Genomic DNA, 72,089 nt, shown 5'->3' on the forward strand with positions numbered 1-72,089 from the left:
GGTTTTTTTCCACATCTCTCATCCCTGATCGATGGGTTTACTTTCAGATGACTAAATTCTGTTGGCGAAAGTCTCCTGAGGTTTTCCTGGATTTGGGAGGATCTGTCGCTTTTGATAGAGTAGTGGGAAGGTGAGAGTGCTTTCCTTGTAATGGCTTTGGGGAATTGTGCTATTGAAGACAGTTAAGGAATTCCTAGGCAGGTAATTTATGAAATGCTTGCACTAATTAATATATTTATTTTGTCATTGATTTTCATCCAGCGGCTGCCAAAGACACCCCTGGGTTTTTTACTTATTACGCCAAGGTAGATGTGTGCCATGGGGAGAATGGAAGGGTTCCGTAAGAGGATTTACAAAGCACCAATTTCAGGATGTGGGCTTTGAGGGAGTCAGTGGGGAAAGGGTCTCAGGAGGCCGAGATTTGTTCTTGAGGAGAAGGTGACTATGATCTCAGTAAATCTTAAAAATTTAGGGAGGGGAGACTAAACAAGGAGAAAGCCACCATTGGTAAAGAAGTAGTATCCACTCATTTTGGCTGAGGGAGTGACCATATTTTTGTCTGTGCTTCAATGAAACGATGAAGTGGGCCTGCTTCATCCCCCTTTACCATGGTCTCAGAGTACCCGTATTCCAGGCTGGTACTCTCTGAGATGGTTTATGTCTAAAAGAAAACAACAGAGCCTGGCTGTGAAGTCAGGCCAGCTTCTGAATGTGGGTCAGGTGCTCAGTGCTGAGCTCTCACACAGCAGAGGTGATTCCTGGGTCTGAGGAATCTACAGTTAAGTGGGGGTAGGGGGGTGGGAACCAGAAAAAGGATAGAAAAATGGCATTCACTCCATCACCAATACGGACTGAGTGCCTCTAGGAAACAGCATGGAATATATTAATAAACGCATATCTGGAGATCTGATCCTCTGTCCTCACTCTAGCAAAGAGGCCATAAACAAAATAAAGAAATAAAGAATCTTTTGGGTTTGAAGATAATTATGGAAAAAAGAAAAAGTGGACAGAGTTAGAGGGATTTGGCTTGGAAGAGGGAGAGGTGGACTGTATTATTAATTGGGTGGCCGAGAGAGTGTGCAGTGATAGACGTACCTGGAGTCACTGGGTGAGGGAAATACGTGACCATCAGGCATAATTTGGGGATATTTTCTCCAATTTTCTCTGACAGTCCATGAACCAGGGGAAAAAAAGTTCTGGATTGTTTTATTTATTTTATACTATAAGTTGCATTTAGATATGTTGAATCAATGTGGTTTTATAGAATGTTCCCTATATTCTCCATGGAAATAGAAAATAGTTTTGAATATGTTTTTTCATTAATCAACACTTCACAAGTTTTTGACACTGGAATTTCTGCCTTTTGTATTGTAAAAAAAGGGGGAAATTGTTGTATATATATTTATTTACTGTAACTTCAGTGGACCTTTTTTTTTTTTTTTCCCAGCTGCTGATGTTGTACTATAGAATGAATGTGCCCATTTTCACCATCCCCACAATTGTCTGGGTATCTGTCAGCTTCAGTGCCCTGGGATGTTCACTTATTGAAGATGCTCATTCTGCACCTTCTGCCAGCTCTGTTAGAGAGTGAGGTGCTTTTTCCTTTTTAGTTCATCTACTGTTTGTGTGGTGGCTCCATTTGACCAATAAAAATTCCTTTTCTTCTATCCAGGTTTCTCTGGGGTGAGAAAGGAACTAATTTAAGAGGTTTGTTTGTTTTTCAGGCAGGTGGATCATGGAAGGGAAGTCTGGGGAACTAGATTCTCAATCCAAAAAGCGTTGCAAAGAGAAGAGGTGACCGGGGGAATCGGCTTCCCCAAGAGGCGAGACTGCCACACATTCATCCGCCATGCCATCAGCCTGACTCTTCTCCTCCCTGTTCTCATTTCAGTTACTCAGAAGCTTTCTTGGGTTTCATAACTGCTGGTTATCAACTGCTGGTTGATACTTCAAGATACTGCCTAGTTTTGAGGTTTCAGCTCAAAAAGATCCAGAACTGGTGAAACGGTGACATGCATGATGTCTCTCTTCTGTCTTCCTAACTTCAGTACCCTTCCCTGAAGAGTTAGAGAATCTCAGAGCAGAAAGGGACTTCATGGTCTTCTAGACTACCCTTCCTGCCCAGGCCCTGGGCCCCAACTTGTCATGGAATTCTGTGTCAAAGTCATTTCCACCTAAGGTAGCTCATTTCATCTTGCCACAACCCTGGTTCTCTGTGTGTGCCTGTGTGCACACGTGTAGATGGCTTCAGCACACCTGGGTACAATTCTAGCACTTGGGGAGATGAAGGAAAACGTGCTGAGTGGGCAGGAGCCTTTTAGAGGACTGAAGACTCTTTCGACATGTTTATTTCTTTACCTTCAGTTCTGTCTCCTCTGGGGTTAGCATCATCTTGCTTTTCTCTCCTTTGAGCTATAAGATTATCTTATTCCATCTGTACTCCAAGGTGGTGGCTTCTGGTCAGGGACTTCTTGCTGCATTTCAACATGGCAAAGGTGAGAAGGAGAGTGAGAAAGTGAGGAGAGAAAGAGTGTGGGCTGGAACCTACCCTTTTATAATGGCACCAGTTCCATTCATTATGGTGGAACCCCTTGGTCAAGGACTTCTTAAAAGCATTACGTCTTAATATTGTGATGCTGGCAATTAAATTTCAACGTGAATTTTGAATGGGCCAAGCATTCAAACCAAAACAAATTTATACTTCAATGCTCCACAAATTTCAGTAAAATGTAAGTCCCTCTAAAGAAAATATGATACACTATGTAGGCCTTATAATGACTTAAATTTTTTTTTTATTATTTAAGCCTATGTACCTATAGATGGAATATAAAGTCTTCAGGCTTATATATCCAAAAACATGAAACTGAAAATTTAAAATAAGAGAAAGTTTAAAACTGATAAAATTACAAATATTAGTGTAACACAACAAATTAAATGTTTTGTTGAAATGGAGTTGATGTCAATGTGGTGATAACACCACATTGCAGCATACACATATACCTGGGGTGTAACCCAGCTTTCCTACCGCTTTTTCTGTATATGAAATGAGAATGCAAAATTTATTATCATCTTATAGGATCAGTTTGATAATTCCACAGAATTTCTGTATGCTAAACAGTAGAGAATAGTGTAAAAAAAATAAAAAGGAAGATATTAGTTGGACGTGGTGGTGCACACCTGGAATTCCAGTGACTTGGAAGGCTGAGGCAGGAGGATTGCAAGTTCAATGTCAGCCTGGGAAAATCTCCAGTACCTCCCCCTCCAAAAAAAGAAGAAATTATATTATGACAGTGATAATTGTTATTTCTGGTGTGAAGTATATAATTGATGCTTGGTAGCTGCTTGTACACTTAAATGGGATAAAATAAAACTTTGCACTAAGTATCTCCCAAGTGTAGTCCCTAATGTGACTTTTGAAATTTGCTCTGTGAATTCCTGGTCATGAATCTTTCTGAATTACACAGAATTTCTAGTTGCTTATTAGAAGCTGGGTCATCTCAGTGCAAGCAAGAAAGCTGGGGAAGACATAAAATAAAATATGAAGGTTATTCTGTGATGCATTTTACTCTAGTGCTATCAAAGAGCTGACACTTTAAGTTTAGAATCTAGAAAGTATTATTGACCTGTCTTCATTACCTTGGTTACCCCTGAGATGGATTAAGTTTTGTTTTCTTTGTCTTTGGATGTAACAAAGGTTCCTTGAAGGTTAATGAACTGCTCACAGAGTTTTGGGGTAGTAAAACTCTACAACACTTCTTCCTGTCTATATCACTGCAAAGTGTAGATTTATAACTTCACTCTGAATCCTAAAAACATTTTACTTTCTTCTGCCATTCACCGAAACTTATTTTAAACCATACCGAAGAACATGATGGAATTGGCAAAGTTGTTAATTGATACTTTTAAAAGATCTTACCAAAATAGAAGTCGTTTTCTTGGTTTGTCTTTTTAGATTATTATACTTTTGAGCAATAAAACAATGTTAAGTCTTTTGCTCAGGTTTTCCCTATAGGGCAATGGGATATTTTGACGGAATACCATCTTTGATCTGAATGCACCAGCAGAGTTTGCCATATTAGACCAGACTTCATGATGCAAGATTATTCAAAGTTGTAATATCAGCTCAGCTCAAGTTGCAGTTTCCTTTGTTATTCAGAATATTTACATGGAGACACCCTGAAGAATATACACACACATGCACACACACAGACACACATCATGTAAGGCTTTCTGGAGTGTAGTTAAAATGAAACTAAAGACCTTGGTTATTTTGAGTTGAATTCTATGGTACTAAGTTCCAGTAATTGTTTTTAAACCTCTCTTTCAAGTCAAGAAAACTGAGGAAGACTTGTTTTGCCCTGGTCCTATTTTTAGCAGTCATATTTCTAGACATTTTATTCAAGAATATCTTGATTTTTAATATCAAGAGTGGGAATGTGGACTGGAGGGAGACTTCAGACAGTACAAGAACAGGTAGTATTTAAAGAGTCAGTTTCCATGTTCTTAACTTGACTTCCATGTGTCCTTTTCCCTAGAAAATAAATGATGTCTTGTCTGAGAATGCATCTGGGGCAACTTTCAAACTGTTCTCCTCCGCCATCTCCCTTCTACAATCCTCCTTCTCTTAGTTTCTTGAAGCCTGGATGCAGTGGTACATGCCTATAATCCCAGCAACTTGGGGAGGCTGAGGCAAGAGGATTGGGAATTCAAAGCCAGCCTCAGCAACTTAGTGAGGCCCTAAGCAACTTAAGAAGACCCTGCACCAAAATAAAATATTAAAAAGGCTGTGGCTAAGTGCCTCTGAGTTCAATTTCTGGTACTGCAAGAAAAAAAAAAAGAGGTAGTTCTCTTATTCTTCTGGGATCTTAACAGGTATGCTTTTTATGGTTAAAAAAAAAAGTATCTGTTCTTTCGACCAAATGGTTCATTGAAAATATTGACCAAATAAATTTCCACATATCAATGAAAAATATTGACTGCATTTTAATTTCCATCATTATAATTTTAAATTTTGTGAAGAGGCTACTATGTGCACCACCCATGCATGCTTATCGTTCTCAGTCTCGAGAAAGAGCTGAGTGAATAATTTTGTTCATCTCTGACTCAGTCTGAATCTCAGCTGCACATTTTGCATTATTTTGAGGAAGAGGAAAGAAACTGATCCACATTTATTGTCAATGCTCCATAACAAATTATTACAAATATAGAATCTTAAAACAGTGTTGGTGGGTTCAGAGTCTGGATATGGCTCAGCTGAATTCTCTACTTAAGGTTCTACCAGGCTGAAGTGGAGGTGGGACAGGGCTGCTGCTCTTATCTGAGCTACAGTGTTCTTGGAAAAATGTATTTCTTTGAAGTTGTATGGCTGATGTCCCAGTTTCTCACTGCCTCTCAGCTCCCAGAGGTCACCAGAAGCTCCTGGTCATGTGGTCCCCACAGGTAGTTCACATATGGCCATAATTGTTTTCTTTCCAGACTCCCAGGAGCAAGTCTTCTGTTGCTTGTTTTCTCTCTAAGGGCTTCTCTGATTAGATCAGACCCACTAGGAAGATCTTATCATGATGAACTCAACTGATTTATAACCCAGTCACAGCAGTTTATCTGCCCATATATTCACGGCTCACTCATCTTCTCCAGGGAAGGAATTTATACAAGGTACGGACCCCAGATGGTGGGAAGCTTGAGGACCACGTTAGAATTCTATCTACCACAGTCCATCCCCTAGATCTCAAAGATTTATGTCTCTCCCAAATGCAAAATACATCTACTTTTCCAAGGTTCCCAAGAGTCTCTTCCTACAGCAGCAGCATCTCAAAATCCAAAATCTCATCTAAATTTTATCAGCTCAAGTTCAAAATCTAAATCAGTGCCACGTGGGAATGAGGCGACTAGATGGAATGCATTCAACATAGCTGCTGCAGTATGATTTCTCTTCATTTGTGGATATATGAAGCTTAAATAGAGATTATTTGCTCTAAATAAACAGTGGTAGGACAGGTGTAGATTAATAATTGCAGACACTGGGTTTTTAAAAAATGGGGAAATAGGAGATAATATCTATCTGCTGAAGGAAATTCGGAAATGCAACAGAGAAAATGGAAATTTCTTGATTAAATTTTGAGACTGCAATCCACCCCCAGGCTCTTGATTCCATCCTCTGATTTTTCCTTTATTTTCATGAAAGGCAGCTCATATTTGCAGTGGAGAAGTGATACCAGCCTGCTTCTTATCAGAAACTTTTGGGGAGCCCACTCAGCCTCATTTTCGTTCCAACTCCATTTCTTTTGTCCAAACTGGCAGTGTTCCGGCTACAACAAATTTTCTTAAGCAGTTTGAGTCTTTAGTAAATTTCACTGGATGTTACTTCATGGGATAAGGGCTATACCCACATATCTTTTCAACATAATCATTTCACTATCATTGGTTTCTGTTGAGATGGATGAAAGACACCTTAAAGCTTCCAAGAGGCCCTTGGGTTTGATTGATGAAGTCTTCATTCTCTTAAAAGCATGCTTTGTATAACTGAATATACCAACTTCTTAATCTTTCTGAGGTTTATCCATTCTTCAGTTAATGGACACTTAGGTTGTTTCTACTTTTAGGCTACTATAAATAATGCTTCTAGAAAAAATGTTTAGAAGTCTTTGTTAGGGTGTGCATTTTCATTTCTCTTGGATAAATACTTAGGAGTGTACTTGTTGGATATAGGAAAAAGACATTACAAGAAACTAGTTTCCCAAAGGGGTTGTATTATTTTACACTCCTACCAGCGATGCATATAATTTCTGATTGCTCAGTATTTTAAATTTTAGCCATTTTAGTGGGCATGTAGTAATATCTCTTCATAATTTTAATTTGCATCTTCCCCAATGACAAAGTATTGGACATTTTTCTATGCTTATTGACTATTAATAGAAATTTCTCTGTAAAGGTTTCATTTGAGTTGCTTTGTTCATATTTGTAATGAATTGTTTTTTTTAATTAATGAATCGAGGGAATGCTTTGTATATTCTGGATACTACTTTGTTTTTAGATATAGGAATTGTCAATGGTTACTTACAAGCATTTACTCAACTGATGGTAAGATCTTTTAGAACCTAGCTTTCACACTGTTTCTTTCCTCTCTTCCCTTTTTTGTTCTCTTCTTTCCTCTTCTATTTCTTTTTTCCTTTTCTACAGATCATCCAGAATTTCTAATATACCATAGGTATTAATTTTGAAACTAGACCAAATACTCAAAATCTAAGACTAAATATTTAAATTAAGCTTAGGAATTAAAGCTAATATATATTAACTTTAAATTGAGTCTCCTAAAATATAGAATTTATTGGAGTAGTCCTTCTAATATTAAAAATCCTTGAAGAATAAGAAAGTAAAACTTTTTGAGTCAGGAGCACTATTCATTCAAATTCACTGTAACAGAAAAAAAGAAGATAAATATTAATATTGATAAGAGAAGAGTTCATTATATTGAAGCAAAATTATTCACATTTAACTGGGATCTTATTTATAGATCAGTACAACTTAGATAAATACTATGTCCTTACCTAATGTATTGCATTTTCTCAGTACATATTTTTAGATTCGTGAGTCTAATTTATAGCCAAAGCAAAAAACAAACAAACAAACAAAAACCACAAAAAAACTAATTTCTGCTTGTTGTTCCATTTGACTTTGTAATGGAGTATTTTCTCTTGGTCTGTAACTAAACTTTGGCAATCTTCTTCGTTTTTGACCATCTTTCCCTTTAAGATCCTAGCCTTATCTTTGCAGACTTTGGAAGTCTGTGCTGGTCTCAGATCCATTCCTCATCCCTCCTTTGCTCTGCTCTCTGTCACAGAGGGTTGACTTTTGCAGGAGTGTTTCTTTCCTAGACTCCCACATCCACTGATCTTGACTGATGAGGGAGTGGAGGGATGGGGCTTAGGGGTGGGGAGGACATGTCAGGTAGTTGCTGCACCTCCTTGTGCCCCTGGCTCCTATCAGACACACCTGAGGTGGTTCCAACTTCTTTAGGTGGAGCTGACCCTGGATTGCAGGTGGCATTGCTGTTGCTCTTATACCAGTCTAAGGGGCTTTAGCTTGTCTCCGAGTCATCTGCTTCCTCCGAGGCTTCTCAGTTCCTCCATCAGCCATGGAACCACTTCCCAGCTTGAATTCCCTTCATTATGAACACTGGAAGAGCTTTTAATTTTCCTGGTTAAATGCTAGCAGATGTAATCCCTTACAAACTGCCTTATTCTCTGATTGTCTATAACTGATAACCTACAATCATGATTCTCAGTGGTGGGCCAGGGGCCAATAAAAAATGCAAGGTTTTCTTTTAGTTCTTACATGAAATGAAATGCAATTCCATAGGTTCATTATTATATCCAATAAGAGCTATTTACTAGTAATTTAATAAGTGGGATGATTAACATTAATAGCATGCATAGTAAAAATACTTTTAATAGCATTGGCAATCATATTTCTAAGTATTGTAGTTGTTAATAACATATTGAATTATTAATATACTTATTTACAACATGAGTTAATGTCTCCTTGGCTAGCTTGTGGACTTCAAATCTTGCATGCATTAAAATCATTTTTAAAGATTAGAAAAATACAGGTTCCTAGAAACTTACCCAGATTCATAGTATCTAAGTCTTTGGAGAAAGGGGTCCAGGTATGGATGCTTTTAACCACCTTCCTGTGTGACTCTTTGGCAGCTGGCTTCTCAGTGTGATATCAGGACATTTGAAAAAACAATGTGCCAAGCAGAAGGCTAAGCACAAATTCCAGTTCCCATTTGACTGATGACTTGATTCTTGCCTTTTACCTCTGAGAAACTTACAGAGACCTAAATGAAACACTGAATAGATATTTAAAGATTCCACATCTGCTTTGGGCATTGGTGGTACAACGAGAAGGGCCTGATTATTTCTTTGAAGTCATCATCTTCTGAAGTTTGCTACAAAAACACTTAGTCATTTGAGGTGAGACTGTTTCTGTCTGATGGATAGAAAAGGGGGAAAATTTTACTCATATCAATCAATAAAGAAGTTCTGGAAAGGTCTTATATTTCCAGAAAATAAGCCAATTTAGTAATGTCACATGTCTTCTTTGTACTTGTTTTGAATTATCTATAGCCTAGACTTAGTCTGGGTGAGAAATAAGTATCACAAAACAATATTTTCTGAAAATGAATCCATCTTCAAGTTCCTGCAAGTGCTTGTTGGGAGTCCTCAGGTGTTTTGGTCTCTGTTCAGGGTGGGAGAGATTACTGGTCGACCTTCAGTAGACTTTCACTCATCTTCCTTGGTAATAGGAATTTCAGATGGGTATGTGGCTGCCAGAATAACCTATTAGAACCCCAATCTTCCTTTCTGCTGAAGAGACCATGCATTAAGCTCTGGCAGAAACTTAGAAGTGGTCCATGGCATGTCTGGGTTAAGGAGGAGAAAGTGCCTCTCACCTTCTCTCCTTTCTCCTTGGCTGGGGCTGGAATAGAAAGGTGGTAGCAGGAGTTTAGCAGGGTGATGGGGTGACTAGAGGGAAGAGGTCAGGGATTTGGAGGACTTCTTGGAGTAGAGCTACTGTATCAGTCAGAATTTTGCAAGAAAGAGAAATAATATCTATGTCATAATTTTTTGCTGTGCTATAACAATATGCCAAAGACCAGCTGGCTTATAAGGAACAGAAATTTGATTCCTATGGTTCTGGAGACTGGAAGTCCCAGATCAATGTTTCAGGAGACTCTGTATCTAATGAAAATCCCTATCCTGATTCACAAAAGGCCCCTTCTTGCAATGTCTTCAATGGAGGGAGGGAAGAGCTTCAGTCTTTTCAACCTACTTTTGAGGGTACTAATTTCTTTCATAAGGGCCCCACCTTCAGTATCTAACCACCTCCGCAAAGCTCCACCTCCTAATACCATCAGCTTGGATTATATTTCAATCTGTGGATTTGTAAGAGGGATGCAAACAGATAAACCATTCTATCACATATAAGCCAGTGTTACTGGGTCTCTCTTACATGCAGCCATCCTTATGTGCTAATGTGCAGCTGGTTATCTCAGTTACCATTAACCATCCACTCCAATGATTTCTAGGCAACGGAGGAACTGATAGTGTCTTGAGGCAGCTTGATTGGCACCTGATGTCCAAGGGGCCTATAAATTGCTCTGAAAGCAATTCCAACAGGAACCAAAGTTGCCCAGATCTGCTGCCTCAGGATGCTTCTTCTCTAATAATACATATGAAAATTATTCTGGATTACTACTCACGTTTGAGACTATTGGATATATCAGTGATCTTCTGTCCCTCATCAGTTAGCTATGTCATAGACCCAAACTGAACATAGTGTAAGTATTTGGCAAGTCAGTTGGTTAGCAGATAATTATTCAGCAACTATTATATTTATGCTAGTGTCAGATTCTGGTGATAAAAAAATTATAATAGGACCTTATTTAAAATACTTGAGAAACTATTTAAGTGATAATATATGAGTGTCAAGTTGGACAGCACATGACATACATACATGTACAATGACTAGTGGGCTGGGGTCCTGTTTTGAGAGACGATGGTTTAGAAGAAGAGCTAGTAAGAGAGGTCTCAATGAGCTGGATCTGGAGCTTCACTGGTGGGCACCATTTTCCTATCAGGTTTTACCCGTGCACAGACTGGAAGAGGAAGTCCTCGTGGGAGATTGAGTCAGGTCATACCTTCTGAGTCTGTAAGCAGGAAAGATGGCTCACCTACATCCCCACTGTTAGAAAATGGAAGTAAATTTATCCCTTCCTGAAGTTTTATCGCCCTAGTTGTTGAGCTCTGAGTCCAGGTAGGAGACACTACAGTTCCCTAAGCCTGCAGAGTGGCCCCTGGTGGTAGAGCTACAAACTACACCCAGAACCACTGTGAAACAGACACCAAGCTAGAGGTCAGGATATCTTTTACAGCCTCACAAAAGTTTACTGGAGTTAGGATGTAATGGATTTTTCAATATCAGACCAAATATTTTCAACTTCAGTTTTTTTTTTCAGTCCTAGGAATTGAACCCCAGGCACTTTACCACTAAGCTACATCCTCAGCCCAAAATTTGAGAAGGGATGACACTAAGTTGTGAAGGCTGGCCTTGAATTTCCCATCCTCCTGCCTTGGCTTCCTGAGTAGTTGTGATTGCAGGTGTGCTTCACCTCACCTGGGCATCTTCAATAATTCTTATTCACTTTGGTCTCAGTATTGGAGCCAAGAGAGAGGAAGGAACCTTGAGCTTAGAGAGTGCTTCCAGTAGTGGGAGTACCTTTGAGGAGAGGGGAGAGGAAAAGTCAATTTTCTGTAGTTGGGCTACTGAAAAAAAAGTGGGGGGACTACTTTTTCCCCTTGAATAACACACACCAACCTTTTTTCAAAGGATGAATTTAGTTTTCAACAATTTATTTTATTAAATATAAAACAGAATCAATATGTTGGGATTTCTGCCGTGATGTGAATATAAGTTCATGGAAATCCTTGCTTTTTGCAAAATCATCTGTGAACCCATAACAAGGGTAATGGAAAAAATAAAGTTGAGGCAGGTGGATGACTCAAGACTTGACCAAATTTTTAGCTAAAATACTGATGAAAACATTAGCAATCCTGGTTAAAAATGAGGGTCAAACCCTTGAAAATAAAACAAAGCAAAAACTATAGGTGGGTAAATGGAAGTCCCAGAAAGAACAGGAGCTAAAACTGAGAGGTTAAAAAGTGGAATGAATGGATACTGAAGGCACCAATGTTTCTCAAGGTCTAAAGTGCAGGTACAAGGAATCAAGGGGCATTCAAATGCAGATTCTGATTCTGTAAGCCAGGTAGAGCCAGGGATTCTATATTTCGGCTAGTTTCCCTGAGCTAGTGCACTGCAGTGGCCAGAGAATGCAGAGTTGTAAGGAGTTCTCCGTGACTACCTGTTCAATGGGGCTGGTAGGCTTTGCATGAAGACATTGTTTAGTTATAGGGACAAAGCCTAACAAGCCGGGGAAGACTATGTGTCAATCAACATGCCACTTCTGTCTTTCAGATATTCCCAAATTATCAGTCTTTGGTGAATTAATTTGAATTACAGAAGCATGCATCGTAGCACTCTATTTGAGTCTAATATTTCCTTAAAGATAGATCTCCATTCTGTTGTTCTTTAGAATCAGGAAGTGTTAGAGCTAAAAGGAGATCTATGACCATCCTATTCAATATTTTCATTTTATAGGTGATAAAAATGGAGCCCTCATCTCACCTGCCTAAGGTAAAGTCATAGCTTAGACTTAACCATCTCAACAATTCTTTTCCACTCTGTCACTCTATCTGGCAATCAGTCATTGGACAGGTTTATCTTAGAGATAATTTTTGTATCTCTCCAGTTTTATAATTATTCTCCCCCATTTCACCCAAATGACTGATTCCATTTTGGGGTAGGAGGAACAGCGATGATGTATTCTACCTTCCATAGTCTTGAATGAAACATGTGTGCCATGGATGTGTGCATCTTCAGAGAGCTCCCCTGTCACATGCTGAAATGTGCCAGAGCCCTCTCCTTGCCTCTCAGGTTTGCAGTAATGAAAGGATTCTCATGGGAAGAACCAAAGAGAAATCAGAGTGGAATAGTGATTGGAAGAGGAGAAGCCTCTTCGTGGTGCTTGGTTCATTGACCATGTCATTCAGGCTTCTGGATATCTCCACACCTCAACGAACCTGGTCTACCATGAACTTGACAGTGTGTGTTCAGCAACCAAGCAGAATAAGAAAAACAGTCTGTGGTGCCTGCGGGCTGCTGGGAAAATGGTTCCTGAGCCCTGGCTCTGATTGATTTTGCTAGCTAACTGGATCAGCTGAACCATTCTCTTAATCCCTTTGAGCCTTAGATTTCTTTTGCAGCCTCCTTTCGCCAGGCAGATGATCACATTGTTCCCTTTCAGGCTAAGATTTTGATTCTTTCATTTTGCTTTTTGTTACTGATCATGTTTCACAGTTTTCCCTTCACACTACATTCTGAACAGTTTTGTATTGGTAAATGCTTAATAACCAATTCTCTGGTTCTTGGTTCACTGTATGCATATATATGTACCTCAGTTCATTGCAAATATCACTAATAGAAAAGATGTGTGACCCACAAGTGACATATAATAAAACATACGGAACACTTTGCTGTCAATTCCATTTAGGCAATGGAGTCTCACGAAATGCTTTCATTGCCATTTATTGAACTCATATTTGCAGCCAACTTGCAGTTGCAATTAAGAATGAGAGTAGTCCTGATACAACTGCTGATTGATATTTCCGTTTCCATTTGCTAGACAAAATTGAAACAATGAAGAAATAGTTGGAACGTCATCTAGCAGTGACATGAGTGATTCTTTGGCTGAATGAAATGACAGTTCCCAATTCTAAGAAGATACAACCTTAAATGTGGGCTATTGCGGTGTCATGGTCACAGATGTGGCATGTGTGGAAGAATAATCTCTATCATTGTTTTCCCCATCAGTTCCTCAAAATAGTCAATCAAGCTCAGATTTGTAGCAGTTGGTGCTTTCCATGATGGAAATCCTCCCTCCCGTGAAGGCACAATTTGGTCTGTGAATATGATGTCACTGAAGCAGAGCTTCAGGGAGATGTGCAGCTGCCCACCATTGCCTTGTGTTCCTACTGGATGGACACAGCAAGTATAAAGACCTCAAGAGCACAGGTAGCAGTGAAATGTAACAAAATAAATAGGAAGTAATGAGTAATAATAACTCTTGGGTTTAAATATTTATTTATTGTAACTTTGTATGACTTAGTTTCTTAAAGAAAGCTTTTTTGGTTGCTCATTTTTATTTATAATGTGATATATAAAAATAAAATTAAAAATAGTCACCAGCATAAAAAATATTACAGTTGCATATATTATTTGATTTTAAATAATAGCTGTGTATAGCAGCTGGCACCTTAAATTCCTGACAAGTTAAAAATCACCTCTTATGAGCCAATACGAGCCAGCTCCAGCACACCCTGGCTTAAGGGGAGAGTTGCGTTTTACTAATCTTTGAATCGACTTGCATAAAGTAGGCATTTAGTAAATGCATGTTCAATTCATTTAAATCTATAAATCAAGACATCTGGGTCAGAAGATTTTTTGGAATCCTTTCCAACTTCAATACTTTTTTTCTTTTTTTAAAAAAATTACATTTAGAAATAAGTGACACAAAAGCATAAAGAAGAAAAATAACAATTATTCCAATCACTCAGTTTAAACCATGGATCATATCTTAGTGTGTTTTTCTCAATTGTCTTGTTAGTTAATGATGCATGCTTATGGAAAAGAAATATAAACCAAATGATCACCCAAAGCTACTATCCTGAAATAGCAATTGTTATTGTGAAGTTGTTACTGTTTCAGCTTATGTTCTGTATTTTTATTCAGAAAGAAATGGGAAGATGGATAGCAAGGCACTTATATGTTTACAATGCACATATGAAAATAGAATGATGCTCCAGATGTTATTTTAAAATTCAGTTTGCTTGTGGATTGAACTTAAAAAAATACTGAAAGTAGTATTAACTTTCAAATATATCCTGGACCCAAAGAAAAACTCCTTATTATTACCTAAAGATCGTTTTAAGGTTAAGAAAGACACAGAGTCCGGGAGCTATGGCACATGCCTGTAATCCCATCAGCTGGGGAAGCTGAGGCAGGAGGATTAGGAGTTCAAAGCCAGTCTCAGCAACTTAGCAAGGCCCTAAGCAACTCGTCTCTAAATAAAATATAAGAAAGGGCTGGGAATGTGGCTCAGTAGTTAAGTGCCCCTGGGTTCAGTCCCTGGTACAAAAAACAAACAAACAAAAAAGACAGTTTTTTAATTCCATTCCTTATGCAGAGTTTTCTGTTTTTCTCTGTTTTCATTTGTTTGCTTTTGTTGTTTTTGCTTTGGGTTCAGGTTCTGAAAGATGAAGGTGTGTGTACCCAGTTTTTTTTGTTTTTTTTTTTTGAGAGACAGAGAGAAAAAAAATTAATATTTATTATTTTTAGTTTTTGGTGGACACAACATCTTTATTTTTATTTTTATGTGGTGCTGAGGATCGAACCCAGCGCCCTGTGCATGCCAGGTGAGCATGCTACTTCTTGAGCCACATCACCAGCCCTCTCTCAGTCTTTGATATGTCCCCTCACTGCACACCTATTTTTTTTAGTTATACAATTATTTTTACATTGTACAAGCTTGTTAACACACACATTATGATTCTATGACCATAATTCTGACAGTTACTGAATATCAGCTTCATATTTAGATGAATTAAATGCTGGGTACCTGTCCTTTTAACATTGCTTCTATCTTTGTGAGTTGTTTACTTAAAATCATCCCTTAGTTGTTGGCTTTTAATGCCAAACATTTTTATGTTTAAAAAAGGCTCATAGACATGACATTTCTTTAGTTATTCCTTGTTTAAGAAGCTATGTCTTCCTGACATCTTTTTTACATTTTTTTATTTGTTCTTTTTAAATATACATGACAGTAGAATGTATTTTGATATATTATACATACATGGAGTATAACTTCCCATTCTTGATGTTGTACATGATGTGAAATTACACTGATCATGTATTCATATATGAACATAGGAAAGTTATGTTGAATACATTCCACTGTCTTTTCTATTCTCAGCCCCTCCCCTTCATGATATCTTAACTTGATATGTTCTCGGACGATGCTTTCTTTTCTTAGAACTTTGTAGATATTATTCGATGTCATCTCCATTGAATGGAATTACAGAAATTTGTAAAACCAGGTGTGAATGTATCCATTATTGTGTGACTTGCTTTCTCTGCTTGGTGCCTGAAGAATTATTTCTTTATTTTTAAACTCAAAGCTTTACAAAGACAAGTCTTGGTGATAAATCTTTGGTATCAAAAATTTTGAGGCACAATGTGTTTTTGTGATGTGTGATTTCAATTCTTCATTTCAGACACATTCCCTTCTAACTCTGAATACAGAATTTATTCACTTGTTAGATTTTCTAATGTAGGTCCAACACTATTCTTATCGACTCATGTGTTCCCAATGCATGAGTTTCCTTCTCATTAGTGCCTTTTTAATCTTCATTGAAATATTTATTTAATGTCATTAATTTAATTTGATTTTCAGTGATGTCTATTCTGTTATTTTTTAATCACTTTTAAAAGAATGTAATGACATCATGTTTTTATATTTCCAATCTTTCTCTCATAGGTTCTTCAGGATGTTGTTTTATTCAATCAGTGCTATTTGAGAGGAAGTTTATGGTCTTCTGTTTTAGGCTCTTCATTATTCCTTGTGTATGTGTATGTGTGTGTGTGTGTGTGTGTGTATGTGTGAGAGAGAGAGATGATTAGGCCATATCAACATGTATATTATGCCTTTTCTTTTTTTAATATTTCTTTTTTTAGTTTCAGGTGGACACAATACCTTTATCTTACATTTATGTAGTGCTGAGAATCGAACCCAGTGCCTCACGCATGCTAGGCAAGCGCGCTACCACTTGAGCCACATCCCCAGCCCAATCATGGCTTTTCTTTTCATCTTACTTTAAATTAGATTGGTCTATCCAGACATCCTATATGCTCACAGATAGAATGGATGAGTGATTACTTGACTCCCTCCCTGCTTGATCTGGCTTTGAGTCATTTCCTCACGCCAGAATGCTTCTCTGACCCCCAACTTCCACTAGAGTTAGGCCCTCTTTCCTTTCAGCACTGGGGAAGGAGGGGACACACAGGGGATATCAAAGTCAGGCAGAGAGACTCAGCTCTGATTTTTCTGTCTCCATTTCATCCTTTCCCCTCAGCAGAGGTTTTTACCATTTTGAGTTCCCGTATTCTTCACTTGGGCTGACACAACAAAATATCACAGACCATGTGACTTAAACAACAGAAACTTATTTTCTCATGGCTCTGGAAGCTGGAAGCCCAAGATCCAGTTGGTGGCAGAGTTAGTTTCTCCTGAGGCCTCTCTCCTTGCCTTGTTCACGGTCACCTTCTCTTCATGTCCTCACGTGGCCTTTCCTCCGTTCACATCCTCTCCTCTTAGAGAAACATCAGTCAGACTGGATTAGGGCACATCCTCATGGTCCTCATCTTAACTGAATAACCTAGTTTAAGGCCCTGTCTTCAAATACAGTTACCTACTGGGGCTTGGGCTTTCAGCATCTGAATTTAAGAAGCACAATTCAGCCCCAAACAGTTAACATAGTAAAAGATACAAGCACAAATTTGAGTGTTATAGTAAAATATCCAAACAACACAATAAGATTGCTGGCTGATTTTGTTTGTTGTCTAGCCCCCATTCTTGAAGGGGGAGTGATTCCTGACACTCTTACTTCTGATGGAAGTGGACAATGTAGAGGGAAGGAAGAGGGTAGGTGGAGGATACATTCCCAGATCTACAGCAGCCTTCTGTCCCAGCTTTTCAGATGGTTGTAAATGAAGAGAAGGCAATTGCAGTTGCTAAATCATGGAGCCCAAAATCATTCCCATCATTATTTAAGTGGAAGATCACTGTTACCAACAGCCAGCCTTTGGGCTGAGACAGATCAGATCTTCCTTCTAGAGTGTTCCATCTGTGGACTCTGAAATACCTCTCTTGGACCTTCGAAGAATGAAAAAATACAGAAGTCTATTGACCAAACCCTTTACACTGCAGAGGAGGACCTGACCCCAGGACCTTAGGATTATTGAGCCCAGGTCTTTGTAGAATGAAAGAAACCTCAGGACAAGCAAGCAACACTCCTGATTTTGTTAGGTTTTCTTCATCTGCCTCTGAATATGAGTTCAAGACAGTCTGCTTTCTTCTTGTAATAGAGACTTGACTTCTCCTTATCAAACCAAAACATTTCATTTCCCTCTTATAAATGCCTGGGACTGTCTGCTGAGTGGAATTGATGTTTTATCTGCCAATTGAGACTTACTTCTTTGTAGTCTTGGACCTGTATGAAAGAATTTCCTAAGTATCATAATATGAAGCCAATTGGCCAGTTAAAATGCCACTTGAGAATAAAATAGAATTCTTGAAAAAAAATCTATGAGCACATTTATTCTATCTTATTTAAATATAAACCCCAAATCTCTATTAGACTGACTGCTAAGTGGACAAGAAATTGAAGATACATCTTTTGAGGGATTTCTATTAAATTGATTCTATTAGATCTGCTGTAATAACAAAATGGGATTGTGGGTTTGTAACTATGACATCAAAATAAACCTTATTTGTTAGAAATTGGTATTCTGAATACATGCTAATATGGAATTATATTTAGCATCTGTATCTTTTATATGACTTTGGAATACACAAATAATTCACACATTGAGGCAAGTTATCTTAATTGATATTTACATATTCAGAGTGGTAACATGAAGTCCTAGTTGTCTTTTCTAATTGACATTGGTGGAGGTAATGGTGGAGAATGGAGAACAGTGTGGTTTTAGAAGTCATACCCAAAGAGCCAAAAAATATTCATGTAGGAATTTATCAGATTAAAAAGGGCTAATGTATCCTAGTCAGATATGGTCAGAGAACTGGAGACTTTCCAAACTTTCTGTTATAGATGAAGAGCTTTAGCTCCATTGCATAGAGATACTAAGCTGGAGTAAAGCATCCAGCAAGCAATGTTTTCCACAAGGATCTGAGAACATTGAGCAGTGCTGAGTGGGAGTATGTAGGCTTCTCTAAAGAAGGGGAGCAATGAGTGCCGAGGGAAAGGGATGACAGGGTCGTGATGGATGAAGCAGGCTTGGGATTACGACAAACCTTGAACAATAAATAGATTTGAACCATAATCATTTATTCCTGACATTTAATCTGGTTTATACTAAAACTTGAGTACATGTGTCAATAAATAGGAAGAGTCTAAGATTTCGCCCATTTGCAAGGTCTCAAACCAGCCTGCTATGAGTACGTGGCTGCTGGGAGAAAGCCAAGACCCTGAGGCCAGCAAGAGCAGGGATGGCATTAACTGTGACCCAGTGTGAATGGTTTTTGTGCCATTTCTGTAAATTCTGTCCTCACAGATCAACATGAAGAGGGCCAGGTGGGACTTGGAGATGACATGGCTTATATTCTGGGAGAGGACCCCTGAGTTTAGGGAATCAAAACTTTTGAAATGGGAAGTAAGCATGCTTGTCCTTTGTCCTGAAGGAAGATATGTTCTCTATTCCAAGGCTGTTTACTATAAAGAGATATTTGAAAAAATAGTTTGTAACAAGGAGCGCGTAACTGATGCAGAAACATGAGACACCCATAGAAAGTAATCTCCCAGCAACATATTGATAAAAAGATCTTAGAAGATCCATGGCCAATACATCAAATGCTGAATATAGCACTCCCTGACAGGCTGCAAGAATATAGGAATTTTACTGACTCACCTTGGTTATGTCTGAGGGCACTATGGACATAGGTGATAACATGGAACTCTGTTGTGAAGAATAAAATGAACAAGTCAAGAAGTGAAGAATAAAAATCATTTTATATTTTAAGTGATAAGAAGGATTATTTAGTTAGAGAAAGTTGAAGGGGTATAAATGGAATTTCTTGCATTTTCTTCTCAGAGGATGTATTTATTTTCACTTTTCTCTAAAGAAAATTGTTTATCTTTCTTATAGTCAGAAACAAATATATAAAATTCTATTTTAAACAATGTACTTAGATAAAAAGTTGCATATATATCTTTCAAAATGAAAATTTTGAAAGTGTGGAAGAAATACTTGCATTGATCAGCTCTGACCTTGGAAAGGTCACCCAACTTTTTAGGTGCATTGGGTTTTATTTCTACTAAGAACTTCAACTTAGTGACTTTAGAAATAACTTCTCTTTTGAATTTAAATTCTGGATTTCAGAAAAAGGAACTTAGGTAATCCATTAGACATAACTTTTAGACTATAAGAAGTTTGACACTGAACTTTTAATGCTGGGAATTCTTTTAATTTTTCTGAAGCAATTTTAAGTCAAGGTAGCCTGCATTCCTGCAGTGGTTTAAATAGAGTTCAGATGAAATGCAGAGAAATTAGATATTGATTCATGGTTCCTTGTGTCTTTATATAGTATAAAACCTTTTCTCCAAGTTAATGACCAGCTTTTAAGGGATTAGATGTGGATTTTAGGTTTGACCTATATCTTTCCACTCTTTTTACGAATTTGCTAAAAAAGAAGCAAGCAAGAAAGAAGACATCAATCCTAACAACATGAGAGAGATGTGCTTTATTGCGAGTTAGAAGACAATTGTCATGCAAGGTGAACGAAGGTGGAAATCATCTGTGGTTGGTTCCACATTTTTCCAGGCACTCATGGGGTACCACATTTTTGGTTTACTCTTGTCTAGCCATAAAATGGTCTATTTTGATTGGATATTTAAGAGGAGACAAGAAACAAACGTCAAGATTGTGGGGTGAAAAAACGGAGGAAAGTGAAGGTAATCCCCCAGTCCTACTAAGCAATTTGGTATGGGGATCTGTACTGGTTGTACCTTAATGGCTCTGTATTTTAAATGACAAGGCTCTGTATTTTAGGCCTTAATGACTCTTATTATGGATAAATGGCTTATTCAACCTGACAGTCCTAATTCAACTGGCCATAATTTCCATTCATTTCCAAAGTTTGCTTCCCACCCCCCCCCCCAGAGCTTTCACATGAGGAAAATGCCTGCTAATTGACCAGAAGAGTTTTGACCTCTAGTCTCCCTGCTTCATTCTGCTGGTTCACTGTTCATCGCCACCAGGCCTGTGAGTGATCAATCATTTTTGCATCAATTGTACTGGCTTGTAAACTTTTACCATATTCTCATTTAATTAAACCTGGGTTTTTTCCTGTGATTTTCTCTATGAACAAGAATTATGGAGAAAAGTGATAATTTGTTCATGGTGTCAGTGTGAGAATAATATTAATTATAATACCTAACATGTTTGCATGATCACTACATTCATGGTACTGACAAAACATCGATTTGAAGTGCAGAATCCCTTATGGGTGTATGGTATTTTCCCTATATTATAGACAAGAAACTGAGCACTCAAGGGTTAAGTAATATTGTGAAACAAGAAATGACACGTCCATACTGGTAAAGTGTCTGCCGGCAAAAGTTTCATGGCTGTGTCATTATAGGAAACCTTCTATACATGGTAAAGATGGAATAGGGTTGTACATGATCTGCTGAGAGGCAATTTCTATAAAGGTACTTGTAGGTTTCATTTCATCGTTGGAATCTTACAGAACATCTGGACATATCATCTAATTTACAAAAATGGTACAAATACCTCTATTTTATATCATTGTCTTGAACTGAAAAGGAAAAAAAAAATGTTGTCCGTTTAGCTTATTAGTTAAACTTTGGTGGCAAGGAGAACTTGGCAAGAATTCTGCATGATGTGATGGTTAAAGTTTGGATTTTGAAACCAGAGTCTAGGTTTGAATACTAATTTTACCATATTATATTACTTATGGTAAGTCTTTTAAACTTTAGTTTCTCCATTTTATCATCTGTAAAGATCTGTAAAGGTAAAGTAGGGAAGATATGTCCCCCTGTCCCCAATGTGTTGGCTATTCTAAGTTCATTGCATTTCTATATGATTTTTTATACATACAGCAATACTAATGTCTATTTTGTTCTGCTGTCCTTCCTTTCCCCACTTCCCCTCCCCTCCGAATTTTAGGATCATTTATCAATTTCTGCTCAACAAAATGTTACCTGAGATTTTGTTTTTTAAAGAGAGGGAGAGTTTTTTTTAATATTTACTTTTTAGTTCTCAGCGGACACAACATCTTTGTTTGTATGTGGTGCTGAGGGTCGAACCCGGGCTGCAAGCATGCCAGGCGAGGGCGCTACTGCTTGAGCCACATCCCCAGCCCCTTACTTGAGATTTTGACAGCGATTATATTGCCTCTACAGATCAATTTGTGAACTCATTGTCATTTGTATAATTTTAAGTCACTCAATTAATGATTACAGAGTATTTTTGTGTTTATTTATTTTTGTTTTAATTATTTGGGCAATTTTGTAATTTTTGGTGTACCAGTCTTGAGTTTATTTTTGTTAAATTAATCCCTAAGCATTTCATCACTTTTGATGCAACTGTTGAAGGAATTATTTTCTTCATTTTATTTTTTTTATTATTCATGGTCTCAAAAATATAATTGATTTTGTGTATTGATCTAGTAGACTGAAACCTTGCTGAAGTTTTTCACTAGTTTTAATTGTGTGTGTGTGTGTGTGTGCGTGTGTGTATGTGGTGTGTGTGTGTGTGTGTGTGTGTGTGTATTTCTTGGAAGTTTTTATATACAAGCTGTCATTTTCACATACAGGTAGTGTTATTGCTTGTTTTTGTTTCTTCTCTCTCTTAATTGTTCTGACCAGAACTCCAATGTGAAGATGAAGAGAAATAAAAGAAACATTCTTGTCTCATTCCTGTTCTTAATTAAGGGAGAGTGTCCAGTCATTCACCAGGAGCAGGTGATGTTAGCTGTGGGATTTTGTAAAGGTTCTTTTTCAGGTTAAAGGAGTTCCCTTCTAGTTCTAGTTTGTTTAGAGTTTTTATCATGAATGGGTGTTTGTATTTGTCACAACCTTTTTTTTGCACCCATTTTGATGGTCATGTAGTTTTTCATTCTTTATCCTATAGTATGGTCTATTGCATTGGTTTTCATTTGTTGAGCAAACCTTGCATTTCCAGGATGAATACATTCAGTCATGTTATAATTTCAACATGCTACTGCATTCAGTTTGTTCGTAGGTATTAAAGTTACTTTTGTCTATTGTCGTATAGGAATATTGTTCTGTGATGTCTTTGGTTTTGTTCTCAGGGTAATACTGGCCTCATGGAATGATTTAGGAATTGTTCCCTCCTCTTCTGTTTTTGGGGAAGAGTTTATGAAGGCTTCAAACGTTCAGCACAACTCACCAGTGAGGTCAGTTGGGCCTGGGCTTTTCTTTGTGGAATATCATGATCATTAATTCAACTGCTTCACTTATACTTTTAGTCAGATTTTTTATTTCTTTTTATAAGCTTTGGTAGTTTGTATCTTTGTAGGAATTAGTCCATTTTACCTAGGTGGTCTAAATTATTATAAAATTGGTCGTATTGTTCTCTTATAATTCTTTTTCTTTCTTTTAAACCAGGACTACTGTCCTATCTTTAATTCCCAATTTCATCTATTTGGATCTCTCTGTTTTTCTTATTAGTAAAGCTAAAGTTTCATCAGTATTATTGCTATTACCCAACATTTGATGTATCAGCTTTCTTTATTATTGTGCATTCTCTATTTTGTTTATTTATACTCTAATTTGCATTATTTCCTTCTTTACATTTGTTTTGAGCTTAGTTTCCTCTTGTTTTTCTAGTTCCATACAGTGTAAATTAGGTATTTGAGTTCTTTTTTCTTTTTTTGTGTGGACATTTACATTTATAAAGATCCCTCTGAGCTATGCTTTTATTGCATCTTACAAATTTGGGTATTATTCATTTTCATTCAACCCAAAATATTCTCTATTTATGAGTATGTTGTTTAATTTTCACTTTTTTGTGAATTTCCAGATTTTCTTCTATTATTGATTTCTAATTTCATTCTGTTGTGGTTAGAAAACATATGTCATATGGTTTCTATGCTTTCATTTTTTTAAATAAGAGGTTTTTTTGGAGGTTTTTGACCATGTATTTATGGCCTATTTTAGATGATGTTTACGGGACATTTGAAGAACCTATATGCCACTAATTTGGAGAGAGGTCTGTTGAGTCTAGTTGGTTCATAGTCTTGTGCTAGTCTGCTGTCTTTTTTCTGATCTTCTATCTAATTGTTCAATTTACTACTGAACGTCAAGTCCTGAAGTCTCCAACTATTGTTATTGAATTGTTTATTTCTCCCTCAATTCTATCAATTTTTGCTTCATGTATTTTTGGCTTTGTTATTAGGTATTTGCATATTTATAATTGTTAAATCTTGGTGAAGTGATCTCTGGTTTTGGGAGGATTAATCCATTTTGTCATTATAAAATGTCCTTGTTTGTCTCTACAAACAAGTTTTTTAAGTCTTCTTTTCTGATATCAATATAGTCCTTCAACTATCCTTTGCATGTTACATATTTTTAATTCATTTAGCTTCAACCTACTTTTGCATTTGAATATGAGATGTGTGTCTCATATATAGCATATTGTTAGATAATGACTTTAAAAAATTAATTCTCGGGGCTGGGGATGTGGCTCAAGTGGTAGTGCGCTTGCCTGGAATGCATGCGGCCCGGGTTCTATCCTCAGCACCACATACAAAGAAAGATGTTGTGTCCACCAAGAACTAAAAAATAAATATTAAGAAAAATTCTCTCTCTCTCTCTGTCTTAAAAAAATTAATTCTCCCAATTTCTGTCTTTTGCCTGGAGTGTTTAATCCATTTGCATTTATTGTAGTTACTGATAAGGTAAGATTTACATCTTTTATTTTGATATTTTTAAATATAATTCTTCTATTTTTTCATTACTTCCTTATTTGGTTTTCGATAGATATTTCCTAGAGTGCCATTTTAATTTTCTTCTTGTTTCTTTTCTGCTATGGTTTAAATGTATTCCCTGAAATTCATGTGTTAAAAATTTAGTCCCCAGTGTTAGTCAACTTTTAATCACTGCGACCCAAAATACCTGGTAAGAACAACTTAGAAGAAAAAAGATTTATTGGGGCTGATGGTTATCAGAGGATTCAGTCCATGGTTGTATGACACTAAGATAGAAACATGGACTAAGGGCATAGAGGAGGAAAGCTTCTCAGCTCATAGCAGCCAGGAAGCAGAGAGAGATGGGTAAAGGAGGCAACTATAAGCTAAATCCTTCCAGAGTCCTCCCCAGTGACATACTTCCTCCAACGAGGTCTCACCTTTTAGTAGTCCATTTAGCTGTCAAAAGGACTAATCCATCAAATGTATTACTCCACTGATGAGACTGGAGCCTTCATGATCCAATCTTTGCCTAAAAGCTTCACCACTGAATCTTGCTGAATTGAGGACCCTGCTTTCAACGTGTGAGCTTTGGGGGATATTCAGACCTAAATTATAACACCAATGCAATTGTGTTGAGAAGTGGGACCTTTAATAGGAGTTAATGTTATGGTGGGGATGGCTTTGCTATTGGAAGAGCTGATTTGATATAAAAGCAAGTTTGGGGCGCTGGGGTTGTGGCTTAGCGGTAGAGCACTCACCTAGCACATGAGAGGCCTTGGGTTCGATCCTCAGAGCCACATAAAAATAAATAAATAAAGGTATTGTGTCCAACTATATATATAATATATATGTTTTAAAAAAGTAAGTTTGGTCCCCTTTTACTCTCTTTCATGTGCTATCTTCTCATGGATTGTTTTCTGCCATTTTATGATCCAGCTGGAAGGTCCTCACAAGATACAGTCCCTTGATCGTGGACTTCCCAGACTCTATAACCATGAACCAAATACATTTTCTTCCTTTGTAAATTACTCAGTCTGTTGTTTTCTATTTTAGCAGCACACATGGACTAAGGTATTGGCCTTCATGTGTATGACAGGTAGCCTCTCTCTTGCTGCTTGCATGATTCTTTGTCTTTTGTTCATCCTGTTTGTCCATGATATTTTTAGGTGTGGATCTCTTTGGGTTTATCTTGAATTGTGTTTGTTGAACTTCTAGGGTATACAAATTATTGTTTTTCAAAAAAGTTTGAAATTTTCTGAGCTTCTATTTCTTCCAATATTCTCTGGCTCCCTTTTTTCAATCCTCTCTTTTTGGAAATCCCATTATGAGTATGTTGGTACACTTGACACTAACCTACATGTCTTTAAGACTCTGTTTATTTTTCTTTGTTTTTCTTTTCTGTTACCCATACTGGATAATCTCAATTGACCTGTTTTCAAGTTTGTTTATTCTTTTTCCTACCAGGTCAACTTGCGTTTGAGACCCTCTGGTGATTTTTAAATTCATCTTAGTTATTTGCAACTCTAAAATTTCTATTGGGTCATTTTAAAATCATTTCTATCTCTTTTGTTGATATTCTCTATTTGGTAATACATCTTCCTTGTAATTTCCTTTTGTTTTTCAGACTTGATTTCATCTGATGCTCTAAACATATTTAAACAATTGATTTAAATTATTTGTCCAGTAAATCCAATGTCTGGACTTCCTCAGACTGTTGATTAACTTTTTCTCCCTCTTGCCTATCGGTTATACTTTCTTGTTTCTTTGCATATGTCACCAATTTTGTTAAAAATTGAACATTTTAATAATAAGTGGCTGCTCTAGAAATCAGATTTACTCTTCTCCACTGAGTTTGCTTTTGTTGTTGCTCTTTATTTTGTTGCTCTTCTAAACTAATTCTTTTAAGCCTACATTCTGTGTCACGTGGAGTCACTGCAGTCTCTGCCTGATTATCTTCATGATCGGGTAATGATTGGACAGTGATTTCCTTAGATGGCTGGAGTCAGTAAGTCCCCTGGCCTTGGAGGAGAGGTATGCATGTGCTGAGGTGCACTGTCAATGCTTAGGCAGGCAGATTGCAAAACCTTCACTCCCTGTTTGTGCACAGTCTTCAGGTTAGACAGAAATGCGAATTTAGGGCTTTTTCAGGTCTTTCCTTGACATGTACACATATAGATTCTTTCACATGTGTGACCTTTTAGATTTGCTTGAATATGACAGAACACTTCAAAGTTTCCATGACATTTTATTCCCCAAATATTTCCTTCTGAGCTTTTTGTTGTTGTTGTTTAGCTTCTTTTTGCACCAAACATTATCACTATTTTAGGAAGCCTCAGCACTAAATGGTTACTGCTGATTGTTTTTGACAAGCGCCCTTGGAGAAAGGCTGTTCACAGTTAGTGAGCACTGATTCAGGTCAGATAAAGACAATCCCTTTGAGTGGAGGTTTCCAGGGAACTGCTAGGCCAATAATGGGAATTCTTTAAGAATGATGCTTTTGTGGCATCCCCAAACCGTTCTGCTTCCTCCAGGGTTTGTAGGATGATTGTTTTCATTGTAATTGCGGGGCTGTTGATTTTCAAGGCTACTGTGGAGCTAGGGGGAAAAGAATGGGTATAGAAGAAATTAAAATGACACAAAGCTCACTGTTATTACCGATATTTGGCCCCTTTTCTTGAATAAATGCCCCCTGACTTGTTGCAAGACTTTGGCTTATTTCCAGAGTTTGAAAATGATGATTTGACAGTTTTCCCCAGTGTTCTCAAAGCTTTTATGGAGGAGTGGTTTTTTACAGGTTTATACTCCACATTCCTGCTGACATACTTCATATGCCCTTTATAAAAATTACATAAATTAATAAATATACACAACTTACAACAGTGCCTGGCACATAGTAAGTGCATAGTAAATTATATTTAGTGAATTTATCTCTAGTTCGGCCACTTGAGCTCTTGGAGAAGTCTGCTGAGCTAGGAATAAAGAAGTGATTTTTTTTTCTTGTTTATAGAAAACAATCTGTAACCAGCCCTGAAAATCTCATAAAGCTTAACAATAGCCCACAGACTTTCTGTTTTCATAGAAGGTCATCATAATACTGACCTTTTTCTTTATCTTTTTCCCATTTTTCTCACTGAGCATATCCGCTTTACACATAGAGCTGGTATTCCACTGTGACGCTGGTGGGATCTCAGAACCTGAACGTTTTGCCATTTTCAATAATCTCTGCATAATTGAAGGCTTTATGTTTCAAGATCTCATAAAGAAAAGGGAAAGTGTTAGTAATAAGAATACAAATGTGGATTCATTAAATTAAAAGCCACAAAGAAATTAGGAGTTTTGGTTCATCCAAAAACATGAGTCTCTGTTGTTATTCTGCTGTTGGAAGCTTTACCTCTTGTTTTATTTTTAAGTGGGGATTTGACTTTGCTTTCTCAAATAATGTAAGCCGCAACTATTGCTTAAAAAGATGAAATAACCCAGCATTAATTCATTTCCTCCCTATACTATTCCATGTAGGAGGGTAGGCTATTGAATGATTGGCGTGCAAGTATGTGTTTAACACTGATAGACACAGTTTACTTTTTTATTGTTTGAAAATATTGAACTTCTTAAGCATATGGACTTTAGAAGGTAGAGCATTTGATATCAAATTTGATTAGGAGAATATCTGAAGCACAGTATTAGATATAGTCATCTTTATTGATCATGATGATGACAACGATGCCTCTGCTTTGCCTGTTTGCATTTTCCTAGTTCCTAGAGACAATCGTCTAATAGTTTCAGGTTTTACAGAAGAACAAGTGCTATGAAAGAGATCCAGGGGGGCTCTCTTATACACCAGACTACCACTGGCACATCACACATGACGGGTTACTAGAAATCCTATTTTCTCTGCCATTTTTCAGTTTTGGTTTAAGTTGGTGGTTGTTTTCATGGAACTCACCAACAAATTAAAACAAGCAAGTCTCTTCTGACCACTTCTCTTTGCCTTTCTCTCCAGATCTGAGAGTTTCCTTCATTTATTTTTATTTTTATTTTTCCATCTGAGGTCGAACATAGGGTTGAAGAGACTTTGACCATTTATTACACACCAACCTATAATAGGAAGGATACACCAGCTACTCTAGAGGAAAGCTACCTAACAGGTCAGTGATTAGAATCAGGTAACTTAGAGGAAAATACATCCTAAATGCCTTCCCAGAAGAATACGGGGTCCCTTGAAATGTACGTTATGGTGCTGTCTTTGTGAGGTTGTGATCCAGGACTGGAAGGTCTGGCTTTTCCTTCAGAGGTCTTCTTGTCTCAGCTACAAGAAAGCCATTCAAGGAGGGAACTGAGAGGGTCTTATGAATACAAGAACGTCTTTTATTTTCATGTGTTAAGAAAACAGAGCGTGGACACTGTCCAGCTACAGGTTGGTGAAACTCTCCCCTCTTCCCTTCCACAATACAGCTCTCTTGAACAACAAGTCTTATTTTAAGTGTTGATCTATGGTCTCTATTTTTTTATTCTTTGCAAAAATTATTATAATTATTTTAAATAGATTTATTTAAAAACTAAATTTTAAAATATCTTTTCAATAGGGGAACTTTTTCTTCCAAGTCCAAGATAAGAAAAAATTTTTTTTCAAGATTCAGAGCCATGACAATGGAATCAATCAACTTAATGGCAAATAACAAAACGCATAAAGCAAACAAAAAATCCAATGTTTTTCCTTCAGAAAGAAATCAAAACTCCTATTGTAGCTTTGCTACTGGTGGTTGATACTTGAGGGTGTTTTGTAGAAAAGAAAGATTCAATGATGCCTCTCTGAAACTTGCTCTTATTTCTTTCCACTTGTTTACTGCAAATAACATATAGCACAGGATTTGTTTATTGGTTATTTTCTGCATCTTTCTCCATCTTCACATGTGAAATGTTAAACTGACTTTATCTGACTTTAAATATTAATAGAATTACAGTGGGTAAGAAAATTTATAAATATATCAATTTGCTAAACAGACGTTCATGGGGAGAAATTTATCTATCAATTTGGGTTTGGGGCACACCAGACCCAAACCCAAGACAGATGCCAAGTATGTAAACTTATACACACAGAAAAAAAAAAAAGGTGTGATTTTTCTATGTCTGTGTATATCCACATGTGTTCTGGGTGGATATACATAGACAGAGGCCAGGAAAATAAAGAGAAGAGAAAGAACAGGACAAAACTAAAGAGAGGGCTGGGGATGTGCCTCAAGCAGTAACGTGCTTGCCTGGCATATGCGGGGCGCTGGGTTCCATCCTCAATACCACATAAAAATAAAATAAAGATGTTGTGTCCCGAAAATTAAAAAATAAATATTAAAAAATCCTCTTTCTCAAAAAAAAAAAAAAAAACAAAAAAAAAACCTAAAGAGAAAGCAAAAGGATTTGGGTGATGGCTGTTTTATGTGCTAGGGAAACACCTGGATCTCACTACCAACAGCTCCGATGACCACTTATAGCGTACCTTTTTGCAGCTATGGACATTATGATTAGACAAGAGCTTACATAGTTTTCATGTGTGTAGTATATGCAGTAGAGGTTATAACTATTGACTAAATCTTTAAAAAATGCATTACATAAGAAAGGGAATCATATTTAACAGATGCTTAGAATGTATATTTGCAGAGCATCCTTGACTATCACAGAATAAGAAAGAACACTAGAAGTCACCCCAGTTCCTGAAGGGTCCCAGGCTTTCTTAATATGGGAGAAGTCAAAAGAGTTTATTCATTTTATTTTCAAAGGTATAATGTTAGACATCTATTTTCCCCAAAATCGTAGGACAGGGAAGATTTTTCCATCCTAACTTGATCCATGCTACACAAGGAGTGTCTCTGAAGTAGTTAGAAAGCTTGGGAGAAGAGAGTTACCTCAAGGGAAGTCTCAGGCAATAGTAGATGGCATTTAAAGTCTTTGGGGAGAAACTCAGCCTTTCTGGGTATTTTTGAGGTTGTCATGATCAAGGTCAGAATTTCCCAAGCTGTCTTGGTGGTAACCTAAATTCCCATGAGATATAAATAGATGCTTTGAGCAAAAGTACTCTGTGGACAATACATTTTAGAAATAGGCATTTTATGTTCCTGGGGATGAAGTTACACTTCACATTAGGAAAATCAAAAAGGTGCAGGAGGGTTCTGCAGTAAAAAAAAAGCACATTACCCCAGTGTCCCAGCATTTGACTCTTGACCTGGCTGAGTGGGTGGGCTGCTTCCTTTTACCACTTCTCCCCAATCAGTTAACCTATCACAGGGAGTTTCATAGAACAGTTTGGGAAGTACTGATTAAGTGAGAACAAAAATTTCACTAAAATGAATGTTTTAGTTAGCAAATTAAATAGCTCCATGGACCTATTTTTCTAACTCCTATCCACAATCAATTCCAGGTTTACAGGTGACACAATACTGACAAAAAAAAAAATCTTTAAATGCTTCCACATCATGAAGGAGCTTTCTGGGGTGGTATAAATGTTCCTTGTCTTGACTTGGGTGTGGATGCTTGCATTTGTCATAACTTATATCAGGTGCGACACTCATGAGCTCTATATTTTACTGTATGTAAATTCTGCCTCAATTGAACAGACATCCTTCACTGTGTCTCCTTAAAATTTTTGAAACATGAAAAAACTGAGACTTAAAGAGCAGGAAGTGTGTAGCTCAGTGGTAGAGAGTTTGCCTACCACTCATGAGGTCTCTAATCCCAGCACTACACACACACACACACACACACACACACACACACACACCAAAAGCAAAACTAAACAAACTCTTGTATGGTGGTATAATGTTTTTGTGTTAGATTCAGGATTAAAATGTGAATTTATATTTGAAGGCTGTATATACCAAATTATACCACTGAATTTGTTTTCCATGAAACTGGAAGTAGATCTGTACAAGTATCTACCAAATAAATTATCTCTCATTATTATTTGAAGCGATTACCTGGCTGACTGATGGGCAAGAGTATTAGCAATTTGAAGAAGAAGTCAACATACTTATGAATATAACTTAGGCTAAAGATTGCTAGTAATGATAAGAATTCTGAGGGACAGTAAATCAATTTATTAGGATCATATATCAATTCTTTCTTTCTTGCTTGCTTGCTTGCTTTTTTTGTGGTTCTAGGGATTGAACTCAGGGCTTTGTACATACTAGGCAAGTACTCTCCCACTGAGCTACATTCTAATTCTTAATATTATTTTACAAAATATTTTAGTTGTAGGTGGACACAATACCTAATTTTACTTATTTTTGTGTGGTGCTGAGGATTGAGCTCAGTGCCTCACATGTGCTAGGCAAGTGCTTTACCATTGAGCTACAACCCCTGCCCTCTTAATATTTATTTGTTTAGAAATAGTTTCTTATTTTTATTTCTCTTTTCTTGCTCAATGATGCTATCTATATTTCCATGCTTACCTTTCAATATTGCCTATTTCTACAGAGCTTCATTCAAAACATTCATTATTTTCTTTTTATCAAGCTAACATATCTTCCTAAGGTAACAGTGATTATGATTTAGAATAAAAATATACATATGGACAGAGCTTCTATGATGTGAGTAGACAGTGAAAGAAAATTTTGGAGAAATGGGCATGTAATGATACATCTAATATTTTCCTTTTTAAATGTTTGAAACAGATTTCTTAGTCATTGTATTTGTAGATGATGTGAGTATTATCAGCCAATAATATATTATTTAGGACTCTTAAGTAGGCTTTCATAATTAAAAAATTCTTTGAGATCAAGTTCAATTCAATTCATTATTACAGAAAATTCAAAATATATTGTAGGATAATTGCATACCATCTAGACACCTGATAAATCAAATACAAACTTGTGGAAATCATTGTAGGCTTGATAAGTTTATAAGCACTTTGGTTAAAACAACAAACGAGTGTTGGTGTAAGTTAAAGGTGTTTGTAAATATGACTACTTTATTCCCATTTAGCAAACTAAATAGAAATATCCATCGGTGATATTTTGAGATCTTAACTTTAAAGAGAAAAAACAGACTGAGAAAGCCAACAACAATAATTTCTTGCTTGTGCATATTCACGTACATTCAGAGATACAAGCACACAAGTCCCACAATTATTCATTAAGTAATTTTAAAAAAGAGTGATTCTGACACATTGTCCAGAGTTGATTGGGCATAGATGGAATCTAAACCAAGTTAGAGCCCCTTCCTCAGGATGTTAGATTTGACACTGAGAGAGTAGGCTTAGTGCCTTTCTTGTGTCTGAAGCCGTAAGTTCAAGAAACAGGGTTGGCCATGTTTCCTGTCATGTGACTGGGCAAAATGAGAGAAAAACAAACAGATGTGCAGATACAAGCAGACAGAAGAGATGGTGCCAACAGCATTCAGGTTTCTCTCTCTCTCCCTCCCTCCCCCCAACCTCCTGGGTCTTGCTATGTTGCCCAGGCTGGCCTCAAACTCCTGGCCTCAAGGGATCCTCCTGCCTCAGCCCCCCAGGGATCTGGACCAGGAGCACACACCATTGTGTTCATAGTTTTTCTATTTTTTTCTTAAAGTCCAATTGCATTCTCTTTGAGTTTGCATTCTCAGGTTCTTAAGACATATCAGGTTCTCAAGATATCCTCATAATAAATTACATTTCCTAGGACTCAGTTTGAGGGTCTATGTTTATAAAAAATGATTTTAAAAATTCGGTATGTATTAGGCTGTTTTAGTATATCCAAAAATATGGGCTCCAATGAGAAGACTTGAAGACCTGTCTAAAAACAAATGAAATGTTAGCTTGATCAGTAGGTGATGAATTTGGAATGCAAATGTGTGTTTACTCTATCTCTGATAAGCCCTATAAATAGTAAAATTCATTAGAGGCACATACTAGAGCTTGATTTTGAAAAAAAAGAAGACAAAAGACAAAGAAAGCAGTTAGAATAACTGTAATGTGGTTTAGAGATTTTCTTCCAGGTGGTATTTTCAAATAAGAGCCAATAAAGGAAATGACTGATACTTAAAAGGGAAAATTCATAAAAAAGGTATCTAGAAACCTTCAAATACTCCATTCCCAAACCCTTAACAGCACATATACTCTTTGTTGTTTCTTCATCAGTGCTGTGGGCTGGATGATATCTACTTTCTGAATTTTCTACATGAACAAAGTGAGATTGTATAATAAATAAGAATAAGATTTGCTGGTGGCACCGCAAATTGGTGCAACCACTATGGAAAGCAGAATGGAGATTCCTCAGAAAACTGGAATGGAACCACCGTTTGACCCAGCTATCCCACTCCTCAGTTTATACCCAAAAGACTTAAAATCAGTATACTACAGTGACACAGCCACATCAATGTTTATAGCAACTCAATTCATAGCTAAACTATGGAATCAACCTAGGTGCCCTTCAATAGATGAATGGATAAAGAAAATGTGGTATATATTTGATGGAATATTACTTAGCTTTAAAGAAGAATGAAATTATGGCATTTGCAGGTAAATGGATGGAGTTGGAGAATATCATGCTGAGTGAAATAAGCCAATCCCAGAAAACCAGAGGCAGAATGTTTTCTCTGATATTTGAATGCTAATTCACAATAAGGGGTGTGGGGAGGTTGGTGCTAGGGAAGAATACAGTTACTTTAGATTAGGTAGAGGGGAGTGAAGGAAGGGAAGGGGATATGGGGATAGGAAAAATAGTAGAATGAAACAAATATTATTCACTATGTACCTATATGACTGATATGATTCTACAACATGTACAATCAGAAGAATGAGAAATTACCCCATTCATGTATGATACATCAAAGTGCATAAATGCATTCTACTGTCATATATAACTAATTAAAACAAATTTAAAAAAGTGAAACAAATAGATGTGCTTAGTTGAGTGTAGTTCTGGAGACCCAAATCTGGCTCCTATTCCCCCACAAAAGCCTTCACAAAAAGAGAATTGCAATTTCTTTCATATATGGGTCACAAATGGCTGGTGCTTGGATATTAACTGCTTGATATCAAATCTGTTCCATGATTGTAGAATGTTCCCAGTGTGCAGTATTCACATACCTGAGGCTAAGTAATACCTCCCTCAAAGTGGACCACTTCCCATGCATGGGCCCTAGTGCAGTGTTGAGAGCCACAGCCGAAGGGGCTCCAGCAAACTTTCAGACTGCCAGCTGATGATTGGCTCACAGCGGCCCCAGCAACACCTAGCTGATTGGCTCCTCTGTGGAGATGCTCATTGAGCTGTTTCCCTGCCCTTTCAGACTACCAGCTGATGATTGGCTCACAGCAGCCCCAGCAACATCTAGCAACATCTAGCTGATTGGCTCCTCTGCGGTGATGCTCATTGGGCTGTTTCCCTGCCCTTTCAGACCACGAAGCTGCTCATTGGGGGACTTTTTTGGCTCCGCCCATGCAACCCAGCCAATCGGCCTCAAGAGCAGGAGGATTGTGGGAAGAAGAGGTTGTTGGGGTGTGTGGTTTGTGGGAAGCCGGTGGTGGCAGTTGGGCTCTGAGGGTTTTTTCCTGAGGAGCTGTTTTGTTTATCTTGTGTGGTTCTAAAAATAAAGTTAGTTTCTTTTGACAAGTGGCTCCTGAATTGTGCCCAGCCAGACTGCGGCAGTGCAGGCTGGATGAACCTGATAATATTTTTGTCCTAAAGTAAGATGTTTGGTGCATCAGAGAGAGGCATGGTTTATTTCAGAGCACTAGAGAACCATTTGGAGAACTGCAGTGCAATTTACTAAATGGGACCATTGTGGTAGTGGGTATGAGTGACAGGCTCACCTCATGATGGGCTTTCTACTTAAATACTTCCTTTGCTATTTTTACTCATCAGCATAGAGCTGGATGTCTCCTCCACTGTGGCACTTCAGGGATCTGCAAGAAGTCATCTGGATTTCACTCCTGAGTCAATTCTCTGTAGACTGTGTACTCTAGACAATCCCCCAAATATATTCAGTTATGTATGTAGCCTTGAAAATGATATAGTGTTATTTTGTGTACAATGACCCAATGTTTACTTGCTCTCAATAATCCGCCGGCTTTTTATTTCTTCATCTCCTATTTTTAAGATTAAGAATGTCACAAGAGTTTTCAGTTGTGAAATATTCTATAGCTATAGCAAAACTAGGCTTCTATTTTGGTGCCTTAATCCCATCACAGCTGTTCAGGATCCAATTTCCAGTAGGGGAAAAGTCAATCTCAATGTCAGAGAATCACAGCTCCCCCTCCTGGTCCTGTGTGATCTGTGCATTTTAAAATCCTCTCCTTAAACGACATTAGATTTAATCCCCATGGTCATAAGGGAAAGCCTTCTGAGACATCTCAATCTCCATTCTTTGGGCCACTGATTATGAACTTGTTAGACTCACAAAATTTTATGTGACATGAGGTTGTCTAGACCAGTGTTGTCCTTTACAACTTCCTGTGATGACAGAGGATCTGGATCCGATTTCCCAATATGGTAGTCACCACAGGTGGCTAGTAAGCATTTAAATGTGCCTGATGCAACTGAGGAACTCAATCTTTCATTATATTTAATTTTAATTAACTTAAATTTAGGTAGCCACATGTGTTTAGTGGCTACCACATCCATATCAGATGGTATAATTTAGATGCTTATGACTTCTCTCTGACAACGTGTGCATTCTATTAGAGTGTTTCCTTTGGAATCAAACTTACCCATTTCCCTGATCAAGAGGGGGAAGGACAGTGGCACCTTGCTGTGCTGGAGGATGTCTCAGCCTCGCTTCTTTAGAGAGCAAGCCGTGACTCAGTGACACATGGCAGCTTAGAGTTATTTTCTCCCTCGTGGCATACTTTTGCCATGGTGCACTTCAAATAACAAAGCCAGGTCCTGACTTTCAGTTGTAGTAACCTGAAGAAAGGTGCTGGCACTGGCTTGGATGAGACATTTAGTTACAAGAAGAGAAAAGTAAAAGGGCATATTGGGGTGGGCACCTTGATTTGGGATAGTCTATATTTTTGTAGCATAAATAAGAGATATTTAATATTAATGCCAGCAGTATCAGGGGATGATGGGGAACCCTTAAGAATCCTTATCAGCAGCTTCCATAGCTACCCCTAAAAGTGCCCTGAAGAAATATATGATCTAACAAAAAATAGTTGCCAAGTCTATCCATAAATACTTTTTACATGAAAATTCTAGAGCTTCCCCCAAGTAAACCTGATTCACATAAAAAGTGGATTTGTAAAGCAGCTAATATGGGAATTCTTTATTTGGTTTAGAAAAGTGACTCGCCAAAGGTTTTCTTTAAGTGTAAGGTCCTTCTAAAGCATTTAATAATGCAATAAAGGGCACGACCTTCCAGAGACCTAACAACACGAAAAGCAAGGGTTTACTTGTATTTTATAGACCAGTGACCAATGTTCTAAAGAAGCCCTAAATTCCATCATGGTACATTTTTTCAGGTTCCTTTTGGAGTTGCCTATAACTTGGTAACAGCATTACTTAAGATTGAAAATCGTTTTGAGGCAGTTTGTATGGGAGACCTGAGACAAAAGGAGGTTTATTGTGTTGTATTGATTTGATCTTATTCTATCACATACTGAAATTGTTGCTTTTAAGGAAATAGATATATCTCACTGAGAGTTTCAAATGAGCTGAGATACACTTTGTGAACAGATCAAATTTTAAAATTTGAACTTTTTCTTTACCGACAAAGAAGTAGAATCATTCCCAGGATGAATAAAAGGGAAAGAAAGGAGATAAAAGCTGGTGTACGGCTCTCGGGTTGTCATTGCTAGTCTCTGACACAAGAGGGAAGCAGAAATTAACTCAAGATTCCTCCTTATTTGTTATTCAAGTCACCGATATGTAGTCCTTCTTTGTATGGACTTCTTCATAAAATGGACATTTAAAGAATATAGTTTAAGTTGCTCATTATGAAACAGTTTATTATCATCTTAATATTGGAAAAATAATTTAGGATGCCTGTTTTTGCTGCCAGAGGGAGTTTATGGAAAGAAGAACTTACAGGATTTAAGAGATTAAGATAGAAAGCCAAATAAATTTGGAGTTGAGACAAGCCGAAGTTCATACTAACAGGGTAACCTTGTTTTCTGAGTGTGTAAGACTGGAATCATCCCATCTGCCTGTATCCAAGAATTCTTCAAGAATGATATAAGATAACACGTGTAAGGGCACTTACTTCAGACACAGGTGGTACCCAGTAAATGGTAGGGGTTCTGATTTTTCTTTAAATATCCTTGAGATAAGCTTTGCATTGTTCATCATTCGTGTTTTGTGAGAAATTTTCCCATCTTTATTAAGCTTTGCTTAACAAAGAAAAATTGTATATATTTAAGGTGCATAATGTGATATTTGATATACATATATATATATGTATGTATTTATATATATATATATATATATATATATATATATATATATATACACACACTGTGAAATGATTACCACAATCAAGTTAACATGTCCATCAGTTTACACCACGACAATATATTTTTGAGTGTGTGGTGAGAACACTTAAGGATCAAATCTTTTAGCAAATTTCAAATGTGCAATAGAGTATTACTAATTAATTCACATTGCTGTGCATTTTAGGTCTCCAAAATTTATTCTTACTTTCTACCCTTAGACCTTTATTCCTCCATCCCACCCCACCCCTGGCAACCACTACTCTAGTCTCTGCTTTTTAAGATTGCATATGTAAATACGATTTAGCAATATTTATCTTTCTCTACCTGGTTTATTTCATTTGGTATAATATTCTTAAGTTTCAATCATATTATAGCAAACGGCAGAATTTCCTTTTTTGTTGTTTTGTTTTTCAAAAGGCTGGATGTTATTTCTGTGTGTGTGTGTGTGTGTGTGTGTGTGCATCTGCATACCACATTTTCTTTACCCATTCATCTGTTTGTAGGCACTTAAATTGTTTATACATCATGGCTATCGTGAATAATTAGGCAATTAACATCTGAAGATAGCTATCTCTTTGATTTCATTTTCTTTGGATATATATTCAGAAAAGAGATTGCCGAAACATATGGTAGTTCTATTTTTTAATTTTTTGAGGACCCTCATCCTGTTTTTGCATACCAGCTGTACTAATTTGCATTTCTGCCAACAATAAGCGTAAAGGTTCCTTATTCTCCAGTTCCTCACCAACACTTGTTATTTTCTGTCTTTTGATAACAGCCATTCTAACAGGCAGGAGGTGGCATCTCATTGTTGTTCTGATTTGCATTTCCCTGATAGTCATGTTGATCACCTTTTCCTATACTGGTTACTTAATTCTATGTCTTCTTTTTAAAAATTACCTATTCAGGTCCTTTGCCCATTTTTCAAATCTGATTACTTGTCTCCTTGCTGTTGAGTTGGCTTGAATTCCTTATATATTTTAGATACTAATCCCTCATCAGATGGGTGGTGTGCAAATGTTTTCCTCCCGTCTGTGAGTTGTCTCTTCACTGTTGTTTCCTTTACTCTGCAAAAGTGTTTTGGTTTGATGTGATTCCACTTTGTCTGTTGTTGCTTCTGTTGCAGATAAATTTTGGTCTTATCCCCCAAATCATCATCCAGAGGAATGTCAAGAAGCTTTTTTCCCCTATGTTTTCTTTGAGTAATTTTAGTTTCAGGCCCTATGTCTTTGATCCATTTTGAATTGACTTTTTTCCCTTATGGAGAGATATAAGGATGTGGTTTCATTCTTCTGCGTGTGGATATACAGTTTTCCAAAGACTATAATTTTATTAAAGACTGTCCTTTCCCCCTTGTGTGTTCTTGACACTCCTGGGGCTCAGAAACCAATACCCCAAAGGATGGTGCTTTGGCATGTGGAACATTTTGAATTAAAGAAAATTGGAAGGCCTTAGAAGCTGCCTCAAGATCGAGGTCTTGCTGACCTTTCCTTGTTTGTCACCAAAGAGCACGTGAGGACTCTCCCTTATCTGACTAAAGGAAATCTTCCAAAACAAATGTCCTTGTCTTGGACTCCCTCCCTGAAATCCTATTAGCCAAAGAAGACTCATCACCAGGGAAGAAACTAAAGGTCATCCTCCTCTTGACAGACTTTTCATCTGTTCTTTTAAAGTCACTCACCTGTGAGACAGTCTCCATTTGCAGTGTAGTTCCACCATTAACTTTCTATCTCTTGTCATTCTGGAGTGTAGAGGCTATTGTCTATTCTTGGGGCCCATTCATCTCTAAAATTCATTAACTTTTCCTCTAAAGTTGCTAATCTCCCACTTCACTCTTCCATAAAAAGAAGTTTTTTTTTGTTTTTTTTTTGTTTTTTTTTTTGGACACCAGGGATTAAACCCAGGGGGTGCTTAATAACTGAGCCACATCCCCAGCCCTTTTTATGTTTTATTTTGAGACAGGGTCTCAATAAATTGCTTAGGGCCTTAAATTGCTGAGGCTGGCTTTGAACTTTTGATTGGTCCTCCTGCTTTAGCCTCCTGAGCTACTGGGATTATAGGCATATGCCATCATGCCCAGCCTAAGGTGAGGGTATTTAAGCCTAATCCATGTGTCTGTTCATTTAATTTTATATTTTGTGTGGCTCCCATGCACATGAGCATGTGAAGAAATTTGAGCCTGTTGATAAATCTTCTGTTAATCTGTCTATTGTCAGTTTATTTCAGCAGACTCACTTATTCAAGACTTTGGGGGATAGAAAGAAAGTTCCTTTCAACCGTGTAGCACCCTCATTGAAAATCAGTTCACCATAGATGGATGGTTTTATTTCTGCATTTTCTATTTTGCTCCATATATGTCTGGAATGAAATGGAATGGAATGGAATATAGGTCTGTTTTTGTGCCAGTATCATACTCTTTTGATGATTGTAGCTTTATAATATATTTTGAAATTAGGAAGTGTGATGCCTCTGGTTTTGCTCTTCTTACTCAAATTGTTTTATCTATTTGGGGTCTTTTGTGATTTCATATGAATTTTAGATTTTTTTTCTATTTCTGTAAAAATACCACTGAAACTTTTTCCTAAGGGTTGCACTGAATCTAAATCTCTTTGGTAGCACAGATGTTTATAAGAATATTCATTATTCCATTCTATAAACACTGAATATCTTTCTATTTATCTGTGTCTGCTGTGATTTTCTTCACTACTGTTATACAACTTTCAGTGTACAGTTTTTCACTTTCTAAAGTTTTTTTCCCCCTAAATATGTTATTCTTTCTCTTATTATTTTGATTGTGACTGCTTTCTTCTTGGATAGTTCATTGCTTGTAGAGAGGAAGGCAGTTGAGTTTTTTACGTGTTTTTCAATCCTGCAACTTCATTGAATTTGGTTATTAGTTCTAGCAGCTTTTTGTGTAAGGAGTTTTTAGAATTTTCTATATATGATTATGTTATTTGAAAACAGATGATTTTACTTCTTTATTTCTGAATTGGATGTCTTTTATTTCTTTTTCTTATCTAATTGCTCTGGTTAGAGCTTCCACTACTATGTTGAATAGAAGTGGTAAGAATGGGCATCCATTCATTGTACTGGATTTTAGTGGACAACCTTCTAGGTTTTCACCATTATGTTAGCTGTGAGTTCTTCATATATAGCCTGCATTGTGTTGAGGTAAATTCCCTTTTTTATTTTGTTAAAAGACTTAATCATTAAAGAATTTTAAATTTGTCAAATACTTTTTCTGCATCTCTGGAGATGTAGGTTTTTTTCCTTCATTTTGTTAATATGTTGTATCATAGTGGCTGGTTTGCATATGTTGAACCATTTTTTGCACTTCTGGAGTAAATCCCACTTGCTCATGGTATATAAACATTTTAATGTTTTGCTAAATTTGATTTGCTACCATTTTATTGAGTTTGTTTATTTATTTTTATTTTTTTTTGCATTAGGGATATTGTCTTGTAGTTTTCCTTTCCTTTCTTGTGATATCTTCCTCTGACTTTGGTATTATGGTGATATTAGAACCATAAAACGAGTTAGTTTGAGAGGATTTTCCCTCTTCTTCCTCCCCCTCCTCCACTTCCTCCTCCTCCTCCTTCTCCTCCTCCTCCTCCTCCTCCTTTTAAAAGAGTTTAGAAAGGATTGGTGTGAATTCTTCTTTGAATGTAGAATTCACCCATGAAACCATCTGGTCTTGGACTTTTCTTTGTTGGGTGATTTTTTTTTTTTTTAAGGGATTCAATCTTGTTGCTCATTATTGGTCTTTTAAGACATTTACTTCTTTATTTGGTTTTGATACATTGTATGTTTTTAAGAATTCATCCATTTCTTTGAAATTATCTAGTTCATTGTCATATAATTATTCCTAATAGTTAATCTTCTAACTTTAGAGTTATTCATTATAATGTCCCATTTATTTCTGATTTTATTTATTTGAGCACTCTCTTTTTTTTTGTCTAACTAAAAGTTTGTTGATTTTATTTTATAAAGAAACCTCTTAGCTTTGCTATTTTTTCCTATTTAAAAAAATTCTATACTTGATTTATTTCTGCTCTGAACTTTGTTATTGCTCCTTTTTTCCCTGATAAATCTGGGCTTAGTTATTTTACTTTTTAAACTTCCTTGAGATATGAAATTATTTGAAATCTTTCTCTTTCTTTCTTTTTTTTTAGCAGAAGCAGTTAATGCTTTAAACTTCCCTTTTGGTGTTGCTTTTTCTGTATCCCATAGCTTTTGGAATGTTGTGTTTTCGTTTTCATTTATCTTGAAACATTTTTAAAATTTGCTTTTGAGTTCATTTTGACTCAATGATTGTTTATGAGTGTGAGGTTTAGTTTTCATGTATTTGGGAGGTATTTTTCCCCCCAGTTATTAATCTATAGTTTCATTACACTGTGGTCAGAAAAGAAACTTGATATGATTCTGATTTTCTTAAATTTGTTAAAACTTGTCTTGGGACAATTGGGACAGCATTGCATTCATGCTTGAATAAAATGTATATTCACTCACAGTTGGGTAGAAAGTTCCACACAGTTCTCTTAGGTTGGTTTTGTCTGTAGTGCTATCCAATTTTACTGTTTCCTCAGTGATTTTCTGTTTGATTGAAGTTGGGTATTAAAGTTTCTTGCTAATATAAGGATGCCTATTTCTTCATTCAGATCTGTTTGTGTTTATTTGTATGATTAGGTGCTTTGATGTCAAGTGCATATATATTTATAATATTTATATCTTTCGGTTGAATTGACAGTCTTAACCTTGTGTAATGACCTTATTTGTTTCTTGTGATAGTTTATAACTCAGTCTGTTTTGTCTGACTTACTTTAGCCACTGCTCTCTTTTAGTTACCATTTGCATGATAACTTCACTTTCAAACTCTGTGTGTCCTTGAAGCCAAAGTGAGTCCCTTGCTGAAGCAAGTAGCTGAATCTTGTTTTTTTTTTTTTTTTTTGTATCCACTCATCCACTCTATATCTTCTGTTTTTGAAGATTTTAGCTTATTTAGATTTAAATTCATCTTTTGTCTTTCCTGTACTTCTGGTAAACAAAAACAAATTTTCTTTCACTTTTGGAAGGGGGAGTTTGGAGCACGTGTCTTTTTTAAAAATATGAGCTGCGATTTGCATTCAAGGAGAATATTGGGAAAAATTTGGAGCTGGTGACTTAGTATTACTTTGAGTAAAAGGAATAGAATTAAAGTATCTATAGTTTAACCAAGTTGCAAATACATTTCATAATTAAACAAAATTACCAATCATAAAATTCCTCACGTGACTTTTAAGTACCAAAATACTCATGTTAAAATAAAATTTAATCAGGTCTATTAAAATTATTTATGATAATTTCTCCAGTTTATAAAATTCTTTGCTTACTATATAATAAAACTTTGAAGTGCAAATAAATGTACAGAGGGCAAGTTGAACATGTGAAGAACAGAAATCATTTGAAAACACACTAGAGAATTATTCAAACAAAACCAAAAGTTATGAATAATTATTTTTTCTAATCAATAGAAGAGATTCTAGAGAGAGCTTTTGGTTGGCAAGAGTTTATATACCTGCATGAAAGTACTGGTCACAGTGTATAATTGCAATAAACTACACTGAGCTTCTTTAAAACTTTACCAGGTCTCCTCCTATTTATCCATCATTATTGATGAGATTTTATTTTTCTTCATGTGTCATATTTAATGGTAAATGATGTCATTTTCCTTCTTCAAATTTTCCTTGTGCTTTTTAGGTTTTTCTGCACATACCTAGACCCAGCTGTACCCTGCCTCTTAAATTTAACCACCTCTCCCAAATAACTTGCAGCAGCCAACTAACTAGTGCATGAAGTATCAGATTCTTTAATCTCCCAAGTTTCCTTCATACTTTATCCAATTAAGTTCTTAAACCCATTTTTATCGCATCATTTCAGTGTTTTCGAATTTTTATGATCTATTTCCTATTTTAATATTGCTATTTCTCGACCTAGCTGAGATATACTTATACCTATCGTCTTTAATTTTGCAGCAGTCCTTTAAAGGGTTAACTTTATTTTAGAGATTACAAAAAAATGCTTAGGGAGGTTGTGAGAAGAAAGAAGTGAGTGTTGAGTGTTGTGCAAATACCAGCGCTTACTCCAAAGCCCACTTCCTTTCTCAAGGTCATTGCCCCTTGCGGTAACACCTGGGTAGATTAGGCTTCTGCCTGTACTCCAAGCCCTCCAAAGACTGGTTCTGCACCACCTGCTCTGCTCTTTCTCTTTTAGGATCTTCCTTTGGGTTTTCAGACTGTTGTCAGGTTGTCCTATAAATGAGCTGTGCTTGTTGCATACTCCAATGTGTCCGTTCACAGGAAGTGACTTTGTTTTACTGGAGAATGTGTCCTTACCTTGTCTATGTTTCATTATGGAACAGTATTTTCACAATGAATTTTTGGAGGATTAGTTTGCTTTAAATTTAATGTTTAAAATGGTATCAATATTCCAGATAAGATATACTTCTCCCTATCCCTTCTGCTAAGTACAGCTACAAATTCCCAACATTATCTATAAAACAAGAAAGACTCTGAAAGGCAGAGCAATGAAGGCACATAAGTTTTAAAGACCTTAAACTCATGTGAAGAACAATGTGGCAGTGAATTCTCTGTGTTTTCATTTTCTTCATATATTCCAGGCTGAGTCCTAGAGAAAACAGAAATCCGGAAGCACCAATAAGCACAGACAAAATAATAATAGGAAAGCCCCATGAAAAATGTCTTCTCTCTGCCCAAAGGATCAGGAAAGGGACAGCCTAACAAAACAGAAAACAGACAATAAACACTAACTCAGCCAAACAGCACAAGGAAATCTTTGGCCCCATCTCTCTACCAGCCAGCAAAGGTTGAGTGGCAGCTCAGCCTTCTATACTCTGCAGGTTGTATTCAGGCAAGCCTACCCTCCTGCTGGGAAACTGGGACTTGTTTAGCAGATGCCTCATGGACAGCCTAAACTTCCATCCCCTATACTGGTAACAGTGTACCATGGTGGTGTCATTGGAAGCCCATCGGAGAGTCAGGCTTTCACCACTGACCTTGGATAAGGCATCCTTCCTTCCCCAGAGGTGCACCCTTGTCAGTGGAGGTTGTGTGTGTGGTGGGGGAGGGGGGATGTGCAGTGAGGAGATACACCTACTTTCCTAGGCATGAGGAGGTCTGCAGAGGCCTAGTGCAGAGCCTGAACTCCCACCTTGCTCAGCACTACAAAAGAACTCTCTCCCTATAAAGCATCAATAGGAGCTAAGTGGTGAACCTGAACTCCTAGTGTCACTTAGTAATGCAGGGTGGGGCGGTGGTACCCCCCTTCAGCTGCTTGCACAATTGTCAGAGGAGATATGCTAAGATAGAAATAAGATCCACCCTCATACTCCAAATATCCAGGATATAATAGAAATTCACTTCTCATACCGAGATCCAGAAAAATCTTAACTCAAATGACAGAGAACAGCCATTAGACATGGACATCAAGATGACACAGGTGTTGGAATTATATGACAAGAATGTTATAGCAGCTATCATAAAAATGCTTCAGAACCAATTATGAATACACATGAAACAAATGAAAAAAAAATAGAAAGTCTCAGCAAAGAAATAGAAGTTTAACAGGAGAACCACAAGGAGATTTTAAAACTAAAAAAAAAAAAAAGATGAACAAATAATAACTGAGTTAAGCAAGGTTATAAAATACAAGATCAACATACAAAATCAATTGTATTTCTCCACTTTAACAATGAACAATCAAAGTGAAGGGAATTAGGGGCTTCAGATTCATCTTCAAATCCAATAACCATGTTGAATGTTTAGGTCGTGTTTAAAATGAAGGGGGATCCTGGGGGGTGGGGTTTGCTTTTGTTCTCACAAAACTCTCATGACTTTATAGAAAGTCACGGTGAGAGAGATGGGGATAGTTATCAATTATCCATTTCCTTAGTAGGCAGAGCTGTGTGTCCATGTCCAGGGACAGTGAGAATCCTTACACTTCAAATAGATAGGAAGATCTGGATCTAGAGCAAGAGCTAGCATGAAACTTTGAGGGACTGTGTCTGGCAGGACAGAGTTCCCTGACCCTTCTCTGACACTTTATCCCAGGGAGAGTGGAAGTTAGAAGCTCCAAGATGCTCCAGTGGTACGTGCCTATGCATTTTGGATGCTTTGGCTGGGGATAAACCAATCACCTTGCTTTTTAGATGAACAGATGGAAAGGATAGGAAATTGAGGTCAGGCAGAACCCATACTAAAACACTGACCCAGCTGCAGATTGTAAGAACCTCTTTGTCCAAGACGTGGTAGATGAAAGGTATTCTTAGGCCTGTTTTGTGCCCAACCTGAAATGTGGATGGTTCCAAGGGCTTGCCATCATAATAGAGTTAAAATTAGTGGGTAGGACAAGGGAGTAGGAAGTTTCAGTCCAGAGGGCTGCCACTTAGAGCCCTGCTTTGTCCTGAGGCACATTCATTGTGAGACAGGGAAACTGAGGCAGCTGCTCACTGAATGGACTGGATAGAATAGCGAGGAAGGAGGTACACTATGTAGGCCCTCTGACCTCCCTGGGGTCTGCTGGAAGCAGGCACAGGGATTCTGTTCTGTTCTCACACCTGCTGGGACTGGTCCAGGAACCTGCAGGCAGAGCCAGGGGTGAGTGAGGGAGGCAGCACAGGCAGGGAGATGTGAAGAAGCCCGGGCAATCTGCCACAGCCATTGTGACTGTCCTGAAGATTAGTTTGCCTAATTAGTTTTTCTGCAGAGTAGTCAAAGAAGCTCTTACTTTTTATTTGTAAAAGTGAAAAGAGTTTAATTCCCTTCATTAGTGGTCAAAAAGGGAAAATGAACAGAAAGTCAGTCTTTATGGTCTCAGTCTAAAATGCGAAGGTATAGCCTGGTCTAAAATCTCGCTGGACAATTTAATTTTGCCTGGCAAATGCTTCTTGTTCAACAGAAAGTTCAAGTCGCAGGTTTCAGAAGGTGTGAGCAGGTCTGCTATAGAATCCAAAGTGCCACTAAAGCATCTTATGGTAAAGAGTCAGATAAAGATGATGTGCTGGGAGTAGCTAAGTGGTAGAGCACCTTGCCTAGCATGCCCTAGGCCCTGGGTTTGATCCCCAGCACAGCAAAACAAACAAAAAGTTGAAGATGTCGTGATTGATTGAATGGATGAGAGCTTGAGGGACCCATTTATAAAGGGCCCTAAGGGGTGAGAATGAGTTCTTAAGTGGAGCAAATACAACCAGCACCCCATGGATGCACTCTCCTCCTACTTCCTTTAATTCTGTCCTCTTCGTTGTAAAAAATTCTGATTGGTACCAGGAGTTTTGTCTACCGTGGTCTCCCCCTTCAAGGCAATATCTGTGGAGTGAGTGATTTTTGCCAATGTTATTATCCTTTCCTGGAAAAATGAGAAGAAAGGAATTCATAATTCCCATGAGATGCTTGAACTGTCAGAGGGAGGAATGACTTTCAGAACCTGGATCTGCAGAGGCTCAGACCCTCTCAGAGGACTAAACTCTGATTTTGGTGCCTCGTTTTGCCTATCTCTAAAATACATAAGCTCTCGCCTACCACCCCCGCCCCCCAAACACACTATTTTAAGGAATGGCGAAAGCAAGTGTATTGGAAGAGTAGAGAAATGAATGACAGGGAGTTAGAAAAGAAGAATTCCAGTATAATCAGGTCAGCTTTGTACAAGCACATGTAAAATTCAATTCTTGGAGCCCCAGAATGGAAGTATATAGATGCCAAATTGGCTGGGAATTTCAGATGCTTTGCAGACTTCCTTCTGGGCAAGGTGCTGAAATGCGATGGGTGCTCCTTATGTCTCCTCTGGACTTTGGGACATCTTATACCAAATTCAAAGTTCTTTCAGCTTTAGCCCCTAGAATTCTGATGCTTTCTTTTGTGTGTGCTTTTTTCTTCTCCCCCACCCACCAACCAGTGTTTCATTCATGTTCACTAACTAGTAGCAGAGGCTGATCTTACCCATCCTAGAAGTGCCATCTCTTTAACTAGTTTTTGAGCGGTCTCTCCCTTTCCTGCCTCTGCCATCCTCTGGATTTTGAGCTTCCATTCCTGAAGATTCTTGAAAACATCTGAGAGCTGAGAATGCTTTTCTAGGGACAGATTCAAGAAAACAATGGTGGATACCATGAAGTCACTACAGTGGGAGATGATCTGTTTTATGCCAGCTTTGAAATAAAATTTAAAGCAGATTTTTTTTAAAGGCAATCATTTGCATCCTATTAAACATCTCAATAAATTTCTATTTCTAGTCTGTGTTGCCTTCTAGTTCCCAGTTCATTGGAAGAGCCAAGACAGGTGCCACTGTCAGGGATTGGGAGACAATCAAGTCTTCCCTGGCTTGGGTTACCACCAATTATCTTGCTTCTCACTCCTCATTATTCAGTTTCCCTCTCCCTTGGGGAAATGGTTTTTGCACAATATCAAAATGCTTCAAATATATGGACACATTAGCAGTCAGAATTTCCATCAAAGGGAAAAAATAGTCACTTTTCCTTCACTCAGTCAAACTCAACGTTGTCACCCAGTGTAGAAAATGTGCTGTCCCTGCAGTTCTTGCTAATTACCTTCTGCCGCTGCTGCCTCCTGCACTAAAGAGGGGACCAGAACTATTCTGGAGACTGTAATTGGACAGAGGTCAGGGGTAGTCATTAGTTTTAGCAACTAGTGGTTCAATAAAAACTATCTATAACAATGCGAGAGGAAGCCATCTCTTTTTAGCAAACACGTTTGCTTTTTATTCCATCCTTTGTTCTCTCCAAATATCCATCAGTAGCATTAAAAGCACATTTCTGAAACAATGGGTGGCTTCATCAAGATTTTTTTCCTTGAGATATAATTCTCGCCTGACTTGGTGGATACAACAGGCCCTATTAAGCCAAAATGAGCCGTGTGATTGAGACAGACCTCAGATGACGACACAGTTGAACCAGGAGCCATCTAAAGGTTTGTCCCCAGTATATCAGACACTCTGAGAGAATAAGTGTCCTTCCAACTCCATTTTCTTCTTTGAACTTGTGATTATCCTAGCTTAGATTCCTGGGATGACTGAGGACTCGTTTTGTGTTTGAGAAGCACAGTCAAGGAGAGCCATGGAAGGATTAGGTTTTTCTGACTTTCAAAGCGGGTTTAACACGAAACAGAAAAAGCAGCCATTAGGAACATTTAGCAAGGGAATGTTACCAATTTTTGGAAGGGAAAGATAGTAAAATTTTAAAGGGCTTTTGCCTGGAGACAATCATCATCTTGAGAATCTGCTCCCCTTCAAACAAACCCTCGTGTGGTCAGTACTCACAGAGAGCCAGCACTGGCCCACACCAGCTCATTTCCCTGGTTTTGGATATCCCTGGGAAAGGTTGCAAAACAAACAATCCTTTTTTTTTTTTTTTTTTTTTTTTTAGAGTTTATAGTTGTAGATGGACACAATATCTTTATTTATTTATCTTTCTTTCTTTCTTTATGTGGTGCTGAGGATCAAACCCAGGGCCTCACATGTGCTAGGCAAGCGCTTTACCATCGAGCCACAACCCCGCAAACACTTCTTTTTTAAAAATATCTTTATTTTTTATTTTATGTGGTGCTGAGGTTCAAACCCAATGCCTCACACATGCTTGGGCAAGCGCTCTACCTCTGAGCTATAACCCCAGCCCCCGCAAACACTTCTTTAAAACATAGGATATTATAATGGGTATCTTTTGTTTCTGATCTCAGAAAGTGATTTTTAAAGAAAAAGAAAGAAAGAAAGAAAAAGCAACTTCTCTTTTTTTCCCCGACTCCCTGTGCCTGAATAGCACCTAGCTCCTTTTCTGTTCTTGTCTACCTTTGCAATTTCTGTCACATATGTGCTATGCTGAATGCCAGGTTTAGGTCACCAGATGTTGTTATGAAAAACAAGAACTAGAAAATTAGAAAATCTCCCTGCCTTGCAATGTTTATTAGCATGAAACTGCAGCAATATGCTTTGTAATTTTTTAGTAGAGGGCTCTTGTGTGCATTCTGCTCATTGGCTTTTGGGCTTATTTAGAAATGGATCGTTCTGCATAGATCTGTTTAATTGATTAAGAGACATTGTTTATGGAATTTAAGATGAGACTCTGGCGTGTAATTTCCTGGTGCACCGTCAAAAATCTCAACATTTAAAGAATAGGAATCAAGAGTCATGTCATGCATCTTTCCAATCTAGAAATCCTCCTGGTATTGTTACACATTTGTATTCCAAATCCATGAATTTGGAAGTTGGAAGGGACCCTGGAGAACAAAACCTACAACCTAGTGTGGAAATTCTCCTTAGGAAGTCCTCACTGGTGGTCATTTAGCAACCACTTACTAAACTCTCCAGGATGGAAATCTGTGGATGACACACCATTGCATTTGGAGAAATCCCGGTACTTAGAAATGAGTAAATTTTGGAGAGTTAGTTCCTAACCACGATGAGTCCACGTATCTGTCCTGCCTCCGCCTTCTGCAGCTTTACAGAAGGTCTCATTGCCTATCACGCCTGTCTCTGATCTTGCTGAGGTCCACTGGCGCGACCTCCACAGATCTTCTCTATTTCCAATGCACCTTATTAGTCACTGCTCCTGTCACCTTCCCCTGCCACCACCATACTTCCTACCCCTTGGGCATGCTATGGTCAGACAGCATTTGGAATGTCCCTCAGTGGCTCATGCGTAGAAGACTTGGTCTCCCATGCAGCCATGTCCAGGCTTTTGGGAAGTGACCGGCTCACAGGGGCTCTTATCTCATCAATGGACAAATCTGTTGAGATTTGATGAGTGGGAAGTGGTGACAACTGTAGGAGGTGAGACCTAGTTGAAGGGAGTGGGTCCTTGGGGACTGTGTCTTGTCCCCATCCTGTTCCTTTTTCTCCTTCCATGAGGTCAGTACCTTTCATCATGATGTTCTGCCTCACCTCAGGCCACAGCAATGCCATCAGCCAACCACAGACTGAAACCTTTGAAACCATGAGCCAAAATGAATCTTTCCTCCTTTAGGTTGTTTGTCTCCAGTATTTGGTCCCAGCAATGAAAAGCCAACACAGTGCTCCTCCTAAAACAAGGTGCTTGGTCTGAATACCCTGCAGGTGTAAGCTGATTCATAAAGTGTATCCTTCCTCTGGGCCCACTTTTTGCTGTATTAAATTGGCAACATTCTTCTTTTTTCTGTTTATTTGCTTATTTTTAATTGCTTCATTACAGTTATAAATAAAAGCAGAATGCACTGGGATAGATTTCATACGTGTGCACACAGCATCGTCTGGTCAGTCTCACCCCCCACCCCCGGTTCTTCCCCTTTCCCCCCCACTCCTGCCTCCTTGACAACTTCCTTCTTACGTGACAGTTAACAGCAAAGAAACTCTTTATTAACAAATCTGTGCCTCTTGGGCAGTTACTGAAAATCATTCTGCTTTGTAATTCACCCTTCCTTCAAATGCACTTCTTTCTGGTTGTTTGAGTCCCTTCAAGAATGATACAGGTTTCTGAAGTGGGGCTCTGGCAGTTTGACCATTGTGGTGGATTGGATCCAATAATAGAGACAATGAGAGGAGACAGGACAAAAGGCAGGTTTGTCCTTCAAAGCTTAGTCCCCAGCTTGGCACTATGGGGAGGTGGTGGAAACTTTAAGAGCCGGGGCCTGGAAGAGGTCTTCCTGCCACTGGGGGCTGCCCTGAGAGGGGTAGTGAAGTGCAGGCCTTCCTGTTTCTCTTTTTTGCTTTCTGTTGCCTTGAGGTAAGCAGCTCCCTACCTTGATGTGCTGCCTTGCCACAAGCCCAAAAGCAGAGGAGCCAACAGATCATGAAATGAAACCTCCCAAACCGTGAGCCAAGGTAAACCTTTTCTCTTGATAAGTTGATTAACTCAGGTATTAGTTATAGTAACAAAAAGCTGATGATCACACTTGATTTTTAGGGACAGAAACACACTTATTTTAAAAGTCTATTGTAAGGAGCTTAAGAAAGAAGTAACAAAACAACAAAGATGAAGTAAACCCAGTGGTGGTACTTACAGACATGAAAGAAGTACATTTGACGTGTTGTTCCAGATAATTCAAGTACCTCATACAGATTAACATCTCTTATCCTACAGTTCTATTTTAAAATCAATTTTATGACAATTTTAGACAAACAGTGGGTGGTAGAGAGTTATCCCAGGAAAGAGACACTAAAGAAATTATAACTAAATGTTAATGACAGCTAACTTATGAGTAGCATTTTTCTCATTGTTTACATTTATTTTTAAACTTTGTTGATTGAGCATGTGTTATCTTTGTAATGGAAAAAAATTGAATTTGAACGTACATTGGGATGGCCTCTTTTATCTACTCCCCTTTAAACTAGTCCATGTGTTAGAGACAGCATATGCCAGTGTGTAGAAAACCCCTGGGCATTAACAGAGAAAGATCTCAGAGGAAACACACTTCTGAAAATGCTTTCTGCAGTTTAAAAAACACTTCACTTTCCCTTTGCTGAAAAATAATCATTGAAATAAGGCTAATGGTCTCAAAAAATCACTCAGACACTTAACCGGATAAAAATATTTGAGACACTTATTGGAAAAATATTTGGATCCTGCCTTAAAATAGCTTCTTTAAAAATAAAAAAGTCTGAAACGTGTTTGGATCCACATTCAAATAATTCCCAAAGCATCTTCAGTTGTTCAGCTTGCTAAAGGAAAATATCCAGTATTTGAAGAAAGCTTATCGCAGAAACTCATGAGATCGTCCGAACCTACACCAAATTTCCCAAAGTGAGAGGCATGCCTTAAAATGTATGTGGTTTTCAATTTGAGACTGAAGTTACAGCAAGCAATGGGAATGGGAAAACAGCTTTCCAGACCTGGGAAAGCATGTCTTAGTTTCCTTATCTACATAATCAGGGATTTTAACCACATCTTTTTCCACACTCGTACCAGACAACAAATTCCAAGGTTCTTACTTTGCACCATCCAGTTCTGGAGTTGCCCACCGACACACATGATGAGGATCTTTCATTAAAACTCGGGAATGGAGATTCAGTGTTTATGAGATCATGTAGTTTTTACCTTTGGCATTTTAAACTTGTTTAATAATGATCTTTCTGTTTCCCTAACTTTGGTCCATGCAGAAGAGGGATCATGTTCTTTCAGATTTTTGAGGCATCTTTGCAACTACTCTCTTTCTTTTATTCATCCATATTTTATACTCCTTAGACTATTTCTTTTGTTTTTATTCTTTGTTTTCTGTATTTGCTTTACATATTTTCTCTTTTCGAAGTTCCTTCTTGTGGTTTTATGAAATTAGTTGTCTCTCAAATTTGGTAAACTTCATAAAACTACTAGCATTTTTGGTTTCTAAAACAGACATTATTTTTTTCACAGCACAATATTATTCTCCCTATGAATTTGGAGGATTGGTACCAACTCCTGCTATGTTAACATTTTCATTGCTGTCAGCAAAATACCTGACCACAACAACTCAGAGGAGGAAAAGTTTAGTTTGAGCTCATAGTTTCAGTGGTTCAATCCATATCTGGCTGACTGCATTGCTCAAGCCTGAGGTGAGGTGTAATATTATGGTGGAGTGAGTGGTAGGGGAAAGCAGCTCAGCTTCTGTCATCCAGGAAGGAGAGAGAAAGGTGGGAGGGGACCGGGGACAGAGAGAGAGAGAGAGGTGGGGTGGGGAGAGAGAGGGACAGAGACCATGGACAAAAGGAAAGCTTAACCCAGTGACCTATTTCCTCCAGCCAAACTTTACCTGCCAAACTTACCACAGTTATCACCCAATGTGATAGTCCTTTCAAACTAGTAATCCATCAAATTGATCAATCTATTGATTAGGTTTCAGCTCTCGTAATCTAATCTTGAAATTTTGGGGGATACCTCTAATCCAAACCATAACACATACCCATTCAATTAAATGACTATTCTGACCTGGTGAGTTCCTTGCTTACGTTCCTTCCCAGACCCTAAACGTTCCTGTTGTTGTATTTCCCCCTATTTTATTTAAGACCTGATGTTTACATTACTAAAATGCTGCTTGAGAAGAGCTTCCTGAATTTTTACATTATTTTATTTATATGGTCAAATCAAGATAGCACAGGGTAAAGTGGCATGGAATAGCCCTGGGTTTGGGAAACATTGCCCCCTCCCTCTTCCCCTTTCTCTCTGCTCTGACACATCTAAAGAAGTATTAGGCCATCACGACAGGTTTGCATAACCTGAAGGTCCACCCGTTTAGAGTATCAGAAATGTGGGCATGGCTGACAGGGGTTGTCTGAACACCTTGTAGGTACCACGGGAGAAAGTGGCTTGAGCTAAAATCTCTTTGTATTTATTGATTTATTAATTTTTGCCATGTGAAAAGTCTAAGAGCTAATTCGGTTAGTCTAACAGAACATTTGAAAGCATTAGAAAATAGAAAAATGTCTAGAAAATGATCTTATTATCTTAGGTCCATAGTAATTATAGAGTAGCAATACTTAGATTAATTTTATCAAGAAAACAGAGCAACTAAGATTTCACCTCACTCCAGTCAGAATGGCAGCTATCATGAAGACAAACAACAATAAGTGTTGGCGAGGATGTGGGGGAAAAGGCACACTCGTACACTGCTGGTGGGACTGCAAATTGGTGCAGCGAATATGGAAAGCAGTATGGAGATTCCTTGGAAAACTGGGAATGGAACCACCATTTGACCCAGCTATCCCTCTCCGTCTATACCCAAAGGACTTAAAAAACAGCATACTATAGGGACACAGCCACATCAATGTTTACAGCAGCACAATTCACAATAGCTAAACTGTGGAACCAATCTAGATGCCCTTCAGTGGATGAATGGATAAAAAAAAATGTGGCATATATATACAATGGAATATTACTCAGCAATAAAAGAGAATAAAATCATGGCATTTGCAGGTAAATGGATGGAGCCGGGGGAAGATTATGCTAAGTGAAATTAGTCAATCTCCAAAAAAACAAAAAACAAACAAACAAACAAAAAACCCAAATGCCAAATGCCGGATGTTTTCTCTGATATAAGGAGACTTACTCATAGTGGGGTAGGGAGGGAGAGCATGGGAGGATTAGACAAACTCTAGACAGGGTAAAAGGGAGGGAAGGAGTGGAAGGGGGCAGGGAGTTAGCAGTGATGGTGGAATGTGACAGACATCATTATCCAAAGTACAGGTATGAAGACTATATACAACCAGAGATATGAAAAATTGTGCTCTATATGTATAATATGAATTGTAATGCATTCCACTGTCATTTATTTTAAAAAATCAATGAAAAGAAAACAGAGCAAAATATCTTGAAATTCTGAAGTCATACTTTCCTAGAATAATCTAGAATTCATAGAGAAAAATTCTCAGAAACAGAATTGGTAGAACTAGTAAGGGATGAATGTGAATTTGAATGTGATAGAGAGAAATAGTAAAAGTTTAATGAAGAATATGTTCCTCTGGATTTTTCTTTCAAAGAACAAGTTCTCACTGCTTACCTGCCAAGAAAATGTCCTCATGTTTAGGAGTTCAATGATCACTTTGGTTTTCAAACGTGAAATTGGGCGTGTGCTACTTCTGATTTATATTTGATGACTAACATCATGACCACCTTGAAAAAGAAAAAAAAAGACTATTTTTTTGAGATAGAATGGCACTAAAGTGCTGAGGGCCTTGCTAAGTTGCTGAGGCTGACCTTGAACTTGCAATATTTCTTCCTCAGCCTCTATAGCCATGTGTCATGATGCCCAGTTTAAAAAAAAAAAAAAAGACTTTAAAAACAAGCGCAAGACCCCCTACTCCATGGAGTGTCATTGCTTCAGAGAGTAATCTGTTAGCAAAGGCAGTTCTTTTCTGGTGAATTCACCACTCCCATTTTAATGGCGACTATAAAGCATTTCTTTTTCATAATTGACATGTATGTATTATCCTCGAGTTGGTACTGACTGCCTGGGGGATTTCAAAATCCCTGGTGATTTCCCTGCTTGAAATGCAATTTTCTGGAGCTGTTGTGACAGCGGACACTTGTGGCTTATTTGGGCTAAACCACAATGGATCAGCAACATATCTGTCAATCAGGTACTAAAAATTTACTTTATGGCTCTAAAAAGGTCAACTGTCTCTGAATCTTTACCAACTGAGGTCAATTACTACTGAAAGCTCTCCAGAGGGGGTGGGTGTGGCTCAGTGGTACAGCATTTGCCTACCATGCGGGAAGCCCTGGGTTCCATTCCCAGCACTACACACACACACACACACACACACACACACACACACACACAGAGCTAATTACAGAATGGTTTCTTTTTCAACCTTTTTGGCCTATCAATACTATCAATATGTTGGTCAATTTGTGCTTTTTGTCTGTCTCTATTGCACAGATTGTTTCCAAAATACATTGCCTGCTACAGGCATCTTGTGCTTCTGAATTTGACATTTTCCTTAACCATCCCCTGCATCTTCTTTCATTCCCCAAAGAAGGTTGGGATTCTGAGTTCTCAGAGTTTACAGCTTCATGGCAGTTTAGAGAAAAAGGGTGGGTGGGGGAGAGTGCCTCTGGGGGATTCTAATGCTCACACTCAATCTTGAATCGAGAGTGGTTGCCGGGGAAACAAAACCTTTAAAAAAAATCTCATTTTTGCATGCATCTTCAAATCTCCTAATGGCAGGACATGCTTCTGTGTTTAAAAGGAGCCCTTGACATCTGAGTGTCCCTGTTGTTGCGTGCCCAACTCATCTCAGGATTCTCTAGATGTTTCTATAGCGCTGCTCATCAAATGGGAAACCGTGCATATGTTAAAAATAAAAACAAACAAAAAGGCTACACTGTTTTTCTCTGGCCATGGGAATTGAGAGGTAGCAGGAGTAGCAGAAGACTCTTTCCTGAAAACACCCCTAGCTGGTAACTTAAATTTGACATACAATGCGATTTAGATTATGTGTCACAAATAAACACACTCAGGCCCAGATAAAAGAAAGCTTTGGCTTGATCACCAAGACACCAGCTCCCTCATCTCCCCAACTAGCTCTAGTAAATACCCGAGTATGTGAGAGTGTGTTCTAAGGCTGCTCTTCGGGTGGTTGGTGTCCATCTGCCAACATCTGTTGCACTGATGTAGGTGAGGGAAACCTTTCCCCTTACCCTCTATGTTCTGCACCTGGGGTCTGTAAATTAAACTGATAAAGACAAATTAACAGAAGTAAAAGTTTACCTCCAATGTACATGGGAACTTTGCAGAAAAGAAGTAAACAATCAAAGAAGCCATTAAACTAGAGAGTTTATTTTTTTTTAACTTTTTTGGATACCAGAGATTGAACTCGGGGGCACTTGACTACTGAGCCACATCCCCAGCCCTATTTTGTATTTTATTTGGAGACAGGGTCTCACTGGGTTGCTTAGCACCTCACTTTTGCTGAGGCTGGCTTTGAACTTGTGATCCTCCTGCCTCAGCCTCCAGAGCTGCTGGGATGACAGGAGTGTGCCACTGCGCCCAAATTATGTATTGTTTTTTAATGAAGGTCAATAAATTGTGGAGAATGACAAGGTGAAAATAAAGCAGTTTGGGTTTCTAGGAATAGGAAATTGTGAATATATACACACACACATATACATACATATATATAGATATCTCTATACATAATTGTATATATACACACACATATAGAGAGAGATATGTATAGAGATATCTATATGTATATATTTCTATCTATCTATCTGGAAAAGTAATGCAACTTTAAGGTTATTTAAACTTTAAGGACTTTAAGGTTATTAAAATTTTTTTTGTTGTTGTTTTTTGTTTTTAATACAGACTTAAGTCTCCAGTGATAAGAGTTATCTGCTGTGATGAAGAGTTGTTCTCCTGTTTCTGGTAGGGAAAAGTAGATACCTTTACAATTTAAAATATATGCCCTGGTTTTAGGCAGAAAGGGGAGAGCAGAAAATCCCTCCTTTGTCTGTAGTTTTTCAACTGCTTTCCACTCAAAATAATCTGTGCACCAAAGTGGCATATTTAGGGGTGGCCCATTCTAATCCCATCATTAGCATAGTACTGTTCTGGTCTTTTTTTTAATTTTCTGGTTCTTCTTTGCATGAGTTAACTTAATGGCCCATTACTGATTAATCAAGGGCATTAATTACAAAAGCAGATTCTTTTGCATCTAAAGCATCAAAGAAAGGTACTAATTTTTCAGAGATTGCATCAGCTCAAGTGTGTATATTTATTAGTTTTTTTTCCCTTCAGGAATGCATTCAGTAGAAATGTTGATTATGAGATAATTATCATAAGAGTGTGTGTGTGTGTGTGTGTGTGTGTGTGTGTGTGTGTCCCTGCGTGCCCACGATCGCATGCCAGTATTTGGAGCAGCAATCAAGCCTTCGCTCTAAAGGGCAGTATTGTGCACTTCATGTTTCCAAAGCCTAATCTGGTAACAAGAAAGCTGTGTCCTCAGTCTATGGAAGGGAAAGGCAATTCCTGGCTGATTCTATTGTTACCACACAGCAATTTGTCTGAGTCATGTAAACAAAAGACATTTTTCTCAGGATAAACTCCTTAATTACTTCATTAACAGGTAGAAATGTACAATTTTGTGAAGGATGTGTCTCTTTTCTTCTCTTCGTGTTCCAGGCATCTTGTGTACTTTGACAGGAGCACCTGAAGGAGCAGCTCAAAGAATGCTGCTTCTTCAAGGGCAGGAACTTGCCTGCACATGAACCCTGCTTTTTCTGCCTGGCATTTCTTTGCCTCTTACCTCCCAGTGTCCAAATCCTCCCAATGTCCAAATGCTTGAAGCCTATTTCAAATGCTCCCCGGCTTCCTGTCCCTTTGAACTGCCACTGGGACAATTTCTTCCTCATCTCTGTTACTAAACATGTCACCTTCTGCCACGCTCACTGTTGCATGGCTCCTATCTTTGATTTGAGCAAGAACATTCAGAGGTCCTGCCATGAAGACCAGCAGGGGTCCTTGCCCAGAGTTGCCTCTGGAGATATTTCAGGAATAAATGAGAAGGAGAAAACAAGAGCAGGAGTTCTTGACAATCCTGTGGATTGTGTTTGGGAATCCTTTCCTTCACTTATTTTTCATTGGTAGGTGTTTAAGGAACATGATTTACTATTAATAATGACCTAAGTATTTTTTTAAATGAAGTCTTTATTTACATGCAATTTTATTTGTTTTTACCAGGTTCATTTAATTGGATGGATCATCTAATCCTCCGTGTAACACCATGGAGCTCTAACAAAGATGTACAATGCTTAGTGAGTTATTCAGACTGGAGTGCAACCACTGGGGTTGTGACAGTCATTAGTGCTTGTTCTAGTCTGCTTGAGGGGCCAGAACCAGATTGGAAGACCACGTGGCTTCCATAACAAAAACTTATTTCTCACAGTTCTGGAGGCTAGAAGTTTAGGACCAAGGTGCCAGCAAGTTAATTTCTGGTAAGACTTCTTTCCTTGGTTGGAAATGGTGCCTTCTCACTATGTCCTCACAGTCTGGGGTTGTTTCTTCCTCTTATAAGGCTACCAGTCCTATTAGATTAGGGCTCCATCCTTAACCTTGAACTTAATCTCCTTAAATTCACATTAGGGTTTAGGATTTCAGCATGTGATTTGGGAGACTCAGCCCATCCTGACTTATACAACAGTCAAGGATTCTTTGCTATGACATATGGGATTTTATAGAACCCAGCATGCACCTAGATGCTCTTTCTTAGACTATGTCAGAAAATAGTGTACTATGGTACTTATTTTTACAATTAACTTTTAATTAATTGATGTTCCTTTTTGAATGTGTCCTATTAATATCTACGATAAAGTTATCTAACATGTTGATTCATTTTATTTTTTACATGCCTGTATTTATGTATATTTAACTTTTTCTTCCACATTTTTGCTGGCACATTATAATTATACATAATCATGGGATTTGTTACTACATATTTGATAACAATATCAGTCTCTAACCCTTCCCTCTTCCCCCCTCGCCTCCCAACTTTTGGTCCCTTTCCTCTATGGCTCTCCCTTTGATTTTTGTGAGACCCCCACTCCCTTTTCTTTTTCCAGTCTGGCTTCACAAATGAGAGAAAAACATACAAATCCTTGACCTTCTGAGTTTGACTCATTTTGCTTAACATAGTGGTCTCTAGTTCCATCTACTTTCCCGCAAATGACACAATTTCATTCTTCTTTATGGCTGAATAAAACTCCATTGTGTATATATACCACATTTTCTTTATCCACTCATCCATTGATGGGCACATAGGCTGGCTCCATAGTTTGGCTATTGTGAACTGTGCTGCTATAAACATTAACCTGGTGATTCCTTAATATCAATTTTCTGCCATGCTGTATATCCTTTCCAACAGCTGATTGAATTCTTCCCATGAATGCTCTCCTAATGCCTCAAATTCAATATGCTCAGGAACAAACTCGTTCTTCTCCTCAATGACAGTACTTTCTTCTTATCACATTTTTGTAATCAACCTGGCTACAAACCTCAGAGGTATTTAAGGTGTGTTTTTGGGGGAGAGGCAATATGCCTTCTAAATCATTTTATTTTCATAAAAATTGTTTTGAAAAATTTCATACATTTGCAAGAGTTGACAGAATTGTATAATGGTCCCCTAGGTACCTATCCTCCAGAGACTTTTACCAGCTTGTGGTCAGTATTATTTTTTCTTTTCTACATTTGCTCTCTTAGATTATTTTGGAACTACAAATGTTTCAGTATGAATCTCTAAAAGATAAGGATTTTTTTCAAAAAAACAATATACAGCCACAACTCTTTTGTTCCACTGAAAAATAATTGACAACAGATGACATTTTGAGTCAGTGTTCTCCTCTTCCTGGTCTGGCTGCCAAGTGTCTCATATTTTTGCTGTGGTTGTGGTTGTGGTTGTCATGTTTTTGCATCAGACTGAAATAAGGTTCACACATTATAATAACTGATATGTTTCCAAAGAATCCTTTAGTCTCTGGGTGTCGCCCCACCCCGTTCCCTTTGCACCCATATAATCCATTGGTTGAAGAACCCGGTGTGTTTGTACTGTAGGATTTGCCACACTCAGGGGTTCGTTAATTACATTCCCATGGAAGTTTGTTCAGCAATTCTGCAGTCTCCCTGCACTTCCTGTGCATTGGTAATTTGATATAGAGATGTGATATGAATTATTTGGCCAACTACTGCATGGAGACATATTATACTTCAGCCTGGAAGCTAAAGTGATGTGTGGCCATGTCTTTCTGTGTAATTGACATTGATGATCATTGTACAGGTCAGTGGCTCTCCATCTCACTGGGCGTGGTGGGGTGGGTTTGGTAAAATACAGGTTGTGAGGCTCTTCCCCGAGTGTCTGATTCAAGTGGCCTGGGTTATGCTCAAGCATTTGAATTTTTAACAAACTCTTGTTGATGCTGATGCTGCTCATCTAGGAACCACTCTTGGAGAACTGCTGACCTGGTTCTATTATTTCACTAAGGGCTGCAAAACTATGATGTTCTGTCCTATCCTGCCTCCTGTAATCATTAGCTGGAATGCTTCTAGAAAGAAAAATCTTGCAAATCGTCTATTTGGTGACCTTGAGGTCCCAAGTTTGCAGAAAAAGGCCACAATATTTTATCCTTTTCCTTTACTTATGAGTTGGAAAATATTGAGTTGGTTAACCAGTGTCCTCCAACAGTAACCCGTGGAGTGTGTGTATGTGAGTGTCTGCATGCGCTCGCGCGGGCGCCCGTATGCTTACTGCATTTCATGATCAGTCTCGTGATGCTCATGCTGCCCCATCTTTAGTCATGGGACCCTCAGAGACATTTTTGAATTTCTTCTTTTGAATTTACCTTCTTTATCACTGGTTAGATGGGCACATTCTTGGGTAACACTCTCAGGACCTCTGTCCTCCCTAATTCCATTCATTTTATAGACTAGAAAGTGACTGTGTGTGTGTGTGTGTGTGTGTGTGTGTGTGTGTGTGTGTGAATCTCCAATCATGTCATTACCTATTCAACAAATTCTCCCCAAATTAAATGCAAGCCCTTGGTGTTGTTGCCATTGCCTTTCCAGGCCCTGTGCCCATCTGCCTTCTAGTTTAATTTCCATCCCTCTCACTACTTCCCTGAGGAAGCGCACTGTGTTGTGCTTGGTGCCTTTGTTTATTCTGTTCTCCTGGCCTCAGATGTTCTTGGTGCTCTCTATTTTCTTGGCTAATGCTCTGTTCTTTGCAGAACATGTTACATGCCACCCCCTGAGCTCACTGATGAAGAAACAGTCCTGGTGTAACCTTTCCTGAACTTGGTGCCTATTTTAGTAAGTTTTTTTTTGTTTTGTTTTGTTTTTCTGCTGTGACTACAAGACTCAACCAGAACAACTTTAAAGGAGGAAAAATGTATTTGAGGGCTCACGGTTTCAGAGGTCTCAGTCCATTGACAGCCACCTCCATTCCTCAAGTCTCCAGGTGAGGCAGAACAACATGGCAGAAGATATGGCAGAGGGAAGCAGCTCACATGATGATCAGAAAGGAGAGAGAAAGAGAGAGAGACTTCACTCATCAGATACAAAATATATACCCCAAAGCCATCACTCCAATGCCCACCTCTACCAGCCATACCCCACCTGCCTCCAGTTACCACTCAGTTAATCCCCATCAAGTGATTAGTTCATGATTGGGTTAAGGCTCTCCCAACCCAATCATTGCTCCTCTGAACCCTCTCTCATTTTCTCATATGTGAGCTTTTGGGGATACTTCCCATCCGAACCATAACAGTGTCTCTCTTTGCAACAGTTGTTCTTAGCTTGGGGTTCCAGTCCCAGCATCCTGAGGACCGCTCACAGCAGGGTAAGGTGTCTCTTGCTTATCTCCTTCCCTCCTCATTCCTTCCGTGGCACCTCTATGCCTCAACTGGAAGGTGCCACATGAAAGATTCATAGAATTATAGTGATTAGGAAGTACTGGCCATAAACTTAAGAATCATCTTATTTATCAAAGTAGATATAGATTTAGAGATTTATATATTTGATATGTAAATATCAACATTCACAGATATGTTTTATGTATGTTAGTAAGGTACTGAAATGTTCCTCATTTCCTGAATAATTTAAAGAAAGAATTCTGCAGAGAGACAGATTCGTGTGCTTTATTTATTTATTTGGCACTGGGGATTGAACCCAGGGGCTCTTAATCTCTGAGCCTCATCCCTAGTCCTTTTAAAAATTTTATTTAGAGACAGAGTCTCTGAGTTGCTTAGTGCCCTGCTAAGTTGCTGAGACTGACCTTGAACTCCTGATCCTTATGCCTCAGACTTTAGAGCCGCTGGGATTATAGGCCTGGGCCACTGTTCCCAGCTTGTGCCAGTGCTCTTACTCCCATTTAGTAAACCAGGAGGGTAAACAATTGTCTCCTGTTTCTATCTGTAATTTCCTCTTATCCAAAGTTTTCCCCGACTCAGTTCATCCACAAAGACCCATCCTCACATAGCAAATATCTGAGGTCCATTTTTCTGTCACGATGTTTGCTGCTTTGTCTGGGTGTGTGTGGTTGGGTGTGTGCTTTGACTGACCCACCAGGCTATAGCCTGAAAGACAAGGTTTTTGGCAATCAGCTTTCAGGACTAATAGGTGAGAAAACTCACCTACCTTGGTTGGCAGAACCTTGGAGGGAGGGTTTCTGACACTCCATGATTCTGAACCCTGAAGAGAGCCAGAAGGGAAAGCAGGTCGATAATTTGGATGTCTGTTGCTATGACAACTAACCCTGTCACTTCTGCGAGGATGTGGACAATTATGCCAAAGCAGGATCCTCAGCCGTGAGTCCCTGAGTCATGCTACCAGACAAAACCCACTGCAATCCCACTGGTAACATGAAAACAAAATCAAGTGCACCAGAATTCATATTCTGTTTTGGGGGGAAACCTGTAAGATTCCATGAATGTGTTGTTGGTTAATGCAAGCAACTGGAATAAACAGCCACAACGCATTATTACAGCACATCAAATCACAAACCTCTGCGTGGCTCAGAGGAGCGACAAGTCATGTCCAAGATCACACCTGGGGAGCTGCTTACATTCACAGAGCAATTGACTACTTTCTCACCCCACGGCCCTGAGCTCCGGGTGGCAGCCGGCATTTGATGGTGCGGCTGAGGGGGTGAGTTTCACTCCAGGTGTGGATACATGCAGTCTCCATTTTATTGTCAATGCCAGAATAAGCTGCAAGCTGAAGATGCCTCTGCCTGTGCTTCTAACTGTCCTGTTTTCTGAAATCTTACAGTGGTTATTGAAGGATTTCAGATTATTGGTAGAGTTCTGAAAATCCATTTGGGATTGAAATTCAATCCTTCCACTGAATATTCTTCCTTCGGGGGTTTAAAAAAAAAATGACAACATTTTTATCTTGTGAAACCAGGCAAATCTCTTTTTCTCTCTTAAATAAATAAAATCCCTTCTCTAGAAGGAACAAAAGTCAAATATTGCCTCTGTCAAAAGGGACTTTCACTTTTATTTTTAAAACAGCACCAAGTTAGAAAAGGAAAGGGAAAAATATTTCCAAAAGAGATTTCTCTTTGTGCGTGCCTGTGCCTGTGTGAGTGTATTTGTGTCTCTGTGTGTGTGTTTGCATCTCTGTGTATGTGTCTGTGTGTACGAGCGTGTGTCTCTCTGTGTGAGCGTGTGTGCGTGTGCACACGCACGTGTGAGTGTGGCGGGAGTGAAGTGGGGCAGAACTGAGAACCATTCAGTAGCCAGAGTCCATGAAAATTTAAAAAAAAATTTTTTTTTTGGCTTTTTCCTAAGGTGTGAAATTTTAGCACAGCACTACTTGTTCCTTAATTAATGATTAAACAAATTCAATTCATGATTTAACTTAATTAAACAACTAATGAATTTGTGTATGCAGGAATCATTAACGTGGCGTCTGAAGCAGGCCTCTGGGGCACGGTTAGCTTGGTTCTTCACAGCTCGGTAACTGGTACCTAGAGCGGCATGCACGTCTCCACACCGTTTATGCACTTTATATGGGGCCAGCTAGATGTACAGACCACCTTTTATGAGCAGAGATAACACTGTTGCTACCTTTCCTAAGGGATGCACATTCTGAAATATAGTCCCAATAGTGGCCATCAGTTGAGTCCCTTTCTTTTTTAAAGCTGCTAGGTCCTATTTTAGAAATGCTTTTGGACAACTCACTTTAGAAGGACAAAACAGAGTCTGGTCATTATTTTTAGATATTGTCATTTGACTTAAAAATATAATCACATCTCACAAATCCGGCTTAATGGCCACTCAGTGTAACAGAAAATTTGAAAAGGAATTGAGTTGTCATTATCTTCAAGTGGAGGTCCCTACTTGGGGTAACGGAATGCATTTCTCTATCCTGGGTGGCTACTTTGGAATAAATAGCAGAGAAGGAAGGAGAAAGTGACGAACACAAATGAAAACACAAGATGTGTTCAGGGTTTTAGATACAATAGCTCACTTGAAACATTTTCATTTTGGTTTTCACGGAGATCAAGTAACCTGCCCAAGCCCTCTCAGCCACCAGGCAGAGCAACTGGAGTTGCTACATCTGAGCCTCTGCCACACCGTCTATTTAAACAGTGTTTGGTATGCAACTAATTGATAGCCGTGGGTTCTAATGTGCTTGACAACCATTTGTTTTCTAAGACAGGCAAACATTTCCCTCCAAATCGCATTGACACTATTAATTTACTTAGCAAACCATTTTATCCCTAAGTAGAGCCAAAGAAAACTTCAGTGATCCCTGTCTTAATGATCACTGACTTCAAATTACTGAAGTTTATTTAATGAGGTTGTACTGGAGGTCCATCCAAAAGATGTGAAGGCTTCATGCCTGGGTTGTTCTGGGAGAGAATGCCCAGACTTAGAATAAAACTTGAATGCAGAAAAGCAAGAGCAATCAGCGATGGGTAAATGGGAATAGACACAGTTGTGAGTTCCATACTTGCATTTAAAGCAACTGAACTGGATGCTTTAGGTCACTTTCTAGGGATCTATATTTTGAATTGTCTCAACTTATTCCATTTCCATCCTGTATAAAGAAGCTGTGATCTTCTGATTTTAATTTGGAAAACCTGTCTTCAGGCTGACATCTTTCTGTACACCACACTAAGTCAGCAGGAGGGAATAGGTTGAAATAAATCAGTGGAGGGTCTATATTTATGGATTGTCTAAGGGCTTCTCTGAACTATGCCTTTTTTCTTAAATAGACTTGTGTCAATAGCAGCATGAAATAGGATGTTCATCAATGGCTACTGGATTTGCAAAAAGAATCTAAGCATACTGGAGAGGTCTCTTTAAAGGAAAGCCAATGCCAAGAGGCTTGGAGTCATGCAGATGCCAGCTTCCTAAGCTCTCTGTAGCCTGGGAGTACTCCATTAAACAGCCAGGGTGATCCCAGGAGGGGTGGCTACTGGGCTTGAGAAAGTAGTGTCCTGGGGGTGATTCAATCTTGCCAGGAGAAGACAGAGACTAGGTTGGGATGGAAATAGAACTCAGCTTCTGTCCTCTTTGTTTCAACAACCTCCAAACTTCCTGGGCATGAGAAGAGGCAGGGGTCAGTTGCTCTGAAGTAGCTCAATTCTAAATCAGGATGAGAAAGAAATTCTGAAGAGTCTTGATCTGTCTTAATCCTTCAACTTGGGGACTATTCTGTTTTGCATTCCAATGCATAATCTTTGTAATTTGCCATTACTCAACCCTTTCTTTATGGTTGAATAATCTTTCTAGAAAGGAATTTCCCCAGATCTTAGGACCAGGGAAATCTGTACCCCTGAGCAGAGTACATTGGCTTTAATTTCAGGTACAGCATAACTGGGCAATGTTTCTTTCTTTGCTTTGACTCTGAAGAAGCTTTAGGGAAATTTTTGTATCCAGATCTCAGCAGCCACATGAGTCTGCAGGACACAAATTCCATCCAAAACGATGCCTGGTTACGGCCCATTTTCCTACCTTGATTTCACCTCCTTGGGAACATCCCTTCACCACATTTAAAAAACTTATCATAATGACAGGATGATTGGGAAAGAAGTCTTGGGGCATCCTAATGTGACTCTGTGTGTGTGAGCTCTCTCGACTTCCTCTTTATGAGCAGCGTTTGCATGTATAAACACACGTGGGCAAGAAGACAAGAAAAAGGCCTGTGCAGACCATCTGGGTCTTTTACTCCACGAACGAAATGAACATATTGGTAATGTGCTTGACAAGTGCTGAAAGTTGATAGTCACTTCCTTTTGCTTCCAGGTGAGCCACCCCAACAGACTTGCTGTCCAGGGGACCTTTTCTGTGCTACCCTGGGTCTTGCCGTAACATTTCCACAGGAGGACCCGCTGAATACAGACAAAACCAACAATCATGTGATTGTTTCAAAACCCCCATGACCACCAGCTGCACTCAGAGGAGGTAACTCTTGCCCTAGCCTTCTTGCAAGATAGGCTTTAGTCATTATTTACAAATAAAGAACAGTTGACAGACGTTAAGGAACTTGTCCCCAGCTACAGTTAATGCTTTGCAACAGGGTTTCCAGGAACCAGCAACAGGCTTCCACAACCAGCTGTAGTTGCTCTTTCACTTTCTTTTCTATTCCTCATGAAAACATTTCATTTCATTTATTCAAGTATGACATGTAGCCAATGGCTACCATGTACCGTGTAGCCAATGGGTACCCTTGATCCTCAAGTTCAATTCTGAAAATTTTAAGACATGTCAACACTTTTGACTAAAGAACAGAATAAACTGTGCAACCTCCTTTCAGGCTGTACACGGCACCATTCCAAGGAGTACCGTTCACATAGACTACACGGTGAATACAAGGTGAATGGTGCAGTTCTCAACCTGCACAACTGTTTATGGAGCCCTGGGAGAAGACGGTGTCTCCCAGAACCCTTAGCAGGATAGAGTTACAAGTAGCCTCTGTGGTCTGGTTTTCTGCCTTTCTTGTGTTGACGAGTTCTGTTGCTCTCTCTGTTTCTGCTCTGTGATGCTCGTACCTCCGCCTCCCTGTGCTTGGGTACCGCGTGCTCACATCAAAGTTTCCACTCTCTGCCTGGGTTCAGAGTGAACAGCAGATACTATCTTCACCATGTGTTTTTAGTAACTTTGCCGCCTTCACTGTGCTCTGCGAAACAGCACCCGCTGCTGATGGCTCCTTTCAGGGGAGCCTTGCTCTATGTTGCTTGGCACTACGATTCTGCCATCGTGCCACTCTGTGTACTGCATCCATTTTAGAATAAAAATAGGCAATGGCCATTTATAAAGCCTAATCTGGAATGTCCTCCATAGACTCATGGGATGAAGGCTGGGTCCCCAGTGGAGCTGGGTTCAGCTTGGAGCTTTTGGGAAGGGATTGGATGGTGATGGCACTGACCCCGTCCATGGAGACATCCACTGATGGGTTCATGGATGAGTGGCTCTTAGGGGGTGGGTCCCAGTTGGGGGAAGTAGGTCACTAGGGTTGCCTTTGAGTGTACATCTCCTCTGGGTCCCTTCCTCACTCTTTCTCTGCTTCTGGCTGCCATGAGGTGAGCAGCTTTCCTCTGTGATTCCTCTCTGCTATGATGCTCAGCCTCACCACAGCCCAGGAACAACAGAGCCAAGTGACCGTGGACTGGAACCTCTGAAACTGGCTTATATCTTTCCTCCTTTAAGTTGTTTTTCTCAGGTGTTTTTGTCACAGCAATGAAAAGCTAACTGAGAGTCATTCCTCTGTGTATTTATGTGCTGAGTGCTTTCTTGGATTCTCATTTAAGTCTCATCACAACTCTGTGAAATGGCCCTATTTAGTCAAAGTCAGAGCTGGTGAGATGAGCCTGAATCCTGCCTTCATAATCACAACACTCCCACCCCCTTTTCTCTCTCTTATTGGATTTGATTTTGTTGCAGTGCTGGGGATGGAACCCTGGGCCTCAGGCATTCTAGGCTCCTACTCTATCACTGACCCACACTCCCAGCCTCACATTCTCTTAATCATTTACGATGACCTTGGAGAGGGTCACATTCTAGAACTTTACGTGGGACAAGCAACTTCCTTAATGAAGTTCAAATTGGAAACAGACTCTCCAAACACAAATGCAAAGATTTTCCCATGTGACTCAAAACTTTCAGAAAAGCCCAGATGAGGGCCGGATGTCTTTCTCTCTGCTCTTCTTAGCTGGATAGGGGAGTGCCCGGTCCTGGGTAAAGCACATCCAAGCACCTTCTTTTGTTTGTTCTGGAGCTTCTGGAGTCTGATGAACATTAACAGAAGTGAGGCTGCTTGGATGCGGATGGATGGCCGTGATTCTTCTGCTACCGTTCTTTCCCATGCAGCCCTCTGAGTGAGCAGACCATCATCCAAGATGGGACAGCTTTATGAAAGCCTCATGACCCTTGCAACTCCTGACTCCCCCAGCTGCCTGCCTCCTTCGACAGCCCGGACCTGCGAGGCGGTAACGAGACATCTGCTCTTGTGAACTTGTAAACATCAAGGTCGCTGCATGACATGAGCGCCTCTGCACTGGGTTTCGTGCCCATGTCGGTGGACAGCGTCCAACAGCCAGGTCAGGCAGCAAATATTCTGCAACAAGCACATGTATTCCCCAGAGAACTGGGGAACACTAGAGCTCATTTTCCCTGGCAAAGCATTCATTGTCTTTATGAACATATTCAGAGAAGATGATGTCTTTTTCTGGATGGATTCAGCCCAGAATGAGCAAACCTGGCTGCGAGTGCCACTTGTATTTTTAAGATCTTTATCAAACCCATTTTAACCTTGAGTGTTAAGAAATCAACTATGACAGAGACAACCTGTATCTACATTGTATGATAAAACCATAAAACTGGGAAGTTCTTTTAAAAATATATGGTATATATATAAAATACATATTATAAATGCAATTCTATAATTCAACCATGTCTAATTCTGGGATCCTTGCATGATCTGTATTTACATTTATCTATTTATTTATTTAGTAGTGCTGGGGATCAACCCCAGGACCTTGCATGTGCTAAGTAAGTGCTCTTACTGTGCCATACCCCCATCCCAGCCCATCATACTTAATTCATTAAAAGTATAGTAGAGGGCTGGGGATGTGGCTCAAGCGGTAGCGTGCTCACCTGGAATGCGTGCGGCCCGGGTTCGATCCTCAGCACCACATACAAACAAAGATGTTGTGCCCACCGATAACTAAAAAATAAATATTAAAATTCATTTAGAAAAAAATAAATAAAAGTATAGTAGATTAAAAAATAGTCAGTGTCAAAAGCTATAGGTGCCAGGCATGGTGGCACATGCCTGTAATTCTAGCAACTCACGAGACTGAGGCAGGAGGATTGAAAGTTCAACTTAGCCAGGCCCTAAGCAACTCAGTGAGACCCTGTCCCTAAAGAAAATATATATTAAAAACATTTATATTAAAAACAAACAAACAGTGGGGATGTGGCTCCATGTTAAGTGACCTTGGATTCATTCCCCAGTACCCCTCCCCCCAAAAAAATAGTGTCAAAAGCTATAGGTTCAGGGGCAAGGGATCTTCTGCATCCAGTGTTTTCCATAAAGCCAACATGTTCTGTAGAAAGAAGATGTTTGAGAAACAGTTTGAAATCCTATATTTAGATAAAAGATAGTTTAGACATGATTCACCTCAATGCGATAGCCTAAGGTAATGATAAAACCATGTAATTTTAAATGAGTACAAAAATTACTTGTTAACACTGCATTTTGATGGTTGATATCCATAAACTGAACTGTAAAGAACCAGGCAGAAGCCAAAGAAAGCTTGAGCCATGCCATGTTCATATGCTCCCCTGATAACCATGTAGTGCTCAAATATCTTACCAAAAATATTTATCTTTCCTAGTGAAAAGTTAAGTTCAAAGTCAAGTTTGTAAGTCCCAGGTTTGGGTGATGCAGTTTCTTTACTAAAAGACCTAGCAAGAGACTCAACCCTAGCGCAGACTTTACCAGTAGATGGAAGGGAAGTGTAACAACCACACGGGAAGTGAAAGCCTCAACAGTGCTCTTCACTGACGGCAATGAAATTAACTTAGGACGACAAAGCTAACTCTATTTTGAAAAATTAAGATTGAGCAGGCAAGCCAGGCACAGTGGCGCATACCTGTCATCCCAGCAGCTCAGGAGGCGGAGGAAGGAGGATTGCAAGTTCAAAGCCAGCCTCAGCAACTTAGTGAGGCCCTAAGCAACTCAGTGAGAACCTGTTGCTAAATAAAATAGAAAATAGGGCTGGGAGTGTGGCTCAGTGGTTGAATGCCCCTTAGTTCAATTCCCCTTACCAAGAAGGAAAAAAAAAGAGAGAGAGAAAGAGAGAAAGAAAGATTTAGCAGATAAAATGTGTTTATTTTTCTATTTTCTTCTTCTGATGCATTTTGTATCATATGCATGAAAACTAATGTTGATAAACCAAACAGAAATTGATAGAGACATGAAGACTGTCCCGCTGCTCTCCTCCCGCCCTCCCAGGCTCTGGGTCCTCTCACTTGAGGGACTTGCCAGTCCTGTCTGCAGAGAGCACTTAAATGCTCTTTAGCTTAAGTAGAAAAATGAGTGCCCTACTGATCCATAAGTTCCATGAAAAAATAAATAATAATAAAGGCCCATCCTTGTGAAGTCATATTTAAAGACAGGTAGTCAGTGTAGTTAGGTAAATCAGGTCTAATATGGAGTAAGATCCAAAATGGAGGCCATGTTGAGAATGAAATTCGGGAAAAGCAGAACAACTCATGGAATGTTAATGTCCCCAAGACCCAGAGCCCATCCCAAAGAAGTGTTAATGAAACAGCCCCCAGCAAACTTCGAGATGCTGACCCAAAAGTCCTTCCTGCCCACATTACTCCACCTGTGCCCCACCCTTAACAGAACAAAGGACAGGAATGTGACAGGAATGAGGGAAAGCTAAAAGAAGACCTTAGCTATAAAAAGGGGAGACAACCACCACTTCCTCGGATTCCACCTCTTGGGTCCCCTTCTTCCTGCGGGAGAAGTATTTTCTGCTGTCCTTTAATAAAGCCTCTACTTTCCACTCTGGCCTTGCCTCGGCGTTCTTCTCTGGTGTTATACTTCAGCATTGGGGAAGCAAGGACTCTTCACCAGTAAACAGCGGTAACACTTGGTCTGAATTCGGTGAATTAGAAGCCAGTGAGAGACGGGCACAGTAGTGCACACCAGCAGCTCAGGAGGCTGAGGCAGGAGGATGGAGAGTTCAAAACCAGCCTCAGCAAAAAAAAAACCCTTGTCTTTGATGTTAGGTGCAGGACAGGCTGAGTAAGGT

The sequence above is a fragment of the Callospermophilus lateralis genome, chromosome 13, assembly GCF_048772815.1.
Source record: "Callospermophilus lateralis isolate mCalLat2 chromosome 13, mCalLat2.hap1, whole genome shotgun sequence".
In the NCBI taxonomy this organism is placed as follows: domain Eukaryota; kingdom Metazoa; phylum Chordata; class Mammalia; order Rodentia; family Sciuridae; genus Callospermophilus; species Callospermophilus lateralis.